The following is a 72,089-nucleotide window of genomic DNA, read 5'->3' on the forward strand; positions in this document are numbered from 1 at the left end:
CACCTTATCCTCAAGTTACACAGTGCCTAGCCCTGATGAAAATCCTGTAAACACTGATTGGAATTGAAAACGCGTCTGCATTTCCTTTTCCTTGCCACAAAGGTTATTCAGAGAGCTCTGGACCTCTGGAGAGGGCGCATGATGTAAAGAGCGCCCCACAGAGTTGTATCTTTCCCGTGTGGTTGCAGTTCCTAGAAATATGCCAAGTCAGAGGGTCCCTTATGAATTGCTTTGTATTACGAGTTTAACCAATGTTCTGCTGGTGTAATTCTATTTGAGTGTCATGTATTGCGTTTACTCACATTTTTGATGACATTTGACAGGACAGTTGAATTGTGATATTAATGTATTTATTTGTTCCTTATCATGTTGTATCCTTTTACGTATTGCAGATGTTTTGTATCTATGATGTATTCAGCTCAGGCATGAGAGAAATGTTTAGAAAGAATGTGTAAAAATGTAAAAAAAACTTTGATTTAAACACTAAGAGCATATGAACTTAACAGTCTTTGTTTTATTGACCGCCTAAATAAATAGCGGCATGTAAATTTAGAGCCAGGTTGTCTTTTTTCTTCCTCACATGGGAATGGTTGGAACCATACAAAGCTGGGGCTCCCCAAGTGGCGCAGATGCAGGTGGTGGCCTCTGGGAGACGTGAGACCAAGAAAAGGCCTAGGCGATGCCCCAGACGGGGGGCCCGAATCGACCAACGTACTTGCAAACTAACAAGAGAGAGTTGAGGCCCTGTAGGTGGTAGCAGCCATCATGCAGGACCAGAGAAGCCCGTCAGAGGATGGAACTTGATCCTCAAGAGAAACTGAAGGGATTGAATCAGCCTCCTCTCATACTGGCAGTGTGGCGCTACCAGTGGTGACCCCAACAAAGCGGACAAGATTATCTGATGAAGAAACCGCTTGGCATCTATTAGTGACTCCTTGTGAGGTGAAGAGGCCCCCGATGCCCGCCGGGGACTAGATTTAGACCATATAGTGTTTGGGTTGGTGCGCCTTGGGCACCTCACATGTGTTGGATAGTACCCTTATCTTTGCCACCACCCAATGAGTACCCTACCTCTTCGGAGCTGGGCCTCAGCTAGTGTTTGATGCTTTACACAATGTTTGGGCGGCTGGCCATTGCCAGACTGCCGTGGGGTCCGGGAGTTGTTCAGCAACAGGGTTGCTATGTTACTTTCCTTTTTATTTTTGGTTGATTACAGAATGGAGCGGTTCAACGTAAGTTCAGGACCTGGGCTGGGGGGGCTTCGCTGGGTGGCGGGTGAGTGAGTCACTGTTACTATGGTGCAAATGCACAATGCCATAAGGTTTTTGACCTGAAATATAAGAGGGATGGGACCATGGCTAAGCAGCATAATGTCTATTCCTACTTGAAACACAGGGATGTACATATCGCCTTTCTTCAGGAGACACATTTAGCCATGGGCGAGGTGGGGAAACTCCATAAAAGATGGGGGGGACAGGTCTTTGTGACAGCCTTCTCAGCCTTCTCGAGAGGGGTGTTGATATGGGTAAAGCCCGGTGTCCAGTTTGATCAGACGCACTCTATTATAGACACTGAGGGTAGATACATCTTCCCGGTAGGTAGACTGGCTTGGCGACTGATAACACTCGGTAACATCTACACGCCCAATCAAGATCAGGTCATGTACCTGGCTTCAATATCGGCCAAAATCGCAGTGCATATGGATGGGCTGATACTGCTAGGGGGGATTTTAACTGTGAAGCGGATATTACGACTGACCGCTCCCACCCACCACTCCCGGGGACGCAGTCCCACCGTACAGCCTCGGGTTTCCGGGAATGCCCATTAAGTCTGGATTCCCACTTGACCCATGTCCTCAGCATATTCTGATCAGCGCCCTTAAGGCTATCTCCACCACCATCTATGAGCTCTACAATCTATCACTTTCTCTATCAGAGGTTCCTCCCAGTTGGAAATTAACCATGGTGATTCAGCAACTCAAAAAGCCTACTACTGTCTGTATGCTTTGGAGCAATTACCATATGAGGTCGCTTCTTCCACTTTCTTCAAAAATTTTGGAGAAGGAGGATAACAATTAACTTTCCTTTCATCCTGAAACTTGCAATCTACTCAATATCATTCAATCCAGTTTCAGCACTAGAATCACTCTGATTGCCATTTAGGATGACATTGGGAAGGCTCAGAAGCACATGTCTTCCTTGACCTTTCTGCAGCATTTGATGAGGTCTCCTATTGCATTCTAATATGTCACATGTTTATCACCAGTAGCCTGGCATCTATCAGTCGACATTCTTTTGGCTAGTTTCTTTTCTCACTGACCAATCCCAGTCCATATAATTACCTCCTTCACAGTCTCCTTCCACCTCAGTCCAGTGTAGGGTCCTGCAAGGCTACTCATGCAGCCCAGCTCCACCTACCTTTCTAATTCAGACCACTGGATTAAATATATCTTTCGAAAATGACACCCAAATCGTCATTTGTTTCTCACATAATTCCACTGATACTAAGGAACAATTCTCAAGCTGTGTCTTCCCGAATGAGTAATTACTGCTTACAATTAAACTGCAATGAAACAGAAATCCTTTTCTTTGGCTGTTATCCCTCTATCTGGCCCGCCCCTTGGTACTTTACTGGCCTATGCCATCCTCACACTCCTGCCAAACCTGGCAAAAATCCAGGAACCAAAGTTACTGACACTTTGTGCCGGATCTACATAACAAAAGTGATCCAAACTAACGTAAAATGTTGAATTGGGATTTACTTTCACAAGTTTTGCATTGGAAAGTAGCCTTAAATGAATGCAAAGTATCTCTAAGCATAACTTGCACTACCTTGAGGTGGTGGATCAATGTTCCGACCCATGTTTTATGACACAAGCCCTATTTACTAAAAAAAATGTAAACAGGACCTTGTACCAAAATTGTACACCTCCTCAAGGCAGTCGTAGTGTTGCAAAAAAGATTTATTTCTCAAACGTTTTCAGACTTTGTATGTATGCTATAATGTCCACCACACATACAAAGTGGTAAACATTTTAAATCAATTTCTAAGTGTAGTATTTTGTACAGGAACACTACCCTTCCAGTGCAAACCCCATGCTTGACATATTGTGAGGCAAGTTAAGGTGCACTAGCACTAGGGGAAAGAGCAACAGCAATCTATTTTAGCAAAATATGGTTCTCTCCTGCTCTCTCCCTTTCACACAATACAGCCCTGCACAGTAACTTTGGTTGCTGAGCTGCATTTTGTGTGAATTCTGATGAAATCTGACTAACTTTCTGCTCTGATTCTGACTTACCTTTCAAGAATGTCATTACATGCATCGCCTCTTCTTGCTTCCTGATTTTGAGAAAATATCACTATTTTTTCCAGTCTCTTCGTGTAAATAAGTTATCCAGGCACTTCGCCGCGGACCACATGTACTAACGCTTTGCACCTGGTTTGCGATGCTTTTGAAATACAACCCAGATGCAAAGGGCTAGGCTGGAATTTACTATCCAAGGCAAATAAGGATTTGCGATGGACACGTTCTCCAGGTTCCACTACGCAGTGCTTTGTGTTATCTTCATTAAGGGGTTGTTCCATCGAAGGAACATGGGCATTCTCATGCAAGTACCCATGGGTTTTGATGTAAATCCTTATCTACAAACATTAGTAGAGAGGGATCTGCACCAATTCACATGCCTTCCCAATGCAGGTGTAACAAGGAGAAATGTTTTAATGTATCCTTGTTTTTTCTACTTTTTCCTGCTTTATACAGCACAACTACAAAGCAGGAAACGTATTAAAGGATAGGGTTTGTACTGGAACACTTCCTTTCTAGTACAAAAACAATTCCTGACGGAAGGCTCACACCCTTGCACTATAGGGCAATGGTGTGTGCATTGCCACATAGCAGCCGAACATGGGCAAGCTCAGGGAGAGCGGAGAACAGCACCATATCTTGGTAGGTATGATGTTCTGCTTTCTCCATTTCACACAACACAGTGCAGCAACTTTAATTGCTGAGTTGCTGTTGGTTGAGGTTTTTGTAAATCTGGGCCCTCAATACTAGACTATGGTAGTTCTCTCTACCAGGACTTTCCACATTGTCTATTGCACTGGCTTTAGCTCATTCATAACACTGCAGCTGACTTAACCTCTACCGCGCTAGCGGGTTTTCCCGCTGTGCGCTGAAATTTGAAAATCGCGCGGTTTGTGACAAAGCCAGCTCGTCATCCGCGTAGCGCAGGTAACGCCCATGACAAGCTGGCTTTGTCATCAGCTCTGAAGGGGTTAATTCTCCACCTTCCATCTTAGCAATTGATGACTCCCTGCATAAAAGACCTGCAATAGCTATCTATCAAACGCTTGTGCCTTTCAAAGCATTGTATACAGCACCGTAGAGCAACCCAATTTTCCTTCAAGAAACAGGGCATGGATATTAAACACCAGAGAAGTATCCCTTACAGATAATGCTTATTATATGCCAAAAAAGGATATGTATACATTAAAGCTTGCAGCTAGGCGTACTTCTTTATACATTAACCATGAATTTTATTAATCATATAATATATCAATCTGTCACATGGGTCAACTAAATCGCTCTTTCCCGCTGTCGAAGATAAATCAACAAACGTTATTTCTCTTAATTCCATTGTTGATCCAAGACAATTCAGGAGACAAATCAACTTTATTGTTCTCCACAGAATTAGTACATATATCTTAAAAACTGATGAAGGCTTACTAGACCATAGAGTAATATATATGATTGTGGTGGCTGATTCGTCAATGTTTCAGTCTCTATTTCTATGATAAGTACACAAAACCATCCTCAAAAACACAAGTTGCGAATTGTGCCAAATTTTGACCCTAAAATCATCAGAGGGAGAGGTGTGGCGCCATGGCCAGGACAACTGTCGCTGGAATCTGGGGATCACAGTTCGATCCCCGGCACTACCTGCAAGATTAGCCCAGCACCATGTGACTCTGAGCAAAAGCTTGCTTAATCCTCCCGACGGCCCCCAGCGCCTGGAGACCCTTATGGATGATTGTTTGCGCTTTACAAATGTGGATTATTATCAAAACACCATAAAAGTTAAAAAAAATATAACAAATATTGAGTGATAGGAAGCACGCCCAGTGAACCTACAATGTGAAACAAGTACAACTGCAAAGCAGGGGAGGCTCCTCTGCTATGGCGGAGGACCGTTGCCCCACTGCTTTCAAGCAGTGCAGAAGCAAAAACATAAGATGATAATAGCTTTTAGTTATCATCATTTTATGTTTGGTTGCTTGGCTGGATGGAAGGGCTGCTCTGTGAGCAGGGCAGTGGAGGAGTGGTTTGCCCACTCCTGAAAGTGCACGGTGACTGTTTGGTCAGTCCTCTCGGGCCTCCCAAACCAGTCATGCTCACTATCCTACTTGTCCATGCAGCCTGAATTACAGCCTGCATTGAGAACAGGGCAATCCCTACATCCCCTGGCTAAGCACTGTGTCACAGAGCTCAGACGAATCACAACACTGCAATTGCAGCATTGTGATTGGCTTAGGGGACAGAGCCTGGCTGCCTGCTTCCTATTCCTGAAATCGGAAGCAGGAGAGTAGGAGCAGCGATGCAGGACCCGGCAGCAGCAATGTAAGTGATGTTTTTATTACATTTTTTCCCCTCCCTACCGCAAAGAAGACCCTTGCGCGACACCCCCTCACCCGCGACCCCCTCCGCCCACCCCACTACCCGGGAGTCATGAAGGCCGCTGCTACAGCAAAGGTAAAACCTCTAAGAGTCAGTGAAACCAATTGCCACCATATGTGTGAAACACTCCTTCAAGAATCCTGGTGTCTTCACAAGTATAGATGGCTTATGAAATACAATAAGGCAGGGTTCTTCAATCTGTGGGGCGCGCCCCCCTGAGGGGGCGCGGCGCCATCCGAGGGGGGGCGCGGGCTCCACTTCGATCTTCCCTTTGTGCCCGTTTCTTTGTCTGGGTGATTCTCCCAGGAGGGGGCCAATTTACGGAGTAGGCAGGGGTCTCCTCTGTTAAAAACGAAAGCAAACAAACAGACACGCTTTCAGTTTTAGCAGAGGAGACTCCTAGCCTCCCCCTGCAGCTGAAGCTGTCAGCTCTGTGAATTAACCCCCTCCTGGGAGAGTTAGCTCTTCCCAGAAGGGAGAGAAGGTTTCGCAGAGGTTTTGAGGCACGGGCAGGGTGGGCTCTGGTCCAGGGCCCCAGCCTTTCAAGGGGGGTGGGAGTGAGGGGGAGTTGGGGGGGCGGGAGTCCTGCAGTTATTTTGGGAAGGGAGGGAGAGGTTGCAATCCGGGTTTGGGCCATGAATCGGGACAGTGGGCTCTGGTCTGCGGTCCTCAACTCATGAGGATCTTTGTGTGGGCACCGAAGTGTCGGTGTTCAGGGATGTTGGTCTGCAGATTCGAATTTGAATCATAAAAGGTGTGAGGGTGGAGTGGTGGATGTATGGGTGGGGGGTGGATGGATGAGTGAGGGGATGGATGGTGAGTGAAGGGGTGAATGGATGGTGGGAGAGAGGATGGATGCATGAGTGGAGGGATGGATGGGAGTGGATGCATGTGTGTATGGTTGGAAGGGTAGATGGATGGGTGGAGGGGTGGATGGATCAGTGAAATGGTGGATGGATCTATAGGGGGGTGGATGGTAGACGAGTCGGTGGGTGGATGGATGAGAGAGGTGATGGATGGATTGATGTATTGATGGGTGAAGGGATGAATGAATGGATGAATGGTGAGTGAAGGGGTGGATGTGGGGATGGATGGGTGATTGAGGAGGGTGGATGGACGGGGGGGATGGATGGAGGAGTGAAGGGGTGGATGAGCGGTCAATTGATGGATTCATGAGTGGATGAGTGGATGATGAGTGGGTGGATGGGTGAAGGGTGGATGGAGGGATGGGTGGCTGGGTGAGGGGGGAATGGAGAGAGAGGGGGAGGATGGATGGATGGATGAGTGATGACATGGATGAATGATTAGCAGAGTGGATGGGCAGGTGTGTGCATGGATGGGTGAGGAGAGGAGCATGGAGATGGATGGGTCAGAGAGTGCATGCATGAGTGGGGGGGAGGGTGGAGAGCGGGATGGATGGGTGGATGGATGAGTGGGGGGTTGAGTGGGTGGACGGATGAGTGACTGGGTGGATGGATGAGTGGGTGGGGGGATGGCTGGATGGGTGAGAGGGTGGATGGTTGGATGGATGAGTGGATGGATGGATGGGTGGAAGAGTGGATGGATGGGTGGAAGAGTGGATGGATGAGTGGAGGAGTGGATGGATGAGTGGAGGAGTGGATGGATGAGTGGGAGGATAGCTTGGGTGAATGGTTGGATGGATGAGTGGGTGGATGGATGGGTGGAAGAGTGGATGGATTGGTGAGGGGATAGATTGGGTGAAGGGATGGATGGATGGATGATGGATGGATGGGTGAGGGCGTGGATGGAGGGATGGTTGGGTGAGATGATGGATGGAGGGATGGAAGGTGGATGGGTTTGCAAGTGGCTGAAGGAGTTTGGATGTGGATGGGGCTCAGATGGAGGGACGGAATGAATGGTGGGGGAGTTGGTGGATGACAAGGTGTACATGATGGATGGGGAGGGTTGTGATGACTTCCTTTGCTTTCTTGGTGCCATGAGAGCTGTGGTTCAGAGTGGGAGGTATTTGAATTGTTTGGCTGCTCCCTTGCCTATGTGTTACTGTTCTGTATTCTATGTGTGCTCATGTGTGGGATCTATGCATCATGCGTGTGACATTTTGTGTGACGTCCAGCTGCTACTTGAATGCGGGGCCCCCATGGGCAAGGTCGGGTTCCATGTTTTGGGTTCCGCTTGGTGAAGCACCCATGGTGTGTTCCCTATAGTGGGTTCATCACGGCGGTCCTCCCTTTGGTTCACTTGTGCATGGTGCTTTACATCCTACAATGTATTTGTTTATTTGTTGGAGAGTTTGTGAGATTGGGTTATCAGCACTTGCGGTGTTGAAGACTAGGTACCGTTTAGAACTGGATGTGGAGCACAGCCTGAGGATGGCAGTGGCAGGGATTCACCCACAGATTGAGAGTCTAGCTGTGGCTGGGCACCGGCACACCCGTCACATTCATGTTGGTGGTGTTGTTGTTGATCTGTGTCCTGTGTAAGGCAGGGCATCCTAGTGGGGAGAATTTGCGCACATTTTGTCTTGGAGGATTGTGTTTTGAGCTGTCTGGTACGCCTCTGTTGTTTCGTCACACCCACTCACAGGCCTGCAGTTTGCTAGGCACTCTTGTTGTGTTGAGCATTGTTTGCCGGATATGGCCCGTGGTGTGCGCGTGGCAGTCGATCATGTGGTGTGCCGGATTCCCGAGGTTTCTGTCGGGTGGTGGGGGGGCCCAACATCTGGGGGAATTCAGCTGGGGGGGCTCAACCTGGAAAAGTTTGAAGACCTCTGCAATAAGGACTGCATGTGTTCCCTCTTTCTGACATGTTTTCCCAGAGAAAATTTCTCCAAGCATCATTCTCACTAAACTTGGAATGAGCCTTTTAAAATATTCCCTTTTTTGGCCCTCATTACCTCCTCATTCCCAGCTCGCGAAATTCCTTAGTGTTTTGAGGTGGTTTCACCTCCCCAAGGCATCATCTGACTAAGCAACAACAATACAAACTTTCTCTAACTCCTGTCTCTCATCACTTCCCAGGCTCCTCCTGGTGTACAGCTGTACCCTGGAAAAGAGAGGAAGGTATTGCTTGATATGTAAAAAAAAAATAATGTTTGCGCTTTTTTACACTATTTGTAAACGTTTGATTATTTTATTTTCCTTACCAGCCATCCCTTAGCAATACGTGCTTGCGGTGTTAATCCTTTTCCCATCAACCTTCAGATGCCCTTAGAGACCGTCTTTATTTTTGGTTTCCTGTCTTTAATTTTACGAGACGCGTCTCTTATCCCTTGCTCAGAGGATTTACATCTAGCCAGGGAATGGAGTTTCACCCTGAATACACTCTGCACCGTTGCCTGAGACCAGAAACATAAACATTCAAATGAGAGAGTCAGAAGAAGAGAAATGCCTGTTTATTGTGCCGAACGGTTCTCTTTAGATTCGATTCAGCCAGTGTCTCCTAATTAGGAGGCTTAAAGCAGCATCCCTGTTCTGTCCGAGTTTGTGGATTTGGCAGACAGGGCCCTTCTTCCCCAGCCTTCTAGGAACAATGAGATTGTCCATTTACAGCGTTCTGCTGCCACACAAATGTTGAAAGAGATATATGTACCCAAAAGCTTGGACAAAGGAGAAATCTTTAAAAGTCTGTGGAAACAAAACTGCACATCTTTGTGAATAAAGAGTATACATTCGGGGAAAAAGGCCTGGATTTAATTCTGCTCTCAATTTCTAAATTGAAAGAGTTTGTCAGTCTTTCTGCAGTCCCTGGTGAGCACTAGGTCGTTCACAACGCTTTTTACCAGAACTGTCATTGCAATTTGTTGTCGGCGTTCAGAGTGCAAGCACTTAATTAGCCAGGACAATAGGGTAACCTCGAGGAGTTCGGCTAGAAAGAGCAAGGACAACGAGAAAAGAAGGCTTTTGTTCAAATACTAAAATGCTAAAGGATGTTTCTAAGTGGAAAAGGCAAACGTTTGACTCATTAGTTCAAAATTGATGGAGGAAAAGGGTTTTCGTTATATTGCAATGTGAAAGACATTAAGTAAAAAGCATATTAGGCACGTGTTTCGAAGTCTACAGTTTGCAGGCACCTTATTTTCAACGAATCCACAAGATATTTAATAGGCTACAAATAAACATGTTCATAGGAGTAGATGTTTTTCAGACATAAGATCGTGACTTACAGTGGAAAATCAAACCAGACTGAACAAATACTATTTTTGTGGGAGAAAACAGACCTGATGGAGCAGAAAAACCAAGGCAACGTCTACTTAAATCGTTCAATTTCATTCTAAGGGGGATAACATATTTGTTGGAAGATGTGGGTTTATATTTGGTAGAGAGGTAACATGTTATTCAATATATATTTTTAAATCTGCTACACTTGTTTTTGATTCATCCACTGCTATAGTTTTATATATATATTGCCAAAGCGATTAAGAAACAACATTGAAGCCCACTGTTTGTCATAATTACTTACGGGTGATAATTTGCTATATATAAAAACACACAGGTGCACAAAAATAGGCTAAATGGTGGTTGAAAATCGAGTGAGCTACTAGTGCCCTCATGGTTTAATATATCCCTTTTAAGATTAATATCACAAGTAATACTTATACACTTTTTTTTAACATTCAACATTTGTAGGAGTACTCTCACTTGGTTAAAAAACGTTTAATGCCTTAAAAAAAAGTTTCATGTAATTAAGAATCCTGCTTATATTTGTATTATTAAAACCAAAGTAACTCACGGACGTTACTACTACAATTGTTTGCTCTAAATACATTTTGGGCAGAGACACAAGGAGCCTCATTTATGAGGCCCCTTGCGCCATCGGACATCACTTTTTGTGATGTTCCGTGGCGCAGAAGCGTGAAATTTATCAGGCAGCACTAAGCCACTTTTTTTGGCTTACTGCTGCCTGATAAATATCAGTCCCTTTAACGCAGTGTTCTGCGTTAAAGGGGCGTGCAATGGGTGTTGCTGGGGGTGTTCCCAGCAACATCCATGGCCTTTTGACACTGCCCTAGATTTACGAGAAATCGTAAATCTGAGGCAGTGCCAAAAGTTTACGCCTCCCCAGGGGAGGTGTAAGGGAGGCGCAACGGGGAGGAATATCTTTATTTCTCTTCATTTTTCCTTTTACTTTCTGTGCTGCATTCTGCAGCACACATAGAAAGAGGAAAAGCCTCTTGTGATAATTTTTGTACAGGAAGGTTTCCCTTCCTGTACAAAAATAATCATCCCCACAGCGCAGGCACCCTTGCACCATTGTGCAATTGTGCTTGCGTTGGCACAGGCAGCCCATTGTGCGCCAGCGCAGAAGAAAAGGACAGAAATGCGCCTATCTTATAGATACGGCGCATTTATGCCCTTTTCTTTTGCCGTAGGGAAGCGTAGCAGGAAGGCCTGCCGCGCTTCCCTACGGCAAATGAGGCCCAAGATATGTTTAATAGTTTCCACACAACACTTGATTATTCACTGAGCTGGCAGACCAAGAACCTTGAACTGGATAATGGACGGTACTGAAGACGAAATCGAAGAAAATCCCTTCTCATCCTTGTCGCCAATGTTACAAAGAGATGACACTGGTACAGTTCAGCAGATTCTCTAATTGCTTCTATACACCACCAAAGGTTCCTGTCACCTGGAGTCAGCTGTAGAACTTTCTGGTCAACAGATTCTTGCCACAGTCCACCTGGGTCAAGACAGGAGGGGAGGAGGAATGTGCCGAATAGGTAAATTATAACAGTTATAAATTGGAATCTAAGTAAGATTGCCTGTGTGTGAAAAGAGGCTCCAGGGTGTTAAGCAATATTGAGTAATCCTTCCTTTCATAACATCATCTAAGAGTTTAGTTTACCCGAGTTTAGTCCTTATTAACATTTTCAGATGATCCTTCTTTGTCAACAATTGGTCTTATAAAGGCTGTTATTAATATTGATCAAACAAGCTTTTTTCCTCATACTGCCAAAACTCTTATTGGGATTACTCCTATCTCTCTATGCCAACATTTACCGCTCATGGGAGAGGCTGTTCACCTTCCTTGGGGCCCCGGTATGTTACTTAGGAGGCCAGCACCAACGGTAAATTGGCTTAATCATCGGGCCCACTTTCCTTCTCCCTCCAGTTCAACAAAGCAGCCCAAATCTTAACTTTACTTCGTTGATCACAAGCCATATCTGATTCACTAGTGTAGATGATATTCTTCAAACATTCAGCGAATGTCGGGGGAGTTTCTGATTTTCACATCCTACAAATTTCTCTCCTTGCTAGAATTACCACATAAAACACGAAGTTAGATCCAGGTGCATTCACATGGTGGTCATTCAATAGACCGAAGAAAACTCTCCAGCACAGTTTCCAGAAATTCACATACCTCCATCCAATAAGATTTACTTCTTGGACATTCCATGAACATATATATATTATCTGCTGCTGGATATTTGCACCTGGGGCAACTATATGTGTTTCCTGTCACCTTGGATAGCTTTTTTGGAGACTCTGTAGGCAGTGTACGAATGATTTCTTCTAAGTGCAGCTGGTTTTACTATAGCCTGCAACATAACAAAAGAGTCAGAACATATTTTATATACATCAGTTTCACTTTCTCCATACTCTTCACCCCACAATCTTATAACTTCAGTTTCCCCATCATCCTCGGCGTCCAGTAAGGCCCAATACCAGAACGAGACTTCCTTTTTCCATGTGCCCGTCCTAGTAACTAAATCCGATTTCCAGTTTACCTCCTCCTTATGCCAATTCTGTGTCGCCCACCAATAGGATATCTGATAAAACTTAAACCTGGTTAATGTTCCTCCGGTTAACCTGCTGAGCACCTCCCAACTTATAAGATTAGATTCCTCTTTCAGGTCTCCCCAGCACCTTATACCTCCCGTTTTTAGAGGCTGACTAAGTTGGTCTTGTAGGCATTCCGGGATGCCGGGAGATTCCCAAATAGGGGCCTGCGCTGCATAGTATGGAATTTTCATTCTCTTTCTTATATGCATCCAAATCTTTAAGGCAGATCCCAAAATTTTTAGCCTGGCTTTTTTGTAAAACTTCGGGTCTTCATACTTATATAAGAAATGTTCCTGCCCTTGCGCCACATCTTTTAACATGGCCTCAAACAGTAAACCTAATGATGAGGAATCCGTTTTTTTAGCCAACATCCTAACATTTTTAAAGTGAAAAGCATAACAATATGTGAGTAGGTCTGGTAATGCTAACCCACCCACTGTGAGACCTCTTCTTAACTTTTTCCAGGCTATTCTCTGACTTTTCGTTGCCCAGATGAAGGTACGTATTTTGCCTGGTAACTTAGCTATATCTTCTGTCCCAAAAAGCAGTGGGACTGAACTATATAAAAAGGTGATTTTAGGTAAGACTTTCATTTTTACAAGATTAACCCTCCCGTAGATGTTCAAAGGGAGGTTAGCCCATCGTGTAAGTAAACTGACAACCTCTTTAGAAACCCTCTTCCAGTTAACTTTAGGAATATCCTATAGTTTCTGTACTAGCTGAACCCCTAAGTACCTCAATTGGTTCTTTACCCCCTGACTTCCCCTTACTTGATTGCATTCCATTATTTCAGTTTTTTCTTTAATAATTTGATACCCCGAGACTTAACCAAACCTCTGTGCCTTCGAAATTAGTCTAGGGATTGCCTCCGCAGGGTTTGCCGTGTATAAGAGCAGATCATCTGTATAAAGAGCAAGTTTAAGTTCTAGCTCTCCCATTTTAAAGGGGTGAATAGTAGGATCAATCCTGAGCCAACTGACAAATGACTCAATATACAAATTGAATAAAAGCGGTAACAAAGGGCACCCCTGCCTAGTGCCTCTTGAAATATTGAACCAATCTGTCAGGGCCCTGTTTACCAACACCTTCGCTTTAGCGCTAACAAATAAACTCTTCATCGCCTCAACAAAATTGTTAGGAAAACCAAAACTTTTTAGTGTCTCCCAGTTAACCTGGTCAAAGGCTTTTGCAGTATCTAATGCTACTATCGTCAATGGAGCCTTCTTTACTTCGGCCATATTTATGGCCCCCATTACCTGAAAAGTGAGCTCATTCAGCTGCCTCTCTGGTATAAATCCTCTCTGATCCGAGTGAACTAACGCCTTTATAACCTTTGCCACCCTTGCTGCCAGTATACCTGTAAAGACCTTATAATCAGAATTTAATAAAGATATTGGTCTATAGGACTCTATCATCTGAGGGTCTTTATTTGGTTTTAATATCAGGGTCACTGTGGCTTGTGCCCATGAACCTGGTGTATTTTCTCCTCCAATATAGATTTTATTAAACAGATTTTTTTAAATTGGCACTACCTTATCCAAAATACCTACATATAACTCGATCGGAAGCCCATCTGGGCCTGCAGCTTTTCCCCTGACCATTTTTTTGCATTGTGCTCTAACTTCTTCTTCAGTAATGTTTCCTTGCAAGAATACCTTATACTATTTTGTCAATTGAGGGAGCGTTATTAACTTTAACCACTCCTGAACAACCTCTTGTCCTGGTATAATGTCCCCCTTATACAGATCACTCATAAAACTTCGGACCTCCTCACGAATTTCATCATCCGCATATATAATTCCTCCTGACCCTCTTTTGATTAAATTCTTTATCAGGGTCCTTGCTCTGTCTGTTTTCGCCTTCCACACTAATAAAGAACTGCATTTCTCTCCGTATGCTAAATGCTGTCGCTTACTAGCTTTCTACCTATCCAAAAGCTTCTTATCTAAATTAGCCTGAAATTCAGCCTGTAAGATCTCCAACTCTTTCTCTAAGCATGGCACTGTGCTTAAAGTCCCCATTGATGCTTTCTGTAATTCTACTTTTTTCCCCTTAATCTTGCTTATCCTATCTACTTCTTCATTTTTTAGAACTTTCCTTCTTCCTATCATTATAGAGTTCAGTATCCCCCTTATATATGCTTTAAAATCCTCCCACACTATCTGATCCTTAGCTGTGCCAATATTAAGCTTAAAGTACTCATCCGTTTTATCTCCTATCTCCATAATCACTTCTTCATTTCATAACATAGTCCTATCTAAATTCCACCTTTTTTGTATCTCTTTTTGCTTAAGCCCCAGGGTCATAGCTACTGCTGAATGGTCTGATAATATAGTAGGAATATGATTTATTGTCTCCACTTCTGAAAACAACGCCTGATATATGAGAAAATAATCGATTCTCGAATGATGCTTATACTTTTTACTATAGAACGTAAAATCTCTAGTTTCCCCATTCTTGCTTCTGCAAATATCAAGCAGATTGAAGTCTTTGATTATATTTTTTAACCTAGCAAACATTTTTGGTGAACTATTGTATTTTACTTTCGAGGTGCAATATATTTCTTTATTTAAAACCAGATTGAAATCCCCCCCAATTATGATCGGCGCGATTGTATTCAACAAGCTAACCTCAAGTTTTGAAGGTGCCCCTGGGTTATCTTCATTCGGCCCATAATATACTACACAAACTAAAGGTGTACCCCAAAGTGTCATTATGCCCGACAACCATCTCCCTGACTGATCCGTTTCTTGTTTTACCACATTTATTCCTGCATTACTTCTTATAATCAACGCTACTCCCCTAGTGCTTCCTCTTTGGTTTGAACAAAGCACCTCCTGGATCCATCTGACCTTACTAAAACCCTGTTTGCACTCAAGGGCCTCTAAGTGAGTCTCTTCTAAAAGACAGATATGTGCCTCACTATTTTTCAAAAATTCAATGACCCGGGACATCTTTCTCCTACTCCTCAATCCATTCACATTCCATGTTAATAATTTAACTTTATTTAGTCTATCCATCCTAACACCTCCCTAAACTCTTCCCTCGCAACTCTGAAACTTTAAGACTTGTATGAGGACTACATTTTTTATTTTTTTCCTCTTGCTCCCAACACCCTGTGCTCCGCCCACCCACCCTCCCATAAGGAACCCTCCTACTAGTCCCTCGGCAATTAACAACCGCCTTTCGGGACCCTCCCTTTGCAGCAAGAGGCATCCACTCCTAGAATAAACCCTCACATACATATTAAACTATATCAAATTCCACTGATTTTTTTATTATTTATCTACTTTTATATACATTTTTTTCCTTACTATTATCCACACCAAACCCCTACCACCCCCTATCACCCCACTGATCTAGTCTAATCAGTTTTACATCTCTAAATCTAATCTAATCTAAGTCTGATCTACTTATTTATTTGTGCCAAGAAAGGATCAACTTCCTCTTGCGAGATAAAATTATACATCTTGTTTTGCGACATTATTTTTAGCATGGCCGGAGATTTCTTTTGAACCTGTGCCCCCCGACTCCTCAACTCAGGAATTCTAGTTCCAAGGTCCCACTGCCTTTGCGCCATTCTATTTCCAAGATCCGACGTAATTTGCTAGTTAACCGAAAAAATGGTAGTGCTGTTTCTTTTAAAGCTCTCCCCAACACCACTTCCTTAACTGCATAAGTGAGGAAATTTATCAATACTTTCCTTGGAGCTTTTCTGGCGGGGTGCAACTTGAAAGGGTCTCTGTGGACTCTCTGAATCTCCTTGTCCAGATCCATATCCGGTCTGTCCTTGAGAATACCTTCTCCGAAGATTTTACAAATAAATGCCTTAATATCTCCCCTTTCTGCACCCTCCGGAATTTTGAGAACTCTTAGGTTATTCTGCCTTGCCTGCATCTCCCACCTCTCTAGGTCTTTTTGTAAAGTTTTGTTCTGGACTTTTAACTTCTCGAGATCTTTGGTGTTCTCCAATACAGCTTCTAAGAGAACCTTAACTTCAGATTCCAGGGCACCAGTTTGCAATGCTATATCGTCCAGTTTTCCTTCTAAGACCTCGCACTTATCGTGTATCCCTCTCCGATTAGTCTCAGAAATCTGGAATTTTGAAATTAAATCTTCTCTTAAACTTAATAACATTGATTCCAAATGGGTCTTGCCTCCCTCTGCCCCTAATGGATATTCAGTATTTCTCCCATCCAAGGCACTGCCACTACCTTGCACTGGTATGGATTCTGTAGTGGGGGTGACCCTATAACAGAAGGGGGGTTTCCTTTATTAGGTGTTTCTTCTGCCTTGACCTGCTCGTTTAATTGAAAAGCCTCTTTCTCACCCCCATCAACCAGCATTAGTGGTGCGTATCGATTTTCCAACTGAAGTGGGGGGGGGTCTGCTGTACTCCCTGCTGCCCCCTTTAGCGGTCACCACCTGCTCCATTATTTTAAATAAGATTTTAATGAATGTTTTTTTAACTGGTAAGCGCACAGCCTTAGCTTCATTTCGCTTTTTGCCCCCCCAGACTTTATCGCCTTTTTTTAGGGGTAACTAGGAGTACTTCTCCAGCTATTTTCCCCTCCACAACTGTTTTTCGCCTCAAACTGAGAGCACAACTGTTATCTATTTCTTGGGGGGGGACCAACACTCCTTTGACAAGTACAGTACTGATAGCTTTTCGTAGCTCAGCTGGAGTTCCCGACCTCAGCTGCTCCTCTACGAATACACTCTCTATCCTCCTGTCTCCCTGTGCTGTGGAGCCTTCTCAGGGCTTTGCAACTCGCCATCGCGCTGTTCTGTCTCTCCCCCCCCAACCCGGAAGACAATCAGAGTTACTGCGGCCCGTATCCTCCTCCACAATTCTGTCCAGCATCCCCAGAATCCAGTGTAATCAGCTGCTTCCTGCCCCATGCGGTGTTGAGAAGGGTGTATACTGCGTCAAACGTGAAAGATGAAAAGAGAGGAAAAAAAGGTATTAAAATCCAGAAATATTTTACGAAAGACTTATAGCATCTTATGTACCTCACATTCTCTTCAGTGGGCGCTTCTGTGGGTTATGTCATGCCGATATTGATTTTCTGCCTCGCACTGCACCGGGAGCTCCCGCGACTGGCATCAGCCTGCAGCCATGTTCCTCTCTAGACTAACCAACCTCCCTATCAATTCAATTCAATTCAATTCAATTCATGAAGCTTTATTTGGTACATGTAAATGACCATAAAAGCACAGCAAAAGAAATTCAACATTTCATAAAAGATTTATACAGTTAAGATTAAATGGTCAGAAATCATTAAAACACATATTAATTCATGAAATGGTTTACAGTTAATAATCTAAAATCCATTAAAAGCACATACTTTTCCTGGTGTTGATGCATCGATTTAAAAACGTTGCAGTATAAAAACAAACATCTGCAGATTGCAGTTTAAAAATTAACGCCAAAGCTTTTTTAACTGTACGTTCACCATATTTAACCGCATCGCTGCAGCGGCGATTTTTGCTCTGTGCGGCATTTTTCGAATTACCGCGATACATGACGAGCTCAGCTCGTCATCAGCACACGCCACCCGTGGCTGATGACGAGCTGAGCTCGTCATCAGCATTGAAGGGGTTAACAAACATGGGTTTCAAGAAGGTAGTGCAAAAATTTGTGTACAGTTTACAGAACAGCAAAAGGTGCAAGGTACTCTGGGTAGACACACCATCACACATGCATGGCCCTGTCGGGTGTTTATTTATATTTGGGTGGGCCACTAGATAATGTGCCATACCAAATCTAACTCTGGTTAGCACAAATTTGTGTGACTGCCTAGTTACCATAGTCAAATAGGTAGGGAAACCTTCCCCAGAGTTATATCAATTATAGAACAGGACAGTGGACAATGTTCCAGTTGCAAATGCCCGCTTCCTTTCAGCATATAGCAAAAATATAATTTTCATTTCAGTTTTAGGTATACTCAATGCTGCACCAGGGTCAAGTAAAATGTTCAAATTATATATGTCTGAGAAACATACAACGACATATTTAACCCAGGGTATCTCAAGGTATTTATAGAGCAATAAACAATCCTCAATAATTGATCTGTTAAAAGACTTCTCGTCCTTAAGCCAAATAGACCGCCAGATCATCAATGGCCTAAGGCAGTGTTTCCCAAACTGGGGTCCGTGGACCCCCAGGGGTCCGTGACACATGCCCATGGGGTCCCTAGGCAGCAGTTTCAAAAGAACTGCCAAGTTCCTTGTAGAATTAGCAGTTTTCAAGCAACAATAAAAGTGTCAAGATAACACCAGTGATTGATGTACCTGCTGCAGAGAGATGTGAGTTTTGTCCTGAGGCAGGTTTCACTTACCTACTGTAGCACAGAGGGTTAATATGCCTGCTACAAAGAACACATAACATGTATTTTTAAAAAAACAGTATTTTATGTGCATAGGTCAGTTAGTTACTGTTTTTGTCACAGAGATTCTTTTATTACTCTGCAGCTCATAAGAGACAATCATAATCTAGCACGGTGACCTGTCATCAAAGAGCTGCCTACACACTGCATGGTACAAGTTGGTAACTTATGTTATTTCCAGTCTTTCCTTATCCTGATTCTGCTTAGGGGTTTATTTGGGTGGAAATACATTTTTATTGTTAAAGTCAATGCTAACCACTGTGTTATGTTCTGAATCCTGAATTTGTGCTTTTCCAGACAAGCACTCTTTAAAAATGTCTACCAGTATGCATGCCATGTGAATCCTACACCTTGTAGTCCCCTTTGCCTTATGTACCATTTTCTCTACACTGATTTACACATATGATTCATTGTCTTTATATGTGTGTGATGTAAAGTGCTCTGACATCCTACAATGGAATGAGAGATGCTATAAAACAAATGAAATAAATGTGACAGATGTGCTATGGAGAAATGAGAGGCACTGTTGAAGGGTGACAATAAGGGAATCATTGAAGAACCCCAACAAAGATAGTTGTATCCTGGTGCATATTAAGGTCATCATTTACTATTCTTTAAAAGATAATACAATTCAATAGATAATGATAAATGTGTTGTAGAATGCACCATTGATTCCTAACTTTTCTTGGGGGTGAGAGGCCACTCACTGCACTTAGTGTGCACTGTATGGGGACTGGTCTCAAAACACTTGCCTTGGCTGCTTTGGGGTTCCACTCTGGCTCTGGCAGGAGCCTTGTACTGTGAAATAAAACAAACTATTTAAAAGTTAATCACAGAGATGCAGCACCAACCTTCCTTTTACATTTTCCCATTTTTTGCAAACTCTTTCAATATAAAATACTAAAATCCTTAGTAATTTGAGTATTTGATTTTGTGTAAACGTGTGTTTATTTTTTTCGAATTACTCTTTTAATGTTTGAAATTTAAATCATACAAATTGCTGGGGTCCCCAACTTCCAGTGGTGAGTCAGTGGGGGTCCTCAGGAGTCAAAAGTTTGGGAACCACTGGCCTAAGGGATAACAGGTCAATTAGATAATTGGTATCTAATTCTCGGTGGATCAATTCAGTTGGAGCGGAGTTTGGCAGAAACAGAAGCTTTTTTAGAAATAAATTTTCCTCCAACTGCAAATTGTGGGCGCACCTATGGCCCCATACTCCCGCCCCATACAATGCTACGGTGACACATCTTGCCTGGTAAATCTTGAGCATGTCCCTGGTACGGCGATCCCCTACCTTTACAGCGAATCTATAGATACCATGGGCATTCTTTGCCATTTTATTCCGGGTATTATTAAATTCATTAGTCCATTTCCTGTCTTTAGAAAAAGTGATACCCAGGTAACAAAATTTGTCAACCTGTTGCACCTTTTCCCTGTCAATAAAAAAGGTATTTAAAAGTTTACTTTTGGTCCCACAGGTCATTGTATATGTTTTCCCTTTATTAATTACTAATTTTCTATCTTTAATAAAGGAAGAAAAACTGTCCATTAGTCGCTGTAGACCCACAGGTGTTCTGGAGAGTAAAACGGCATCATCGGCGTATAATAACACCGGCACCGGAACACCTTTGACCTGGGGGGCATCTGCATTAACTCTTTTCAAAATGGCATCAATTCCGTTGATAAATAATATAAAAAGGAGGGTGGCCAAAACGCAGCCCTGCCTGATTCCTCTTTTAACACTAAATTTTGGGGTGCATTCTCCCCTAGTTCCAAAGCGCACGCTGGTTTGCAATTTCTCGTACAACCTTGCGAGAAAGAAGATTATGCCTTCGGGTGCTCCTAGCTTCAACAAGGTTGGCCATAAAATAGAATGGTCCACCATATCGAATGCGCTACTAAGGTCTGCGAAGCAGAGGTACAAAGAGCCAGATTTCGCCTCAGTATATTTCCTGATCAATAGATCCAGATTAATACACTGGTCGAGTGTTCCCCAGCCCTTCCTAAATCCATACTAGCTGTCAGCCAGAATACCATCCTGCTCTGCCCATTCCTCTAATCTAACAAGCATCACTCTACTCATAATCTTGACAGAGGAGTCAAGAAGGGAAATGGGGCGGTAATTTTTAGCATCAGACCTACTTCCCTTTTTATAAATTGGCACTATAATCGATTCTCCCCAAGTTGTAGGGGCCTCAGTACACACGGCTGCATTAAAAACAGCGACCAAAAGAGGTCCCCAAACCTCTGGTGCGGCTTTATATACATCAATCGGCACCCCATGAGGGCCCTGGGCTTTCCCTCCCTTACTTGCCCGTATGCCTTGTTCGACCTCACTAACTGATATACCCAGCGGCAAGACAGCCCACCTATTGAGTTCATTGTCTACAATTCTATTTGAGTCAAAAATATCAGAAAAGTGGGACATCCATCCCTCGCTCGAGACATTAGAGGTTAGCTCAGGTGTATTTTCATCCTTAAAAAAGGAAGAGTTAACCGTGGCCCAAAACAAGGTACTGTTTGATTGCTCTGCTGCTTGATTAAGGGAATCCCATGCTTGTTCCTGCAGCTCACTCTTCCTCTGTTTGAGCACATCTTTATACGCCAGTCTCAGTTTAATAGTTAAGTTGTTATCCCTAGGCTTTTTTTACTAGTGCCAGCTTAAGATCAGTTAATGTAGTGGTACATTGATGATTGAACCAGCCCGGTCCATTCCTGTGCTGCCCGCTACTTCGACCAGTGAACTTGGCATTAATTACTTTATTAATTTCATTAAAAGAAGATAAGACCTTCTCTTGTTCAGATATGTTTTCCAAAATAAAAACAATGTCCGACAAGCTCTCCTTAACAATAGTACTAATTAGTTCATGGGCCCTCTCTCCTACGAATCTTAACCTTACACCGTTGGTCCTGTGTGGTTCTACATTAATGATTGTAGTACCTACTTTAACTGAGCTACCCATCCAGAAGGTAGTATCCAGGATGATACAATTATGATCACTTAATGATGTTACCTCGATTCTAGGGGAGCACAGCAAGTGATAATATTAGAAGAAACAATCACATGATCAATTACAGAACTAGTATGCCAATTTTTAAATGTAGGGATGGGTACACCATTTACATCCTTGCTAAACTCCAAAATTTCCATGTCATAACTGCCCATGAGCTTATGCAGTGCTTCCCTATCAATTCTTCAAAGAATCCAATTTGAGTTTAAGAGAAGATATTCAGTAAAGCAAGAAACACATAACCACTAAAGCTAATGGATTTTGCATTGATTTGTGATAGGAATGCAACCTCAACCGTGGTTGGATAAAGTAATAACCAATCCTATTCTACAATTTAATTAATTTTCAAGAGAAAGCAGCTGATTCTTAGGTTAATTGCTTCAGCCTTACATACATGCAGATATAGGTTCACCTTTAGCCCTTCCCCCACACAAGCAATTGAATCATTTTAAACCTGTAGTCAATCATGCTGCACAGTAGTGGTATGTCTTAACTAATCATTTTTCAAGTTCACAATGATGCTGAGGTTTGGATATTTGTCTAAACTCTAGAGCCTAATAACTAATACACATAAAGTTGAAATAAATGAAACATATACATATAAAATATAATATATATACTTACTTAATAATGTTTGTAAATAATTATTTTATTAACTTACAAATTGTTAAAAACATTTTTATAAATTATAAATACATATATACACATACAGAAATAATATAAGTAAAAATATCCAAAATATATATAACAAATTAAACAACTACAATATTTTTAATCTTTTTAAAATAATTATACACAACATTAACTAAAAGAATACAGAAAAATATTGGATAGCGGAGGCTATAAATGTACTATTCCAACTCCAGAGAGTGCAACAGTAGGGAAAGTGTTGGATAGCGTAGGGGTAAAAATAGCTATTCCAGGGGGCGTGGCTTGCAGCCGAGCAAGATGGCTGCTGCTTAGGAGAGCTCGGAGGACTCAGTAGGCTCCCACGCCAATCCGTCTCATAATCCGTAACACAATTGTACCCCGAAGACTGTTGCTGACGCGTGAGTGCAGGCGGAATCTATAGAACTAACTCTGGTCCAAATCTGATACCTGGAGGGACGGACGCGAAGCGGAGATTGCGGTGGCCAGGAGGCCCTTCTGAAGCTGGGACATAAAGTTGGTGGTGAGCCCGCCGGAGGTGCTGTGGCGTGCCTCACGTGGCAGTGAGGCGCCCCGAAACTGCATCGCTGGTAAGGGCTGCATCTGGCCTTGGCCCATGGGGGTGCCGGAGTGAGGAGAGCAGCCCGTCTTTCCCCTCTCCCCCGGGGGCTTGGGTGTGGCGCCCTCCGGTACAGAGACGCGCTGGGCGCGATCAGCAAACAGCCGGGGCAGAAGCGATCCTGTGCCACCGGTGGTGACCGGTGAGTGCGGCAGAGCGGGTGCAGCGCGCAGTGAAGATCGGAAGCGGGAAGGGCCTCTTTTGACGCCGGGTCTTCAATGTTTATGTTGTTTATGTTTATGCAATTTTTATAGCGCGCAACTACCCGGGGGTGTCTCGGCGCTCAGAATACAGAACCGTCACTGAGGCAGAAATTATACTGAAAAAAAACAAGTTTTTAGTTTTTTTCTGAAGCTGATGAGAGTGGGGGCGGTTTTGATGTGAAGGGGTAATGAGTTCCAAAGTTTAGCTGTGGAGACAGTGAATCATCTATCACCCCAAGTGGCCTTTTTTGTACGCGGGACTTTCAGCAGATGAGCTGAGGATGAGCGTAGTGTTCTTGAATGTTCCAGCGGGCAGAGTGCATTTTTGAGAAACTGTGGGCCTAGGTTGTTAATGGCTTTGTATGCAATGCAGAGTGCCTTGAATTTTGTCCGGCTCTTGATTGGGAGCCAATGCCAATGCAAATTGCAGAGAGGGCCCGGTAGTCGATCTGGACGTAGGGGCGGAGGGCCCCCCATAAAGTAATACCATGGGAGAATGGCTCATCAACCGATGGAGGGTCGGATACATCCCCCCCAATTTAGAGGCCAGCGGAACCTGAAATGCTTTTGAAGGAATTGTGGGTCCCAGCAAGGATGGGCTATAAATAAGCAGTTGGCAGGCCACACGCTCACCAGGAGAACTGAAGGTGTTGATACAGTGGCTGCTGAAGACGTAAAGTTGTGCAGTGCGTAGTGCAGGGGTACTGCATGAGAGAACACCCCCACACTTTTATTGATTTGGCCTTCCAGTGCTATTGTACCAATACCCGGTGGCTCACTGGGAACACCAACAGGCGGTGGGAGGCAGGTGATCTTGTGGCAGGCGGCTGCCAGTACCTTAGAGCGCCCCAGTCATCTGAGAGGAGATGGGGTGCAGGGGCCAACGAACGGCGACCACCCAGTCCAAACTGGACAAATTTGCCTACGAAAAAGACTTCCCGCCGCTGCCTGAGCGGCAGGACCCGACGAGCAGGGCCCCGGGGGGGGGGGGGGGGGGGGGGGGAGGTGCCCCAAAAGTGATTTTGGAGGACATAGTAACCGCCCTTACCAGTATACAATCAACAGTGGGAACGATATCGGCGGATGTCTCGTTCCTGCGGGCAGACTTTTGAAAAATGACGGCCAGGGTCGCGGAAGTCGAGCAAGTCACAAAATCCCTGACGAGAGACACTACGGCCCTGATAAAAATGGTGCAGCATCTGGAGACAGAGAACAAACTCATGGCTGCAAAACTGGATGACCAAGAAGGACGCTCTCGCAGCAACAATGTCACAATTACGGGAATTTCTGAAAATGAAGGGAGCCCAGCAATGGACTTACATGTGGAGGACCTCATAAAATCACGGCTACAACCCAAGAGGTTGTCAACCTTCTTCTCCGTCAAAAGGGCCCACAGAGTGCCTGGGGGGGGTGCCCAAAACCGGGGGCCCCCTGGACCTGTGCTGGCTCGCATCTTCAATTTCAGTGATAGAGACGCCATATTACAAACCGCAAGGGTGGCTCCGCCGCTGCGTATTCAGAACTCAACAGTATCATTCTTCCCGTACTATACTGTGGCAGTCTCCAGGCGCCGCAGGAGCTTCATGGAGGTCAAGAAAGAGCTGAGAGCCAGGGAACTGCTGTACTCGATGTTATTCCCGGCGAAACTGTGTGTAGTAGCGGATGGAAAAACGTGGTTCTTCGACACGCCATAGGAGGCACACAACTGGATCGAGGGATGGCGCCGGGTAGGAGGTCCCAAGTGGTCAGAGAAGAACCAACGACGACGCAAGATCACCGTTGACCCCGGGGACCATGGGCAGCAACGGGGTGAAGACCATCTGCAACAAAGTGAGACCAAAGAGTGAAGCTGAGCGGGAACTTTGGACACTGAGATTGGGTGAGGTGCGACGGCACGCACACGGACTTACCTACTGCGAGAACTGGACTAAACTCTAAGACAAAGCAGTCTTTGGGGTGGGGAAGGACTACGACCGTCCTTGGACCTCTCACCTCCTACACGCAAGTACTCTTTCGGGGTTGGGACTGAGCACTCTGCTAAGTTGGAGAGGCAGGCAGTCATGGGTCCCTCTGGCAGGGAGGGGGTGGCTGGGGGGGAAAGTTCTCATTTTTTGGTTATTTGTGGTTTTCTGTACATTTTATGGGCTACCCAAAATGTAATATTTAAACAGACGTAAGTACAACAGAGTAGGTCCTGTCCCCACATTGTACTAGGTGGGATGTCACGGCTGCACTTATCTTATGTGGTCGATGCATTCCCTAAGAGACACCGGAAACAAAACCTTAAGGGGCTCCTCTTTGTAGCCCGTTCTTTAACTCAGAAAGGTTTGGGTTTAGGGAGGTAGTTGGCCAAGAATGGAAGGTGGGGACGGTCTCTTCCAACTGTTGGGGGGCGGGTTTTGGAAGGTGAGGCTGGGTTTATTTTGTGGTTAGGTTTGTTTTTTATGCTGGCTTCTAGTGGCACTTTCAGGCATAACGCACTCTCCCACATTGTCCAGCATCCATTGCGCATATGGGGGTCCCCAGCGCTAATAGCACTTACTATCAAGTATGACAACACAACTTCAAACAGCCCCTGGACAGTATCCCACAGGCCAGATGACGCCCCTGACACTGCTTACTTGGAATGTGCATGGTTTGGGTGACAAAATTAAGAGAGGTTTAGTTCTACAGAGTTTGAAGCGATGCTCCCCAACAGTGGCCCTCTTGCAAGAAACGTACCTCAGTGGTACTGAATGCAGGGAGTTGGACAGATGGGGGTTTAAAATGATAGTACACTCGGAATTCTCCTCTGGCTCTAGGGGCGTGGGTATCTTAGTTAAGAAACAATCCCCACTGAGAGTGCTTAATACAAAAATCCCGACGAACATGGTCCCTTTGCAGTCATAATGGGTCAATGGGAGGGGCATTCTATAAACATTGTCTCCGTCTACATTCCTCCCGCACTGCATGGAATAATGCATCCAGCTCTTAGTGAGTTTCTGCTTGATCTTCCGGAGGGGGAACTGATGATTGGGGGGGACTTTAATGACACTGTGGATGGTAATCTGGACCGGCACCCAGTGAAGGCTCCTGCGCCCTGCATATCCCGCCTTGGTGGTTTCATGGAAGCGCTTGGGCTAGCTCACATGTGGAGATGGTACCGCCCCACGACACGACAATTCACCTTTTACTCTGGGGTACACAATAGTTTATCTAGTATAGACTACTTCCTTGCCTCGGCGGATTGTTTAAAGAATATTGACAATATAGAGATAAGGCCCAGAGGTATCTCTGACCACTCCCCAGTGCTAATGCAGTATACTTACCACCACACGACTAGGCGATGTACCTACCCCATCTTCCTGTGCTACTTGCATATCCCACAAATCAAAAAAGCCATCATTTCCGCAACAAAACACTACTTCCTGGAGAATGCTATGTCAGTCGATTCCCCAACCACTTTGTGGGAAGCGTATTAAACAGTCCTCAGGGGACAGGCCATTGTCTCTGTTGTGGGGCACAAACGGGAGAAACAGCAGGAACAGCATGGTTTAGAACTGGTACTACATGAAGCTGAAGCCCAACATTCCAGAGACCCCTACCGGCTACGTCCCAGATATTGTGTCTGGCACAGCAACGGCACAGGGTATTCCTCAAGGACATGATCAGGTCGCGTTTGACAGTCACCCAGCATAAGATATATGAAATCGGGGACAAAGCAGGGAAGCTTCTGGCGTGGCTAGATAAAAGGGAACAGAGTGGTAGGTGGATAGCAGGGATTCGGATAGAAGATGGACAAATTTCAACAGACCCCCACACAATAGTATACACACTGGCACAACATTTCCAACAGGTATATACGTTGTCCTCCGTGATGACAGTAGGAGAGGCACTGTCCTATATAAAAGATATTAACATGCCCAGGCTCACCCCAGATGCAGCCCTCACACTTGAGGCGGACCTCATGATAGAGGAGTTTCGGGTGGCAATCGGGACATTACAATCGGGTAAGCAGACGGGACCTAACGGCATCCCTGTTGAACTCTATAAGATGACGGCAGGGACTAAATCCCCCACATCTGCTGCACATGTATACCGACTGTTTGCAGCACAGCGAGTTGCCGCTGAATCAGCGACTGGCCACAATAGTGGTGATACCAAAGCCGGGAAAGTCTGTTGAGGAACGCACCACTTATTGCCCAATATCACTGATTAATGCGGAGGCAAATATTCTTGAAAAACTGCTGGCGATCAGACTCAGACCATACCTCCCAACCCTGATCCATCTGGATCAGTCCGGCTTTATGCGAGGCAGAAATACTGCACTAAACTTGAAGCGCCTGCATGGAGTGATGTCATGTATCCCATATTTACAAGAGCCGGCTGTCTTACTCTCCTTAGAAGCTAAAATGGCATTCGATATGGTCGAGTGGCCATTCTTGTTCTCGGTGCTTCATCACTTGGGCTTTGGCCCTAAATTTTGCGCTTGGGTCTGTCTCTTGTACGCCAATCTGGTAGCTCATGTGACGGCTAATGGGCACATCTCCAACAACTTTTCCTCTGGCACGAGCCACCCGCCAAGACTGTCCCCTCTGTCCGCTGCTCTTTGCGTTGGTGCTTGAGCCATTGGCGGCGTGGATTCGGTGGGAGCCAATGATAAAAGGTATTCGTTGGACGGTAGAGTGGAAAGCTCACATCTTGCTATATGCGAACGATTTCCTCTTATATCTGATGCTTCCCAGGTGTTCCATACTGGTCCTCCTTAACATATGTGAACTCTTTGGACTCGCATCGGGCTACACTATTAACTGGTCCAAATCCATACTATATGTCCTACACGGCCCACCACCGCTGCTACCTAAAGACTGCCCACTTTTGATCACAAGCGAATCATTTAAATATGTGGGGATCTACATTACTCCTAACCCAGACGACTACTTTAAAAAAAACTGTCGCCACCGCTGGAGCGCCTTAAACGGGATACAACACATTGGGGAACATTGCCGCTAATGCTGCTGGGTAAGGCAGCGCTGTTTAAAATGATGGCGCTGCCTTGTTTTGTGTATGCACTGGAAAATTCCCCGTTCCCAGTGCCTCCAAGCTATTTTAAAGCCATAGCTGCCCAGGTTTCCAGTCTGTTATGGGGACAAAAACCGGCGCATATAGCGCAAGCCAAGTTGGTTCGCGGCTGGTACGACGGAGGAATAGCGCTCTCAAATATACAGTTATACTAATGGGTGGCACAACTAAAAGTAGTCAACCAGTGAATACACACTCCCCAGGCGGACCCTGCATTTAAGGCAGACAGATTAATATTGGGGCCAGGAAATATGTTGTCTGCCCTCTATGACAAGAAGCAAGCCAAGTCACTAGTAGGACCCGCAAAACATACAGTTGCTATAGGGCATGCGGCACTGGTTATACTGGGCAGTCATGGTATACTAACCCAACTCAACCCCCTTTGGGACACGAAACAACTGGGACGACTTAGGAATAGTAAGGGCTTTACTCAGTGGAATGCTATTGGCATTTCCACGGTAGGGGACATGTAGCACAAGGAAGAAGTGGTAACATTTGAACGCCTGTAACAACAGTATGAGTTAGCGCCTGCAGAAATTTTTAGGGACACGCAAATAAAGCATGCTCTAACAGCAGCCTTACCACCTGGTACCGAGGTCACGGAGGCTTCACCTCTTGAAGATAGATTACTGACAGAATGTATGTATAAGAAGGCCACATCATTCACTTACTGTAAATTAATTAACAACCTTCCAGATCCACCGGCAACTCTTAGGGAAAAATGGTTGCATGAGCTAGGCGACATTGACGACACAGCATGGCTGGAGGCGCTGGATTCACCGAGAGAGGTAGGCATTCCCTCACGCCTAAAGTTGGTGCAGCTTAAGATTCTGCATCGGGCATATTACACCAGAGTCACCCTGTACACAATAGGTAGACTGTCACACCCATACTGCCTGAGGGGCTTTGGGGAGGAGGGTACCTTTTACCATACCATATGGCAATGCCCGAACATTCAAGAGTACTGGGCAAAAGTGATGAGGACGATTTCACAATCAACGGAGGTGTTGTTAATACCGGAGCCCAGGAGATGCTTGTTAAATATGTGGTAACCCAATGACCTTCACACCCTGGGCAAGATTGGGCCACGCTGGGGATAATGTTTGCTAAACGGAATATTGCACAGAAGTGGGGGCAGGGGATGTGCCAACCCTCACCGCATGGTGTACAAACATGGACGCGGCAATGGTGGCAGAAAGAACAGTATTTATCAATCGAGGTTGCCCTCGAAAATGGAGTAAGATCTGGGGGGCCTGGAATGCATTCAGGAGGAATATCTGTGAACCACCGGAGGAACAGACTGATGAAGGTTTGGGAGAGGATTACTAGGGAGGGTGACGTTTCTGACATGTGTGGGGCTGTTCACAAATGTGGTGCCTCAATAATTAATGAGATTATGTATCGGGACTGTAATTTGCTGGTTTTAAATGAATATGTATGCCAATTGGAAGAATTCTGTCTACTGGACGTTGCGTATAATAAAAATAAAAAAATGTAAAAACGATTCCAACTCCAGTGAGTACAACAGTAGGGAAAGTATAAGTTAGCGTAGGGCTAAAAATTAGTATTCCCACTCGAGAGAGTTTAACAGTAGAGAAAGTGTTGGATAGCTGAGGGGTTTAAAATTACTAGTCCCACTCCAGTGAGTGCCGCAGTAGGGGAAATGTTGGATAGCGAAGAGGTTCAAATTACTATTACCACTCCAATTATTGCAACAGTAGGGAAAGTGTTGGATAGCGTAGGGGTTAAAATTACTATTCCCACTGCAAAGAGTGCAACAGTAGGGAAAGTGTTGGATAACGTAGGGGTAAAAATTTCTATTCCCACTCCAGTAAGTGCAACAGTAGGGAAAGTGTTGGATAGCGTGGGGGAAAAATTACTATTTCCACTCCAGTGAGTACAACAATAGGGAAAGTGTTGGATAGCGTAGGGGTTATAATTGTTATTCCAACTCCAGAAAGTGCAACAGTAGGGAAAGTACTGGATAGCATAGGGGTAAATTACTATTCCATCAGCTCATGAAAAGCTCTTATAACTAACCCTATCCAAGATGGCTGTCTTTCCACTGGAGGATGCTTAAGTTTCCAAATTCAAGATGTTGCGGCTGTTCTCAGCCCATGATGTAAGTATCCTGCTTGAAACTAATATAAAGGGGTTTCTAATAGAGAAAGATGCATCACAGTGCATTTTGTTCCGTGATTTGTCATTGCAATATTCACACATTGCTACTATTATTACCCCTGAATGATGAAAGATAAAAAAGCACATGAGAGTCAGGAGATCTCTTCAGTAATTGTCCTTAATGCTGGCAAACATACAAGAGTAAAAGTGCCAGTGTGTGGGAAGTGCAAATGGAGGATAGAGGAGTATTTAGGATTAAGTTCTTCAGGTAAATTGTGCACCAATTTTAAAAAGGTTCTCCACAATGATGATACATTTTACCATGCAAGCTATTACTTGGGTACTCTGAGCTTGCAAGCACAAAAGCAGGGCTTGAGGGCATGTTATTACTCTATCAGTGTTAAAAAAAAGGTTACGTAGAAGCTTTCTGCATGCAGATTGCAAAGTGGGACATATGCACAGTAAATACATAAAAGATTCTTCCAGCCCCTGACTCAGCATGGATGACAGTGAGCTAGATTCTGGGGCCCTCGGCGGCAGCACATCCTTGGTTGGTGAGAGGTTGAATCGGGATTTGTAGGAACCTTTGATTGATCCAAAAAGATAGCTCTATGGATTGCAATATGTGTTGATGCATAGCTATGAGTGCTTTTGAAAGCATTTCTAGTTTTGCGCCTATGATTATACCTTTGTTTGTTTGTTCATTGTGAGTTTAAAATCATTATGGGGTACGTGAGCTCCCTAAGATGTTCCGAATTCAGCGTTTCTAAGGCCTCACTTCTCACATGGGCCCGCCAGTATGTTTGACTGTTAACCAGAATCTATTTCCAAGTTAGTGCTTTTAATGTATTTGGGGGACCATTCTTAAAGATACAGGTGCTTGAGAAGTATGATTTGCTGCTGTACAAGCCCTTGTTCGTGTAGCCCGAATTCTAAGCGAATTTGTGCAGGTGACGTATTCTGTGGGAGGTGCAATATGAGGTGAACGACTTTGCTCTGGGTGTTGTTTATTAATAGGCATAGGTTTCCGCGTAGGCTACTGATCCGAAGCATAGCATTCGGATCAGTTTTGCTTTAATTGCTGTCAAGATTGGTTTCCAAGTTGGCGTGGGGGAGTCACTGTGCAGTTTTTGAAAGGCTGCGAAGAGTGAAGCAAAGGGCCTCACTGAGGTCTCCACTTATACCTTCATCTTCAATCAACATTACCAGATCACCAAAAGAGGTTTTTTTTCCTTTCTGGGTTTTTCCTTGTAACCATCCGCCTGATTCATCAAGCTTTTTTGCGCTCGCAAAGGGCCAGATTTTGAGAATCTGGCCCTTTGCGAGAGCGATTTTTGCATTTGGGATTCAGCATCCCAAATGTAAAAATCGCTAATTGCGATGTCGCAAATGTGCGAGGAATTGCATTTAAGGAATCTCTATTAGAGATTCCTTAAATGCAATTCAACATCCAATTTAAATTAGCGAATTCGCAATTTCTTGCCGCAATTTACCGCGAGTTCAGACCTCGCGGTAAATTGCGAAAACTCAGAAAAATGCATTTAAATGCATTTTTCTGAGTTGCATGTTACACACACACATGTCCTTTGGACATGTGTGTGTGCAACACCTGTGTAAAATTTCATTTGAGGGGTGCTACAGGGTGTCCTGTGGACACCCCTGGCACCCTTCAAATCGCAATCTTATTTGCGATTAGCTAATTGCTAATCGCAAATAAGGAATACTCCCCATTCATTCCTATGGGCCTTTTGGCCCATAGGAATGAATGGCGAGTTATTCCTTATTTGCGATTAGCAATTTGCTAATCGCAAATAAGGAATCAGTAGGAATCGCATTTTATTATGCGATTCCTACATGATTACCGTTTTGCGAGTCCTTAATAGCGATTCGCTATGATTCGCTATTAGGGGCTCGCAAAACAGCCCGTTGAAGAATCAGGCTGCATGACCCTATAAAGGAGACACCTGATCTTTTCGCTTTATCATTATTTTACGTTGTGAGGCACAACGGATGCTGGGAAGACCTGCCCTTTCCTCAGACAATCTGAAGGGTCCCAGGCATACTTTCTCAGCATCCAGTCCTTGACAATGGCTAAAAGAATGTGATCAGATGACAACAAAAGATTGTTTGTGCAAGAAGTAGCAAAACAGATTAAAAGCTGTAGACCAACTTGGCAATATATCACTACTTGATCAATAGTGTCAGGATCAATGACCAAAATGGGTAACCAGGCCTAGATTTTTAGATTTCAGTCCTTCCCTTATAATCCATGAGTCCTTCATCAGGACAAATAGTTTTCTGCTTTATGGAAGCTTAAACTTACAAGACAGTGTACTTAGATTGCTCTGTATTTATGAGGCTTTATTCCAGGACCTAAATATAATATGTGCAATCTGGGTCCTCAATTCCTTCCATTTACTGTTTATTTTATACAGAGTTTTATATAGCGCAAACTTGACCCGACGGTATCAGCCCCAGTTGCATTACATGAGGACACATTATTATTTTTTATTTTTTTATTTGTTAGGCACAGGGAGATTACGTGATGTGCCCAGAATCACAGGATTTTGCGCGTCCTTGACTAGACTCGAACCCGGTTCCCAAGATTTGAGGTCGACAGCTCTAGCCATGTAGGCCACCTCCTCATCCACAGCTTAGTGTTTATGTTATGGAATTGTATGTTTACATACTTTCTTCGTGAAAGGGGTCTCTTTCTCAAACATACTGAGGTAAATGTATATGTGTTTTATGATAGCATGGTGCATTTGGGATAATGATAATAGTGTGGCACTGAAAACGTCCTTTCTATGACTGCAGACAACAATGAAATCGTATCTTACTTTGTCGTGCTGTGACTTCGCAGGGATGACATAGTCCCAACATCGTATGCCCTCCCTGTTTACTTGTGACTACATTTGCACAAGGAAGACTGGTTGGGTCTAGGGAAGCAGGTCTGGTTGATATTGCTAGTGGTAGTTAACAGTGTGTGGCAGGGATATGTGGAACACAGGATGGACTTTGAGGGTTGGTGGTATTTCCAGTTTCATTGCCACTGGGATAAGAATTGCACTGGTTGTGTAAGAGCCAAGGAAACAAGGCAGTAGTTTATTGGTGCCACGTAATGTCAAATTCTTAGTAGAGAGCCAAACCTTATCTCCCGAGGTATTTGTGGATTCAGGACAATGATGCTGGGCTTCTTTGGCAGAGTCAATATAAAACCAAGCCTTCTCAAGAAGAGTCTGTAAATGGGCGTGCAGGTACCTTACACTCTAGTAACTCCTCCCATGAGGATGAAGATAATAGAACAAGCTAATTTTTGATGAAGCATGCTCCAACCAATCCCCCTCAATATCCCGCAATAAACAGCATAAATAGTGCTCCTTAGATTGATTGTTTTTTTCAGCTTTTCCACCCCTTTGCGGGAGGTAAGTGGAAGAAAAGCACAAATCCACGTCTTAAGATTTTCACATCGCCATCCAGAAACATGAGAAAAATTGGGAGCCACGATCTGTGATTAGCACAGATGGTAGTCCATGAAGTCATACTATGCTCAACATGAAAATAAATGCTAATTCCAGACCTGTGGGTAATTTCTCAAGGGGAATTTGATGTGCGATCTTGGACAGATGATCTACCACTGTTGGAATGGTGGTATGATCTGTAGCTGTTTTGGGAAGTTCCTCCTCAAAGTCCCTTGAAATCATAATCCAAGGCTTTGGAGGTATCTGAATTGGATCCAATAATCCATCAGGTGGAGAGTGAGTAGATTTTCCTTGGGCACATATTGTGCACGTTGTTACACAATCACACATGTCTTTTCTCATGGACGGCCTCCAGGAAGGATTTTGTACAGAATCTATGATTTTTTTAAAACAGGGTGGCCCACCAATAGTGTATTATGACACAATGTCATTTCTATGAGTTGTAACAATGTGTTTGATATATATAGTTGTTGTCCATAGAGAAAGAGGCCATTCTTATAGCTCAAATCTTGTTTTTTTTGTTGCTATTTCTCTTTAGTTTTTTTTATCATTAAAATGTTGTAAATCATCTAGAAATGATAACATTTGTTTGAAAGCATTCTATTTGAATGATTGGTTTCAGTTCTTCATGTGTATCAGTAGACTCAAAATCCCCAATGCGTGAAAGAGCACAATCTTTAGCATTTTCTTTACATGGTCTGTTTGTGATAACAAATTTGTAGTCGTTAAAAAACTTTTTACATCTGAGTCGGTGTGTAGAGCTTGTGCTGCTCATATGAACTGCAAACTCCTGTGGTCCGTGCAGATAGTAACCAGATGTTTTACCCCTAAATGATAGTGACACCAACTCTCAAACACTGATTTGATTATTATCAAAGAGACAGACTTACAACATCGATTTTTCGGGAAAAGTGTTTACAATGCCATTGGTAATTTTAATACTTTGAGATCCATCCCCACCTAAGGAATAGACACACGAAGGTGATGAGGAATTGGGGAGAAATTAATTATGAACAAACATTAAGCCTTGCAGGTAACCCAGTCCTATGCGGAAATGAATTCCCCAAGAGGTAAGATTTTGATGCTGAGAAAAAACAGTATCTATTTCTTTTAACTATTGACTGTATGTCCTAGCCTGGGTGGTGCAATTGCAATATTCAGGTATTAATGATCATAGTTTCAATTGTACTAGCTATTGCTAAGGTGCTTGGTCCAAGGAGTACTTGCAGAAGCTCACAAATAACCATTTTGGATCTAGCTTCTCTTGTCAACCTTTGTAATATTTTTCCATACTCAATACAGTTGATGTTAACAAAGACAGGAAATCACTAATGTTCCATTAGGAGGGTTGATTGGTAAGCAGCTGCATCAGTTACCAGACGTAGGACTTTGATGGGAATTGGAAGGGTTCTGATAGCTGTGGATTTGGGTTACTCATACTGAAGTACAGCACCAGCTCCAGAATGTGGTCAAGGTGCTGACTGGCTTGGAGAATGCCATTCTGTTTTGGAATAAGCTCTTTTATCCGTCATGGATAGGGCAGTCATTGCAATATTGTTTTTCCTTCCACTATGCTTGTATCTCATGCAGAATTCTCTGTTTCCATTGTTGGATCATTTTTTTCCGCCGGTTGGATAGCTTGCCTGGTGACTCTCTTGTGGGCGGGTAGTGCAGCAAGGTGGCACTTGCAACATTAAAAAAGAGGGAATTGGAAGATGGTGGGGTGGTGGTGCCGGATGTACAATTCTTTTACTATGTGGCTCACATGCAACACACCGCCTGCTGGCTCACAGACTCAGATAACTGAGAAAAGCAACTCCTGGGTGTTGATCAAAAGGTGGTGACACAGTTACTGATGCAGTGGAAGGTCAGAGCACCCACTTCTGTTTCTGGTTATCCATTCAATCAATCAATCAATGAATCAGGGGATTTGCAAGCGCACAACTCACCTGTGAGGGTCTTAAGGCGCTGGGGGGTGGGGGTGAGCAGCTCCGTTCAGTCGAAGAGCCAGGTCTTGAGCGTCTTCCTGAAGAAGTTCAGGGAGGGGGGCGCATCTGATGATGAGCAGGAGCTTGTTCCAGGTCTTGGCTGCGATGCAGAAGGTTCTTCCGCCTGTTCTTGCCCTGCAGATGTGCAGGATTTCGGCAAGGGTGGCAGATCGGAGGTTGCTCTTGGGTACGTGGAGGGAGATTCTCTTGTTAAGGTATAGGGCTCCGGTGATGTGCTGTAGATGTATTTATAGGCGTGGGTGAGGTTCTTGAAAGTGACTCTCTTCTCAATGGGGAGCCAGTGGAGGTTCCGTCGGTGTTTGTTGGTGTGCTTGTATCGAGGAATGTCGAGGATGAGTCTGGCTGCTGTGTTCTGTATGGTCTGGAGCTTGCGGATCAGAGACTTGTTGATCCCGGCGTAGAGGGCGTTTCCGTAGCCCAGTCTGCTGATGATGAGGGTGTGGGTGACGGCCTTCCTTGATTCGTGGGGGATCCACTTGAAGGTCTTTCAGAGGATTCAGAGGGTGTTGAAGCAGCTAGAGGTGAAGGCGTTGACCTGTCGGGTCATGGAGAGGGAGGAGTAGAGTACGATGCAGAGGTTTCTGGCATGGTTCATGGGTGTGGGGTGGCTGCTGAGGGCAGTAGGCCACCAGGTGTTGTCCCATGCCGAGGGGCAGGGTCCGAGGACGAGGACTTATGTCTTCTCTGAGTTGATCTTCAGGAAGTTTCTCCTCATCCAGGATGCGACGTCCTTTATTCCTTCCTGGAAGTTGAGTCTGGTGGTGATAGGGTCCTTGGTGAGGGAGAGGATGAGCTGGGTGTCGTCGGCGTAGGATATTATGCTGAGTCCGTGCTGTCTGACAATGGCAACGAGGGGGGCCATGTAGATGTTAAAGAGCATGGGGCTGTTATTTTAGAAAAACATTTGAGCAAAATAGCTTCCTTATTAATAGCAGCTGATGCAGGGCAAGTTGAGGCCCATCACACCTGTGGGACCCCTGTGCCACTGCACCATTGATAGTTACACCGTTGTAATGACTGAAGTCACATAATATGAATTAGGCCTCCTATCCCAGATTAATGAGGGCATCTGAAAGAGAAGTGACAAGTGATTTTGCTAGAATTGCCTTATCAATCATGTGCTATCTAGTTGAGGGTAGCAGTCGAAGTGCATTGAAAAAAAAAGTATGGGAATTGTGATGCACGCATCGGTGCAGGGTTCAAAGGCTTTTTTTGGCCTTTCACCTTCAGGTAACTGCATATAAAATACCACTTAAATGAAAAAGAAATGCAAGTTAAGTTAATCAGTGAGAAATGTACTATCATACATTAGGAAACCTCTATAAGGTAATGTAGTGCAGAGGTCTGGGCCTGTAACCAGACAGCCACAGAACTGAACCCTGGTAGGTGCAGAGGAGAATAGTGAGTTGTGCATGTGTAGTGATATGAGGTCCCAGTCTATGACATAAAGTACTATGAATATGTAAGTCATTATTTTTAACTTGCTCAGTATTAGATATCCTGCTACAAAATGGGCAAACATATTAGAGATAAAAAAGTGCTTTCAAACTGATTTTAGTAACACCAGACTGGTTGGTGTGCAAGTTGTTTTATAACTGTCCTTTAAAAGCAGACACATCACAGCTCAGCTGGTAACTCCCTTGCAATACCACTCAAAATAAATAAGGGCCTTAATATGAGCGTGGCAGTACCGTGGATCGCCAGCAGACCGCAGACCACTGGGTTCATGTTCAGCGGAAAGGCAGCCACCTAAGGTAGGTGCATGGGAGCTGCACCACCATGAATATTATGAGTTGCCTGTTCCACGAGCGGACCGCGGTGGTCAGACCATCTCTTACAAGGGGGTGGTGATGAAGGATTTTGAGTGCTTAGTCGCCCCTTTCATCTTCTCCCAGGCAGATTCCAACCTGGATTCCTTTCTCCAGGTCCCCCCTCACAGCAGGATCTTCCCCCTGAGGATTACGACCCTGTGTGCAGTGATCTACAGGTGACTCCTTTTGTACCATATACCCATTGCCAGGACAGCCGACATATGGACTGAGCCCTTGTAATGGGTATATAGTATTGTCCCACATATATCACACATATGTGTGCATTCGACACATATGCAGTAGAAATGTGCACACAGGCATCAATATATTTGGTAATAGTACTCACCACCGATGCAAGATGCCTAGCTCTACACCACTGGCACGTAATTCTGCAGTCTTTGGAACACCAGAGCCGTGGACTGCTGGTGAAGGCAAATGCGGTCCTACAGCAGTCGGACCGCCAAACTCATAATAAGGCCCTAAGTCTATGTCATCATGAAGCTTTAGGTGAATCAGTCAATGAAAGACAAAACCGGCTTCCAAGCACCCTTTGCATTTTCAGATTAACCAATTCTGCACATTTACATTTCTTTCAGTCAAGCAGGCACCCTGGCAAGAAGGCTTGTCTGCCCTTTCATTGGATTCACAGAAAAGGAGACTCAATGCTTTATATTTCAGCTAAGACAGTGCAACTCTTGGGATTAACAGTCACAAAAAGTAGAGGAGCTGTTTTTCTTAAATTAAAAAAGTATGAGCAAATCGTGCCCCTCCGATCCGGCCCACTGCAACCATTGGTTGAGGCACCATCTCTCCTGGACAGTCCATTGTTTTCCAGTCTCAAAATAACACAAGCAACTAGGAGGCCTTTCCGTGACATGCAAAATGGAATGACATTTGAACGCTGCCTGAATACCAGGACGATACATGATATGTTGTGGCAACTTAGTAAGCACACATCTTCCCTGTGGTGTCTTGGCGCTGACTTCTACTAAACACGAAATGGAGCCTAATTGTTAAAGAATCACGTTTTTACTTCCTTCCTAAAGAAGATCAGCATGGGCAAAGCTCTGATGTGAGAGGGCAGGTGTTGGGATTGAGAGCAGCGCAAGAATACGCAAGCGCCACTAACCTGACTCCGATGGCCAGCAGAGACAATAGACGATAGTCCTCCCAACTCCATACTGCACAAAGCCCAACAATGGAATTATACCCACTATTTGAGCATGTACAGAAAGGGGCCGGGAGGTGGTTTGGCAACCGGGGATCTGGTGCTTCCGGTATCGTCTGGTCGATATACCCATGAGGTCACCGGTACTTTGACACTGTAGAAGGAGGAGAAGACAGAGAGCAAGAAATTAGTCCCACAAGCTGCTACTGTCTGAACTCTTTTCCCCCCTGTTACTAAACTCACCAGCTTCTCAACCCCGTGTAACCGAGAATGAATCCAGAACATATACTCTGCACGTTTATGGAGATGTTGCCAAAAGTACTGAGAAGTTAACTTCACTTCTCGACCTAAACACACCTCAGTTTGCCTAGGAGAGGTTTATAAGGGCTTTTCGTACTTGGCGTTAAGTGACACACCCTGTAAGGACCACAATACTCCTTGTGGACGGACTAGCCCTGAATAATGTATGTGGCAGTAAACACTGATAGTGAGGATTGTAACCCCACGGTACATAAACTATAATGGAAGGTGCATCTGCACCAGTACTAAACAAGTATCGGAAAACAACAAGAGAATAACGTAGGAGGCGAGCCCGCACTCCTCAGGTATACTTGCGCGGCAGGATACGGCTTGTAACAATGACTCCACAGGACTTCTGACCACGCAGGCTTTTCGTCGATGCATACAACTAGCAACACTCTGACCACGCTGGCTCTTCGTCGGCGCTGTTTGCACAAACGATATCTGACCACGCAGGCTTTTCGTCGGCGTCGTTGCTTAGCAGAAATCTGACCACGCAGGCTCTTCGTCGGCGTAGACAAGAGTAACACAAACTCCAGCGAGGACAAACCAAACTGGTAGCGAGAGAACCGGAACAAGATTGACAAGCTCCGTTACGTTCCGTAGGTGGAGTTTAAATAAGGTCCTCCCATTGTCTCAACCCCCAGCGCCGTATGGCCTTCTGAGACTTGTAGTATTTCCGTAGGGGGCGTTCAGTACGGAATCTTTTGCATCTGGCTATGTCAATGGTGGCGATCGCTACAGAACCCCCTCTCGAGGACCGCCGTCCCGGCGGTCGTCCTGGTTTACCGGGATACTGCTCATGGAATCGTTCAACCAAATCAGGACAATGTAGATGGTCCACAGGCTCCCAGGTACTGTCCTCGGGGCCAAACCCTTTTCAATCGACCAGGTACTGAATCCTGCCACGTACCATGCGAGAGTATGTATGTATGTATTGGCATTTATATAGCGCACTACTTACCCGTAGGGTCCCAAGGCGCTTCGACTGCTGCGAAACCCTTCCTGGCTTCCCTGAGAGATGGTCCCTTAATGGGTATCTCCAGGGTGAGACCAGGCATCCCCGGCGGTCTGGTGGGGCCGTTAGTGAAGATGAGGCAAGCTAATGCCCAGAGTTGCCGAGTGTGATCGCTGATCAGAGTGGGCACCGAGGCGAGAGAATTATCGAGTCCGCTGACCCTGGTCCAGAAACCTGCCGCGCCGGGAATCAAACCCTGGTCCCGGGCCGTCCTCTGCTCTCGGGTCTGCCGCCTCTAACCAGTGAGCCACACTACTTCACTAGAGTCCAGGATAGACAGTACCTCATATTCCTCTTGCCCCTCAACCTCAACAGGACGAGGACGTTCAGGCAACCACACGCTTGGAAGACAAGGATGCAGGAGTTACACATGAAACACAGGATGAATGGTCCATGACACTGGCAACAAGAGTTTCATGGCTACAGCATTTATTACTTCGCAAACACCATAGGGACCAACATACTTAGGCTTCAACTTCGTAAGTCCCTTCAGATGCAGGTTGCGTGTGGAAAGCCAGACTTTGTCTCCAACCTCATAATCAGGCTCTGGGGATCGTCTTTTATCAGCAAAAAGCTTCTGGGCTGCTTGGGCTTTTTCCAGATTGTTCCGAGCCTTGATCAAGATTGCCCTAAGATGAGCATGGTGTTCATTAGCGGTGGTCTTGTGAATGCCCATGTGTCCCCCTAAAGCAGAATCGTGTGCCCATTCTAACACCTTGCGTTGTAACACGGTTCGGGGTATGTATAAGGCATGGTAATGATATGCTAACTGATCTTTCTCACAGCGGTGAGCGGGCTCTTCTTGCACCCAGGATGGCATGTCCAGGTCAGTTAGGGCAACTCTGACGTCTTCGAGGAAATCATCGGAAGTGATTAAGGCAATGGACATTTCTGATTGTTCGGTCCCCTTAAGAATGGAAGGGGGTTCAGTGGGGGCTATTGCTTCTTCATCTTCCAGTCTGGAGAGCGCATCCGCTTTTCCGTTACGGGTCCCGGGTCTATACTTGATCACAAAGTCGAAGTCAGAAAAGAAGAGGGTCCACCTCAGTTGACGAGGAGTCAAAGCCTTTGCCGTTTTCAAAAACAACAGATTGCGATGATCTGTGAGGATTTCCACAGTATGTAATGCCCCTAGGAGGTAGTGTCTCCATTCTTCGCATGCTCTCTTGATGGCTAGGAGCTCTTTGTCAGTGATGGTATAATTGACTTCACAGGGTGTGAGCTTCTTAGAGTAATATGCCACGGGATGAAGCTGACCTGTGGTAGGGTGACGTTGGGACAGAACTCCACCGAGGGCATACTGTGATGCGTCAGTTTCCAGCACAAATGGCATCTTAGGGTCTGGATGTCGAAGAATGGGTGCTTGGGTAAACTTCTCTTTAAGAAGTTGGAATGAGCTCTCCTCTCCCCATTTGAAAGGGACGTTTTCCTCAAGAGGGCAGTGATAGGATGAATGACCTTAGAGAAATCCTGAATGAATCGCCGATAGTAATTGGCAAAGCCAAGAAAGCTCTGCACTGACTTGACGTTTCATGGCGTTTTCCAGGTCAGTATGGCATTGACCTTACTCATGTCCATTCGAAACCCCTGAGCATTGATCACGTATCCCAAAAAGGCAACTTGTTGAACATGAAAAAGGCATTTCTCCAACTTGGCATACAGCGCGTTTTGTTGTAGCCGTTCCAACACAGTTTTTACATGTGCGATGTGGTCTAACAGAGATGCAGAATATATCAAAATATCGTCAATGTAAACCACACAAAATGACTCCAAACACCCCCTTAACACCTCATCCATGAAAAACTGGAAGGCGGCTGGGGCGTTGCATAGGCCAAAAGGCATCACCCGGTATTCGTAGAGGCCAAATTTTGTTCTAAACGCAGTCTTCCACTCATCCCCCTTCTTCACGCGTACAAGATGGTAAGCCCCGCGGAGATCAAGTTTGGTGAAATATCGAGCTCCCTTCAACTGATCCATCAAAACAGGGATTAGGGGCAAAGGATATCGGTTCTTGATCGTTACCCTGTTTATGGCTCGATAATCCATACAGGGTCGCAACGCATCGCAGTCCTTCTTGGGTATAAAGAACATGGGCGAAGAAGCAGGAGAGGTAGAGTGTCGTATAAACCCAGATGCCAGATTGTCATCTATGTAGGTCTTTAGGTATTGCATCTCCTTTTCCGTTAGGGCATACACCCTGCTGCAAGGGATATCCGCACCCGGAATGAGGTCTACCCGGCAATCATAGGTACGATGAGGAGGCAATTGGGTGGCCTTTTGTTTGCCAAACAAGGCGTGAAATTCATGGTACTCATCTGGTAATACTGTTGCACAGCAAAACGAGTCAACGGAACATGCACTAGCTAAGTAAGTAGCGGGTGACGGATCAGGTGGGACGTCATGGTTTATTTTGTCCCGACAATGTTCTTTACAATACTCAGAAGTCATACTGACTGTCCGAGATGACCAGCTTACCTTAGGGTCATGCAGCGTGAGCCAGGGCATACCCAGAATGAGACGGAACTGCGGGGCGTCTATGAGGTCGAACTGGATGTACTCACAATGATCCCCTCCGAATCTCATTAATAAAGCAAGAGTATGGTACGTTACAGGGCCCGATGAAAGTACGGTACCATCCACTGTTTTAACGGTCTCAGACATACGTTTCTTTTCACAGGGGATACCCATTCGGAATGCATAGTCTTGGTCGATGTAGTTCCCTGTGGCTCCTGAGTCCAACAGGGCATCGACTCTTAACGAGTCCTGGTTAGCTACCCATAGAGAAGCACTCACGTTCATATGGGCGACTGCAGGGTGAAGGGTATTTGCCACATAAGGGGGGACCATGGTAGGTGGCCATCTCAAATCAGAGGTCTCAATCTGATCCGAGACCTTCAGTTTTTCGACGGCTCACTTGATGTTAGAGCTGCCTGTACTCGGGGAAGGGGATTCTTTCCCGGAACGTAGTTCCTGGCTCTACATTCACTGATAAAATGCCCACCTTTGCCACATTATAGACAAAGTTTGAGTCTCCGTCACCTGTCCCTTTCTTCCCTGGTGAGAGGACCACAGATTCCTCCGATTTGCATGCGTTCCGGTCCTTCTGGTGTCTTGGTTTTTTCTTCACCCCCCTGCCGGGGTTTAACCATCGGGTATGAGTATCTATTGTCTCCACTGTTTCTATCTCCTTTTCGTTCCAGCAACCGGTGATCCAGTTGGACGGTTAGATCTATAAGTTGTTTACAAGTAAGGTAATTGCACCACTTGTGCTAATACGTCCTTTAATTCGCCCCGTAGGCCTTGCTAAAACAAAGAAATCTGCTTCTGAGCCGGCCAGTCCGTTTCTACAATAAGGCGGTTAAACGTGGTTATGTATGACAACAGAGCCTGAGATCCTTGTCGTAAGGACATCAGTTCGCGGTCTAGGGACAACATATGGGACTTCCTGTCAAATAATTTACGTAATTCAAGGCAAAAATCGGAGAAATCATGCAAAACAGGGTCATTCCTTTCCAGTAAGGGGATGGTCCAACTGGACGCATTCCCTCCCATGTAGGACATCATGAAGGCTGTTTTGGAAGCCTCATCCTGAAAAACCATAGGCTTACATAGGAAATGAAGACGACATTGATTCAAGAATGTTTCAAATTTTCGAGGGTTTCCATAAAACCTTTCGGGAGGAGCTAGAGATATTCCATGATTTTGGATTATATGAACCGTGGGATTAGTCTCGGTAGAAGTGGAAGGGGCTGCAAACGAACCCCCTGGTTGGAAGGAAGAAGGCGGGTGCAAGGTAGCCGGCCTAATCAACGGTTTCACAACCGGCTCCTTATGCGCAAGATCGGGCATCTCTCTACGCAAGTCGGAGACCTCTTTGTATAAGGCCTGGTTCTCTGCTTTAGAGGTTTGGACTTCTTGTTGTAGTTCTGTAAAACTCTCCAACAAGGAAGTAAGAATGGTATTCGTGTCCATCGTCTAGGCTGGGCTGTATTCTTGGGCTTGTCAATCTGTCGGGATTGAGAGCAGCGCAAGAACACGCAAGCGCCACTAACCTGACTCCGATGGCCAGCAGAGACGATAGACGATAGTCCTCCCAACTCCGTACTGCACAAAACCCAACAATGGAATTATACCCACTATTTGAGCATGTACAGAAAGGGGCCGGGAGGTGGTTTGGCAACCGGGGATCTGGTGCTTCCGGTATCGTCTGGTCGATATACCCACGAGGTCACCGGTACTGTGACACTGTAGAAGGAGGAGAAGACAGCGAGCAAGAAATTAGTACCACAAGCTGCTACTGTCTGAACTCTTTTCCCCCCTGTTACTAAACTCACCAGCTTCTCAACCCCGTGTAACCGAGAATGAATCCAGAACATATACTCTGCACGTTTATGGAGATGTTGCCAGAAGTACTGAGAAGTTAACTTCACTTCTCAACCTAAACACACCTCAGTTTGCCTAGGAGAGGTTTATGAGGGCTTTTCGTACTTGGCGTTAAGTGACACGCCCTGTAAGGACCACAATACTCCTTGTGGACGGACTAGCCCTGAATAATGTTTGTGGCAGTAAACACTGATAGTGAGGATTGTAACCCCACGGTACATAAACTATAATGGAAGGTGCATCTGCACCAGTACTAAACACGTATCGGAAAACAACAAGAGAATAACGTAGGAGGCGAGCCCGCACTCCTCAGGTATACTTGCGCGGCAAGATACGGCTTGTAACAATGACTCCACAGGACTTCTGACCACGCTGGCTCTTCGTCGGCGCTGTTTGCACAAACGATATCTGACCACGCAGGCTTTTCGTCGGCGTCGTTACTTACCAGAAATCTGACCACGCAGGCTCTTCGTCGGCATAGATAAGATTAACACAAACTCCAGCGAGGACAAACCAAACTGCTAGCGAGAGAACCCGGAACAAGATTGACAAGCTCCGTTACGTTCCGTAGGTGGAGTTTAAATAAGGTCCTCCCATTGTCTCAACCCCCAGCGCCGTATGGCCTTCTGGGACTTGTAGTATTTCCGTGGGGGGCGTTCAGTACGGAATCTTTTGCATCTGGCTATGTCGACGGTGGCGATCGCTACAGCAGGCTATTCCAAAGCTCAGTGTTTCCTGTGATAAACGTTCTGCCTTCCCAGATCACATTATGAAATCTGGGAACCATAGTTAGATTGGCCCTGAGGAACGCAGCTGTCTGCTGGAGACATACCATTCAAAAGAATACTTCAAGAACTCTGGGCCTATTGTGTGTAAAGCCTTGTAGGTGGTGCATAGGGAGTTAATTTTTTGTTTTTTTTTGTTTTAATAATTCTTTTTAGTAGTTAACATATATCAGCAAAATAGCATATGGCAAATGGACTGTATATACATGAGAGGAAAGAACAATCGGTCACAATATTGATTATGGGATGGGTTGAGCTGAGTTGCAATAATATGTGGAAAGTTTCAATTAAGGCGATGGCAGGTCAGCAATAGGATACTCTCGCTGTGGAGTACAAATCTACCCTCGGTACGTATTCCAAGCCCCCTACATCAATGACCATTTCTTTGGGCAGCCTCTAACGAGGTATACTGTCTTTTCAATGAACATGCACCAGTCCATGTGCTTTTCCAGTCTGTTACTGTTGGTGTGGTTGTGGCTCGCCACTGTTGAGCTATGTTCCTAGGGCCTTAAATTTGACACAGTTTCTCACTGTAAGCCAATGAAATTGCTAAATTTCCTTAGAAACCGATTTGAATTTAGCAATACCAGAAAGGAGCCTGGCGGCAGCAATCTGCACCATCGGTGACCTGTTAAGGAGTGTTTCCTGCATATTAACATAGAGGCTGTTACAGTGGTCCAATTTTGATAAAAACGAATGCAGTGTTTGCTGTTTTTTAGAATGAGCATAAATGAAAGGAAAGATTTTCTTAATCATTCAAAGCAGGTAGAAGCAGGAGGAGACCATAGTACTGACTTGAGGTCCGAAGTTTAACTTTTCATCTATTATGATTCCTACATTTTGAGCATTGGACACTGGGATAGGGGGAGGGCCAATTTCTTCTGGCCACCAAATAGGAGACCAGGCAGAAGAGAGATTACTGAACAGAATAACCTCGATTATCTTTGAATTAAGACAGTACATTTTCATCCAGGAACTGATTGCCAACATACAGTCATGGAAATGGGCAGATGCCTCAATACTGTCTTTGAGGGCTGACAGAACAATTTGTATATCGTCTGCATACGAGGTCAAGGAGAGGGAGAGGGCAAAAGTTTTAACTAATAAAGCCTATTCTGAAACATAGATGTTAAACAGTATTGGGTTGATAAACTATCCCTGCGGAACCCTGCGGAACCCCACACGGGAGAGAAAAGGAAGAGGTTTTGAATAGGCCCAATGCTAAAGATTGTAGTCTATTAGAAAGAAAAATATGTAAGTATAGACTTGGCCTTATCCTTGATACCCAAGATGGTTGATGAACATCCTGTGGTGAATCGTGTCAAATGCTGCTGAAAATCAAGGAGAATAAGTGCCACCGCTCCTTCTCTGTCCAACATGACCCTAATCTCCTTCGTCGCTTTAATCTAAGCCAACTATGTGCTATGCCCAGTCCTGAAACCAAATTGAGTATCATCCAGCAATTGGTTCTTTTGTATGCATTGGGTAAGCTGAGAGTTCATCATTTATTCTACTGTTTTAGCAGGAAGCAGGAGGTACGAAATGGGCCGGTAGTTGTTGGGATTAACTGGGTTCAGGGTGGGTTTCCTTAGAAGCAGGAGAATAGAAGCGATTTTCCACTGAGTGGGAAAGACCCCAAAGACAAACATGTAGTTAAAGATGGCTGCAGGGTTTTTGCCTATCATATCTGGAACAAGTTTCAGAACCGAGGGAGGGCAAGGGTCGAGAGGAGAGCCGAAATTTGCCTGGCTGATTATGATGGCTATCTGCTTCGCAGTGACAGGGGAAAATTCCAAGAAAGAGCTTATGGTAGATGTGTCCTTAAAGGTGTCAGTTAGTACATCAGAAGAATTAGCAGCCTCAAACTTGGTATAAATTTGATTAACTTTGTCCTTAAAGAATTTCACAAGGTGTCGCAAAAAGCTTGTGTGCTGTTACTGGAATTACCACCAGGATGTGCTGTGAATTTAGATACCACTTGGAAAAGCTGTTTGGTAGAGTCTTTAGCTGTCTCAATTTGCTGAATGAAATAAGAGCAATTTTCCTTAATTATGAGATTTTTATAGTTCAACAAAGCTTGCTTTTTTACAGATCGTACAGATCGTATTGTGACCGCCAACATCTTTCCTGTCTCCTGCAGTTTTGCTTTTTCAGCCTAGGGTGCCTCAGTGAACCAAGATGGGAGGGAAAACTCCTGATGGCCTGAAGCCAATCTGTGTAGTGTCGAGAGGCCTGATCTACATAAGAAGGGAGATCAGATTGAATTTTAGGCAACTGTTGGGTGAGGAGAGAAATGTTTATTTTCTTCCAGTGCCAAAATTGAATTGAGTGGCTTGACCTGACCTTACCTGTTGCTTGTTGCTGAGGTCCGTTGGCGGTGCATGCACAGGTGGTGGGATCGGGCCATCTCGGCGGGCGGAGGCATCCCACCGGAGCTTACACCACCTGAGCGCCGAAGTCCACGGGCACTGCTGGAGCCGCAGCCTTTTGTTTTGGATACAGCGAGACACGGTGAGCCAACGCTTGTCCAAACGCAGCAATCTTTAACTTAACGCGGGGGCACGCCCTCTCCTACCAAGGCCCACCTAATGCGGCTGGAGCCGCAAAAACACCTGCAAAACCTTCTGTTCAGTGTGGAGGGAGCAGCTTGTCATTTCTTCAGCATGGTGGTGGTTGTTAAAGCCACTGCGACGCCACCACAGCGCGGCTGGAGCCACGGATTAGGCTGCTGGCTTGGTTGAGGCAACAAACACCGACAAACACTGATTGTGAGGCCGCAATTACGAGGCATTTCTCTGGGTTTTTTTTTTTCGGTTCAGGTGAAAACTGCAAAACGCCAGGGAGGGACTGAATCTGCCCATTATTGTTTGCTCACCGGCACATTTCCCTGGAGTACTGCAGCCTGTCTCTCGTTCCCGGACCTGTGTGTGCTTACCGCTCTCCCCCCGCCGCCGCAGACCAACAGCAGCCGCCGAGTGGGGGAAAGTGAGAAGGCGCCCAACTACATCACCCAGCTGCCCTTGCACCGGGACCGGAAGGGAGGAGGTCAACCAGCGCACCAGGCGGCGCTTAAAAATAAGGCTCTACATCCGCGTCGCGGGAGCGCGCGGGAGCGCCCGGGGCGAAGCACGGGCAAAGGGCGGGCCCTCAAAGGCCCTCAAAGGCCAGATAAGGCAGGGCTGGGCCACCCCACTAACATCAGGCCTGTGATTACGTGACTAGGAACTCACAAAGGTACTGTCTTCCAACCCTTATATCCAGCTCTCTTTCTGAAAACATACATTGAGGCTTTGTCTGCTAGTACTATTGCCTAGGGGGATACCTGTTATACAATCAGAGAAGTATAGACCGCACAAGTATGAGGAAAGGGGTTAAGACGAGTAGGATGCCAACATTAAGGTCCAACTCGAAACAAAAAACTGATACGCCACAGCCATTACCATCTTTAACTGCAATTGACAAGATGTTGCAGCAAACTATAGGGGCTGTAGCATCCGCTATTGTTAACACCGAAAGACGACTTTCATTAGTACCTACAATAGAGATCCAGGACTCAGAGGATGGCTCTGTTGTGGTAGTGCCAGACGAGCTAGAAACCAGCTTTTCTCTAACTTCTTCGTTTGTGGACCTGCCTTGCGCACAGGCAGTTACGGATACACCAGGAGCCCCACAGCTACATCGCTCGGATGTGTCCCCCTCCCCTAATCTAGAAAAGGCGCACCTAGGCAGATCCAACATGACAGGGAGGAAAGATACTCACGGAAACAAGCACAAAAAAAAGGGGGGGCCCGGAACAAAACCAACCATAACCTGGTGACACCATTAACAAGCACTGCGCCCGGTATACCTTGTTGGATAGCTAACATGGTAGCAGATCTTAAGGCTGGTTTGGAAGAGTCTATCATTACCCACATTAAACCTTTGGTATCAAAAATTGATAAACTGACCTCACTAACAAATAGTAGAGGGACTGGATCAGCTAAGCCAGTGACTATCCCAGCCCCACAGGACCAGACAACGGGAAAACCAAATACACTTACTACCACATATGCTGACAAGCTAGCACAAAATACTAACCCAACTAAACAAAAGAAAAGTGCAGCGCCTCAAACAACTACTACCTCCAAGCCAATAGTCCCCCCACAACCTGTTCTCACTGTTAATACCCCTCAAACACAAGCAAGCCAAGGGCAAGGAAAGTCTGTCTGTGCGCAATGACACTACAGGCATTACCCGGGAGAAGTGTACCAACCCAGCAAAGAATAGCCCCCAAAAAACCTAGAAGCAACAAAACGCCCAATACGCTTCCACACAATTAATTTACCACCACAAGCATTACCCTATGTGGTTGTCCTAACAGGGGTTCCCCCGCTTAAGGAAGGGAAAAAAGAAAATGAGATAGAGCTAAAAAACAAATGCATACAATGACTAAGAATAAATAGACCATTACCACCCCACTTCTCTGGGGAAATTCTCTCTGTGAGAAGAGGGGAATGGATAGGGAAGGGAATAAAAACCATAGCTGGAGACATTATAGCTATAAATTTTAGGGACACTTCAGCAGTGAACCATATCTGTAATGCCCCAACGCACGGCTCAACAACTAACATCTACCCATTACACCTATCCTACTTTTATCCCTCAGTACCTCAGACACCAATACGTATAAATAGGGCCCAGATGAGTAGAGCCCCATACTTTGGGCCGCAAAATAGGTGGGAACAATGGCAAGCTCCATGGCAGGCTCTCTCCTTATACGATCCAGCCATCCCAATGCATGCACCCAGGAATAAGTTCTGTGCACTGGATGAGGTAGACTGACTCAGTCAGGATCAAATGTGTTCACCTCAATCGGTTGGCGGACCCCCAGAAAAAGGACAACCACATTCAGGGAGTTCCACATTTTCTGTAGCAGCAGAGATTAATAGCAATATGGGCCCTTCTGTAAATTTGGTAGTAAATGAATGGGCAGATATAAAGGGGAAAGAAAAATGGGTTGAGCCAAACGAGAGTAATACTCAGTCCATTACTGATGACCAAATAACACAGGGGAAAAATAGGGGACCCAGCAGACTAGGGGAGGGCGAGAAAGGGTCTGGCATCCAGGACGGAGTGAAAGTCATATCCTGGAACATAGCCGGGGTGGCGGCTAAATTCAAATGTAAGGAATGGAGAGATTACATAAACAGATTCCAAATCATATGTCTTCAAGAGACCTGGGCAGTTGAGCCTGACCAATACATATTGGATGGGTTTAAATGCTTTGCAGTCCCAGCTGTAAGGGCGGCATCAGGGAGAGTAATTGGGGGTTTGCTTACCTATGTGGATCTCCGCATACAAGGGACATGGTCTGATCTAAAATGGGATTCAGTGAATATGCAGGCGATAGGCTTCCGCAACAAGGGGCTAAACATCACGGTGATTAACTGGTATAATGCCATGGGAATAAACGTCACTGCCAATACCATTAAAGAACTGGATGGTCTTCTACAGGTAGAACAGGCTTCTAACAAGCCTGTCAGGAAGCCATATGTTATCCTTGCAGGAGACTTCAACTGTCACCTGTGCGAGTGATTAAGACCCATCAATAAAGAATGGTCAAGATGTCCAGCAGCAAGTGGGCCACATTTTGTCCTCTCTGCGGAAGGGTTGGAAGTAGATAGCCTTATCAATAAGCACAACCTGACATACATAATGGACTTAATAAAAGTAGATAGTGCTGAGGAACCTAACCTCAAAGGCAGAGGGTGTCACTCCTATATAGACTTTATCATGGTCTCCCCTACACTCAGGAAATGGATTGGCCACTTTAATATTGAACTTAGTCCCTTCAGTGATCACCACACTTTGGTTGTGGTCCTAAAATGCCTTAACCCTGAAAAATCAGAAGGTAGACCTGGCATTATAGAAAAGGCTACAGACCAGGGAAGGAGATTAAGGTGGGCCAAGATAAACGGAGACGAATTCTACCACAACCTTGTAACAAAAGGCCAAACACATATAAATGTCTGCCTTGATGAAAATGTGGTAGGAGAAAGAGTAGTCAGGGCATTTGAAGAAATAGCCCGCTTGGTGGACGGTCTATTAAAATCTGTAAAAAGCCCAAAAACAACTCAGAGTCCGCAATGGTTCGACCACGACTGTACTAAGGCACTTAAAGATCTAAAAAAATGCCTTAGCCAGAGACCAAGGGATAATCTCAAAATAGCCTGTTGTAGATCCAATTACAAAAAAACCTTGAAATCCCACAAATTAACCCTGCAAACTCAGGTATGGGAGGACCTAAGGGAGGCAGCAGAGAGGAGGGACATGGCTGCATTTTGGAAAGTCATCAATGACCCTTTGTTTTAGCGACCCGAGCAGGCCAGAAGTGGTGAACACAATTCTACCCGAACAATGGCATACCCATTACCAAAGCCTTTACAGCCACACGGGAGCGCCACAGGGGGTGTAGGGAGCAAGTCCACCAGTATGCACTTGTTTAGATTTCTCCCTGACAGAAGTGAAACTCGCAATCTCAGGGCTATCAAAAAACAAAGCGCCAGGCCCTGACGGGATACCGCCGGACCTTTATTTGAGCAACATCGACTTGTGGGCCCCCATTCTCACGAGGGTCTTGAACGAGGCAGTAGTGGCAGGATTGCCCCGTTCCTGGTCCACGGCTACCATTGTGCCCATTTACAAAAAGGGGAATCGGGATGACCCACAATGTTACCGTCCCATGTCGTTAATCGACGTGACGGCCAAGGTCCTGGGGCGTGTCATCCTAAGCCGCCTACAATCTTGGGCAGAGGACAATGACATATTATCGGACACGCAATACGGTTTCAGAGAAGGGAGATCAACAACAGATCAATGTTTAAATCTATACCTTCTGACGGCGAAGTACACCATTGCCAGTAAAGGGGCTATTCACATGGGATTCATGGACCTCTTGGCGGCCTTTGATCGCGTCAACAGACAAAAACTATGGGCCTTAATGACAAACCTAGGAGTGGATGAGGGGCTTAGTTAACACACTAAAAGCCCTACATTGGGAGACCACTGCCACAGTGAGATACACGAAAGAAGGAATGAAGACTGAACTATTCTCTTGCACCAGCGGGGTGCGACAGGGCTGTATATTAGCCCCATTCCTATTCTCATTATACATTAACAAACTGGACAAAGAGCTAGTGAAGTTGGGTGTGGACTCCCCCCAAATAGGTCAGCGCCCGGTGCCAGTCCTCCTATATGCGGACGACGCCGTGTTGTTGGCCCGTACCTCACTGGGACTCCAAAAACTGATAGACGGCTTTGTCAACTTTATGAACTCATTTGACCTGGCAGCAAATTTGGAAAAATCATATGCAATGTCAACAGGCACAAGCACCAAGAGGGTCTTTGTACACAGGATAGGATCCCACAGGCTGGGCAGGGTGAAGTCCTTTTCCTATTTAGGAGTCTTATTCGATGAGAAATTGGAATTCAAAAGTCTCATTGAAAGACATGCAGCCAAACTGGTGGCATCAACGAGTGCCATAATGGCATACGGGAAGAGGCTTGGCAGATGGTCACCTGAGCAGATATTTAATCTGTACAGATCAATTGTTTGTTCCAAAGTTTCATACGGTGCCGAAGTATGGGGTTTCAAGAGCAACCGGGTGTGCCAGATCCAAAAAGAGGAAAACAAATTCTTCAAAAGGCTATTAAAGGTTCCCCAGAGCACCCCCTCTTATACTACACACAGCGAATTGGGGGAATCATACATTGAAGACAGAATAATGATTAGACCACTCTTGGCCTGGATCAAAATTTGGATCAACCCAGAGGCCATCTTTAGCCGACAAATCATCAAATACTGTATGAGCCGGGACAGAGGGGTACAGATCCCGTGGCTAAAGTATGTAAAAGTCTCTTTGGAATCAATTGGCTGCAAGAATTCCTTTTTGGACCCTGAGTCCATGACTAATCTGAATAGGACTCAGGTTTAAAAACTTTTTTTCGATTGGACATCCTCGAAAAGGGCCGACAGGGAAAGGGGGAAATCGTCTGTCATGGCTCATTGCCTGCTGAAAAAATCATGTACAATGGAACCTTTTTTGGCAGTGATACACAATGCGCAGGAAAGATTTTATATGACTCGTTTCAGACTAAACCTCCTACACCACCTACTTGCCGTCCCCTCTGGTTTTACAAGTACAGTGGAGTTGAAGGGTACCTGCGGCTGAGACGCTAGGTCTCCGCAGGATACCCTTCATTTCATTCTACTATGCCCTTTTTACTCAGTCCCTAGGCGTAAGTTTTTAGTAAGGATCCTGAAGAAAAAGAAGCTGAGACAGGCGAAAGTAGCCTTACTTTTTTTACAAGAAGCTCCTGATCCCCACACCCTGTTATGTACAATAAGCTTCATCAAAATGGCAATGAGACTGAGAAACACACGAGAGGCGGTGGATTTTAATCTTAATAACCTGTAAATTTCGTCCAATATCAGTAAAATTCCTTAATGAATGTGTCGCCCCACTTTAGGACATTTTATCCCTTTTTTTAAAGCAAAAAAATTGTCTTTTTAAAAAAAAAAATTTTTTGAATCTATGTTTACTTTGTATGCTCTTTTATGGTATCTTTTGAAGTGCCGAATAAAGGTATTTGACTTGACCTGACACTCTTAGAACAGCTTAACAACATGTCTATCTCAAAGATGATATCATGATGATCAGACCACAGTGGAGGTAAAACCTCCTTGTTAGCGATCCGGGTATTATTAGTAAAAAGGCTGTCTAAGATATGTCCGGCAGAGTGAGTATATGTATAACTTTTTTGAGTAAACCCTAGTAAGCGCCTAAACTATCTAGAAGGGCAGCAGTGTCTTTGTTTAATGAAGCATCCAGGTGAAAATTAAATCAACTTTTACGCTGATATCCTTTTCACAAACAATGTCCTCAAGGAGGGAACCAACATTATCCACAAAGTTCCCTCTAGGTACAGGAGTGTGATACAGAAGCATGCCTTTATGTGAGTGCTTATTATACAGTGTTATATTAAAAATGAAGGCTTCACAGTCTAAGGATGGGATTGTCTTGCGTGCCACTATAAGGCTACAGCAGTAAATCAGAGGAAGTCCGCCACCTCTTTTCATGTGTCAAGGAAATCAGAGTGGCAATGGAACCAACCAATGGGAGTAGTCTAAGCCCCCTGTAAGTAAATTAATTCATTGTGGTTAACAATTTATATTTTAATATATTAGTAACTTACAAAATGTATATGAAAATATTAAATATTTATTTAAATGTTAATATTTCGGTAAACACATGTTAAAATTAATGTTTTATCAATGTTATTTCATTTTGTGTTTGATAAGAATTTTTTTATTAGTTTATTATTTCTTAATTTATATTTTATTTATATTTTTATTTTTAGTGTATATAGATTTATAAGTATCTTTTGATACAATATGTGCAATTTCTTCTTTAAATATTATATGTATTATTTTATAATTACTTGCATGTTATTCGTTATGGAATGATATAGTAAATATGATGACTTTAATTGGTTTATAGTAGTAATTACATTGTTTTAGTTTGTAATACCTTCCCCAAATGGCTTAGAATGGGTTTGAAAGAGTAATTGTAATCCCTTTAGTGTCCTATACATTTTCCAAATTACTTTAGATTGGAGTGGGGATAGTAAATCATACCCCTTCAGTCTCCAACACCTTTCCCAAAATGGTTTAGATTAGAGTGGGGATAGTAAATCTGGCCCCTTCAGGGTCCAACACTTTCTCCAAAGTGTTTGGGAGTGAGAGTAGTAAGTCTGATTCCTTCAGTATCCAACTCATTTCTCAAATTAGTTTAGATTGATCAATTTGACCCCTTCAGTTCCCAACACTTTCAGGTCATATGACCTATCAGTGTCCAAAACATTTAGTAAAATGGTTTAGATTGCAGTGGGAATTTTAAATCTCTCCCCTTCACATTCTTCAAAGACTGGAGTGGGGATAGTGCTTATATATTATATTGAATATATATTCTTATGGTTTGTTTTTGTTTTTGTAAATGTTAATAGATATTGTAATGTACTTTTTAAAATTAGTTTAATAATGTAAGAAAATGAAATAATTGTGTTTAATAATTTATATTTTAACATATGTGACTTAAAAACATGTATGAACATATTAAATATTTATTTGAATTTTCATATTTTATAACAGAATTATTATATTTACATTTTTATACACATTATTTGGTTTTGTATTGTATAAAACGCTTTGTTAATCTATTTTTTTAATCTATTTTTCTAATTTTAGTGTTTATTGATTTTGAAGTATATTTTCAGCAATTCTGTGTAATTTTTACTGTTGATAGATACTGTAATATTTTATTTGTTCTATAATAATATATATTTCATTTATTTTGAGGTGATATAGTTAATATGATAACTTAAATGGGTTTCAAGTGTGAATGAATTCCATAGTTTTAATGTGTAATTCCTTCCCCTAATTGGCTTCGATTTAGTTTAGGAATAGTACATGGTATTCCTTTAATTGTGATTCCAATTGTATTCATGTACTTACAATCCCTGACGAGGCGCCAAAGTGCTTTTTGACAAGTAGCATGCTACTCTGCAACCCAGAAAGGATTGGGTCCTTATTAAGAGTACTGCATTTCTCAGGATTGTCGTTCTCAAGGTGGCGGTCTAACCACTGCCATACTCCGGGTACGCCCACGTTATTCTTAGTGTGGCAGTTGGCCTGCCACATGATAGGCTCCACCGGGATCACTGATCCTGCATTTCTTGTGGGCCTGAAATGGCCTATATATGCTGGCGGTGCCACTGCCGGCAGCCGAGCATATTACAAGTTGCCCTTTCAAGGAGATGAGCACACCATGAAAAGGGTGGCAGAGAGGCAACTCAGCGGGCCCTTACAGGACACCTTGCTGGATCTGGGCCTGGGGGTGAATGCGGCGGGGGGGGTACATGCACTCCCCTGTAACTGCATCCCTTTCTTGCATGGTGTGCCATGCTTGCCACACCATGCAGGGATGTGCTGCATTTGCAGTCACAGTGGCGGACTGCATGTTAGGCTCTCCTCCTGCTGCTGTGAGGCTGCTGCAGCACCGTCCACCCACCATGGATTACACTTGTAATCCGGTGGGCGGGCGCAATACGGGCTTGGCAGCCCTTCTATAGGTGCAACGTTGGCGGGCCAACAGGAACACCTTCAAACTCATAATAAGACCCATAGTGTTGGAATAGTATAGGGAAATATGGTCTCATTTCAGTGGTGCACATGTAAATCTGTTAGCTGAATTGAAAAGGATAATGGAAGTGTAGAAGAGGGAAGAGTCTTGAAAGTGTTTATTGAGTGATCATAGTGGTAAGATGAGTTTTGGGATAAGTGAAAGGAGAGATGGAGGATTGAAGAATTTAGAAAGGGTTGTTTGGGAGATCATAGTAGTAATTCCCTACATATTTTCAAAGTGGTTTAGATCAGATTGGCAAACGTTGATCTGCACCCTTTAGTATCCAACTCCTTCCCCAAAATGGTTTAGGTTTAAGTGGGAATCGTCAATTTGACCTTTTCAGTTTCCAACACAATGCCCAAATTGGTTTAGATTTGAGTGCAAATAGTAAATCTGACCTCTTCAATACCCAACACTTTTCACAATTTTTTTAATTTGGAGTGGTAATAGTGAATCCAATCCCTTCATTGTCGAAAACCTTTCCCCAAATTGTTTAAATTGGAGATGGAATCATACATCTCACTACTTCAGTGTCCACCACATTTTCCAAAGATTTAGGATAGATTGAGAAAAGTAAATCTGACTCCTTCAGTGCACCATGCATCTGACTCCACTTTCCAACACATTTCAATATAGTTTAGATTAGATTAGTTGCAATACTAAACATTGGTTGTTTATATTTTTCATTTCTTTAGTGTAGTTATGTTTGATGTGAGAATAGTATGTATTGTGGTTTTATTGTACACACATTCCTAAAAAGATTTTGGTGTGCTATATTTTAATATATTATTTAATGTACTGTATGGAAGGATAGGATAAACACATAGGTTTGATTGAGTTATTGTATGTTTTGTAGCGTTGGTTGGTTTGTAAAGTTCATGATTTTTTAAATTTCAATAATACACTTGCATGGTTTATAATACATTTTATGTTGAAATTTGTATTTTTGACATACATAAATGTTTTTATATATTTTACATATAATGTTATTTAGAAACAACAGGTAAAATCATTGTTTCACAGAGCTTTGTTGAACAATACATATCACATATTTATTTTTTAATGTTAATAAATGTTGTAATGTAACGTGTCATGTTACACATGCTTTTATAGTTCACATTGTTACATCTTGTTTCGTACAATTAATAATTTATTTTGAACATTGACATTTTTCATGGAAAAAGTTGAGAAATATTTTCTGTAATAACATATTTTTTAATATATATTAATTAGTGCTATTAGTTTAGTACACTAATTATTAAATTCATTGTAGTACAATTTTATATATATTAACATACGTTTTAACATGTTTATTATATTTTAACACATTTCTAATCATTTTTAGCATATACAATTTGGGTGTTTTAATTAAAACAATGTAAGTTCTTATGAATTTCTATTATGACATATTCTTTTCATTTTCATTTAGCTATCTTTTTTTTATTACAACATATATTTTTTTCATTGTTACTTGATTTTGGATCCAGTTGTATGCAGTTCCCTACAGCTGGTCTACAGATAAAGTACATATTTTTTGTAAAGATTGTTGGGGGGTTTGGAAGTAAGGGGATGTGGATGTGGTAGATAGTGTAAAACAGTGTATTTGTTTATTATGGTGGTGTAGGTTTGTGTTAGATTGTGATTTTTTGTTATGTAGTCAAGTGAGTTAGGCCTTAGTATAGTATGTGCTGAAAGATTTATCTTTGATGTGCTTATAAGGGAAAGAGAGAGAGAGAGAGAGAGAGAGAGAGAGAGAGAGAGAGAGAGAGAGAGAGAGAGGGGTAAATATAGAGATGTGTGTACTATTAAAAACATAACGGCAAACTAATTACTTTTACAATGTAGTGACTTCAGAATTTATGACCTCTATGTAGTGACTCACGATTTTCTCACCCAGATGTAGGGACATACAACCGTACACTAGGGATGGCAAATCTGAATTGCTTTCAATGAGCTGTTCTTCAGTGTCAGTGGGACAAATGCCCTACAGGGTAATCTGCTACTTATCTCTCCCAGTGGGAATTTATAAAGTGGACATTTGAAAACGAAACATGAAGTGTATCAGCTCTACATTTCTCTAAGGTCCCGATTACGACTTTTGGAGGTGCGAGAGCTGGCATCTTGCCACAGCCACGCCCGCCACTACCAAGAGACACTGCCACCCACCCACCAGATTACAAGTTTTTTGCAGTCTGGCAGGAGGGCGGCGTGGCGATCTCACAGTGGTGCTGTTTAAAAGGCTCATTGTGACCCTGAAATAGAACTGCTGTGGGACCCCCAGTGCATGTTCCAGCACAGGAAGAAATGCACCATATTGTGTATTTCTTCCTGTGCAGGAACTGTGGGTGAAGAAATGCAGGGGGCACACCATGTGCCCCCCTGCATGCCCACCAGAATGCAGGGTTTTCTTTCCTCAGCGCCAGCCTTTTCATGCAAGAAGAAGTTCCATGACAGTGCTGGTGGTGAGGAAAGTCGTAATATGCTTGGTGGTGCTCCAGGGTACCACCAAGCATATTGTGGCCCTCAGACCTTCATGAGATAACCAGGGAACGGCGTTCCCTGGTGGCAGCGGCGGTGCATTGGCCGTCCGACAGCAAAAATCCTAAGAGGGCGGTTGGAACGCCAGGGCAGCCGTGACCAGACTGCCACAGCCAGTCCCCCACAAGTCTGGCGTTCCTCAGGATAGCATTTAGTACTTAAGTGTCCACTTTATAGTTTTCACTGCTAATCAACCAAACACAAACCAGAAAAAATGAACACCATCTCTCTTCTCTACTCCGCAAAAGCTGCAGAAATATGGGAACAGACTAAAAGAATTCAATTCTGCAATGTTCTGAAACATGCAAACACAATATAATGTAACACAATATAACAACAAAGAATATGACATTATTCTTTGGATTATGTTGCAATAACACAACTAAATCTGTGCACACATTCAACTCTGTATACAATTTGTAGCTTGATATAGCCCAAATAGGGGACGCAGAGAAACGAAACACTTTTGATAGCCTAACATACATTTTTTTATGTAAATGTTTGGAATTTCGAAATTAGTAGCATCTGTTATGCATTTGATTAAGTCAATATCAAGGAAAGACACAGATTTAGAAGATTTTTGCGGGCACTATAATCAAATTTTAATGCTAATGTGTTTATAAAGAAAATATGATCTGTTTGAAATATTCTTTTAAAGTGTATAATATTTAAGCAATCAAATATGTTCTGCTCCATCATCTTCCTAGATCACATTTTAATCCCAATAGTGAGTCTTCACATCAAATGCCCTGTAGCTACGCAAGTTCCTGTGTTCTTGCAGCGACTACACTTACCGTTAGCTATATTCTCTGCATGTTCTCAAACACTATGTACGTACTGTAATCTCTTCCAACAGGGGTAAAGGGAGACAGTTGTACCCTTAGGCTTTAGAATCTCAGAGTTTGCACTATATTATTAATCTTAATGTTCTTCATTTTGGACGAGTGCTAAAAAGTTGCAATAAAAATAAGTTAGAAAATAATTTTCACAGTTACAATTCATTTAAGAAAGAGCGAACTGCAGAAGTGATTTTTTTTTGTTGGCGTGTTGTCGCCTCTTCCACCCGCCTTAAACAATTTGCTTATAACCTGTATTAATTGCATATCCTATTTCTAGAGAACATAAAAGTCATTAGACTGTCTATTAAATTATGTCTATTTTAATTATATTTAGGCATAAAGATATAACAGTAGCTTCAGGGTTGAAACCCTCTACTAGTTACTTGAGGATATTTGTTCGTGATTTCTGACATTAAATATTTATCAAGTTATGCACATAATCAAAATGATATGCCAAAGGAAGTCAACAAAGTATTGTAAAACCTGCCTTCAGCAAAGAGTCAGGGACTGCCGTGGAGCAGCAGAACCGCTTCCCTGCACCCTGTAGGCACCCCAAAGAAGACTGTGAAACTACGGAACCGCAAAACCCTGCTGCTGCAAATCACCACTGGGCTTGCACTGCCTAGCCTTACCTGTAGTGAGCCAATGATGCCAATGTGGTCCACCAGCCTCCAAAGACAAAGCCCAACTTGGACTTGGCCACTGTGGACTTCCCGACACAGTTTGCAGTCTCTGTTTGCAGGCCCTTTCTACAGCAAGTGCTCCCAGTGAGGAAAATCCTAAACCTAAAAACACCTCTGCACCTGTCACCCGTCGAAGAGGAGTAAAGGTGTGCCCACATCCCAGAGCCTCACAAGAGTGGAGCCCGCCTGTTGGTTTAGCCCAACTGCTCCCCAGGTCCGTGTTTGCAGCCTCTTTTCCGCTAGACCAATCTCCATAGACTTGAATGTGGTAACAGAAACTGACAGGCACCAATGCACCCCTCAGTCCTGCCCAAAGTGAACTGTTGGTGCTGCCTTGGGCCTTGCCCCATACCAGCGGCGGCTCCCCTAAATAAGTGTTGGGCTCCGCCCCCTGCATTTTCCCATTAAAAAATCTATGCGTATTTAAAAAATATATAATTAAGAAATAAATATATAATTTTGCACATGTTGTCTGAGGGCTGCCCTCAGCCATGTTTGCTTTCATGTAAACACTGGGCTCTGTTATGCAGAAAAGTGCATATGTATGATTCCCAGCTGCAATACATTTGCTGGGGTGAGGCTTCACACTGCCCTTAGGCCTTTGATGTCATTAAAGTTTGCCCCCGGCACATTAGCCAGAAGCCCTGCAGTGCCAGAGACTTTGGGGTCAATTCTGATCTGGTAAAATCCCCCACGATTCGCCGTACAGGGCGTTATTCCCGTACGATTCGTACACCTACAATGTCCCCGTACGTATGATCAAGTACGATCCTAACCCAAAGCAGATCTACGTACGATTCGTACCTAACACCATACAACCCAAAAATACAAACGATTCATATCCGTTTCACGCTGTAAACGCCGTCCGTATGTAAACAGGCAGCAGTTTCTGGCCCAGCAAGTACGATTTGTGTCGGCGACACTCCGTACGACCCTATTGCTACGGGAACTGAAAACGTCCGTAAAGGCACATCCGGCCCGACCCGCACCCCAGTATGCGACAGACACGCCATGAACCCCATCGACCGTGCCATCCCAGTCCTGTACGCCTACGACCTGGTGCACAGAAACCGACGGCGCATACGGTGAGAACAACGTACCGCAACAACGGAAGTGTACCTGTACGGTGCGTCACAGGCTCGCGTATATCACAAGTGCAATAGTGATATGAGCCGCACACACGCCATCAATGTTGGAGTACGGTGCGTCACACACTTGCGTATATCACCATTGCAATAGTGATACAAGCCACACACACACCATCAATGTTGGGGTACGGAGCGTCACACGCTCGCGTGTATCACCATTGCAATAGTGATACGAGCCGCACAAACGCCATCAATGTTGGGGTACGGTACGTGACATCTGAGGGGTGGGTGAATATGACTCCCAGCAGTGCCCAGATCTAAGAGGGGTGGCTGGATATGACTCCCAGCAGTGCCCAGACATGAGAGGGGTGGGTGCACAGGACTCCTAGCAGTGCCCTGACATGAGAGGGGTCGGTGCACAGGACTTCCAGCAGTACCCAGACATGAGAGGGGTGGGTGGATATGAATCCCAGCAGTGCCCAGGCACATGAGGGGTGGGTGGATATGACTCTCAGCAGTGCCCAGACATGAGAATGGTAGCTGGATATGACTCCCTGCAGTGCCCAGACACATGAGGGGTGGGTGCACAGGACTCCCAGCAAAGCCCAGACACATGAGGGGTGGGTGCACAGGACTCCCAGCAGTGCTCAGACATGAGAGGGTGGCTGGATATGACTCCCAGCAGTACCCAGACCTAAGAGGGGTGGGTGCACAGGACTCCCAGCAGAGGCCAGACATAGGAGGGGTGGGTGCACAGGACTCACAGCAGTGCCCAGACATGAGAGGGGTGGCTGGATATGACTCCCAGCAGTGCCCTGACATATGAGGGGTGGGTGGATATGACTCCCATCAGTGCCCAGACCTAAGAGGGGTGGGAGCACAGGACTCCCAACAGTGCCCAGACATGAGATGGGTGGGTGGGTATGACTCCCAGCAGTGCCCAGACCTAAGAGGGGTGGCTGGATATGACTCCCAGCAGTGCCCAGACCTAAGAGGGGTGGGTGCACAGGACTCCCAGCAGAGGCCAGACATAGGAGGGGTGGGTGCACAGGACTCACAGCAGTGCCCAGACATGAGAGGGGTGGCTGGATATGACTCCCAGCAGTGCCCTGACACAAGAGGGGTGGGTGGATATGACTCCCATCAGTGCCCAGACCTAAGAGGGGTGGGAGCACAGGACTCCCAGCAGTACCCAGACCTAAGAGGGGTGGCTGGATATGACTTCCAGCAGTGCCCAACAGTATGGGGGAGGATGCAGAGGACTGCCAGCAGTGCTCAGTTATAGGGGGTGGCATTATCATCATCACACCACAACTACATTGGTGTATGTTTACATACCTAACCTGTGACAGTCCTGATAGTGCCATAGCAACACATCACTTACAGCAGTGTCCCACTCCACGGATGATGGATTTCTGTTACACACTGCGTGACACACCACATGTGGGTATGATGTAAGATCCCACATGCATATCCACCCATGGAGGTTGCAGGCAACCTACACACCCTACCATCATGACTCAATAGTGTATAGTCATGTAACAGCCCACCAAAGAAATAGAGAAAAAAGGAAAAACACACTGTCATGTATATCCCGGGCCTGATATGAATGTCTAGGTGGTGAAACATGTTCTCTCTCATGGAAGGAACAGGGTTGAAACCCCTTAGATACAAAGCACTAAATAGTGGGTTGTGTGCACAAATACCCTGCATAACAAATCCAAACATAAGGGTAAGGCTGTGATCATTCATCTGCATAGTGTGAAAAAGGCTGATGGTGTCCATGAAGGCATTTCTACATACTACAAACACAAGTACAGTGAGTAGCATGGATGGCACAGACTAATGAGCAGAACTCATTTGTGAGCAGGCATGGCATTGCAGAAGGGAATGATCAATAAAATAGGAAATCTGCACACAAGTCAGCACAACAATTGTGCAACTGTCTGTAGTGAAGATCTCATGTGTCACTAAGGAAGGGACACTCTTTGGGACAATGTCTGTAGGCAAACTGAACACACACAAACAAAGATAAATTGCAGCTACATTGTGATGGCACATAGATACCATGGTCCACCTAATTACCATCATAAAATAGACATCTTTCACAATACCAAAACATTACCATGACACCAACGCCTAGGCACACAGCACCTAAAGCAAGTACCTGAAATGAAATAGTTTAGAATGAAAAATAAAATGCTTTATTCAGCTCCAAAAGGAAAATGAGTTCAGAAATGAGTCCCGGCTCAAAGAAGGCCTATGGCCAGTCCACAATAATGTCTTTTTTGGTGGTACGTTGGGGAGGTTTTCACCCCCAAACTTGCCTGCACATGATGGAGTTAAAGTTTTGTGGACCCATGGGGGGCATCATCTGGGTCAGTGACCAGCACCGCAGAGACAGTAGAGGGAAGGGTAGGTGTTGTGGGTGCAGGGGGGGTGGAATCCTCCTCAGTGGCTTGTGCAGCGCCAAAGCTGGAAAGATATTCAGCGCTGCACACTGCTGCCAGTTCAGCCAGATCTCCACCTGCACCCGGGGACACAATGGGAGTGTAGGTAGAGGGCTCTGAGACTTGTGGACTTTGTCTGTGTCTGCGTGCCTGCCGTCTGACCCCAGTCCCTGTAGGTGTGCCTGCATCCCCCTGAGATTGCGTGCCACGAGATCTGCACCTACTCTTCCGTGGTGGTGTGCTGGGTGGCTCTGTTGGTGTGCGTGATCTTGTGTGTCTGCGTGTTTTTTGGACAAGTATGGGAGAGGGGGGTGTGGATGGGTCTGAAGGAGTGGGGGGGACGGACTGCTGCAGGAGGGCAACTGCTGCTGTCAGTGAGGAGTCCATGGACGATAGAATCCGACATTGGTCAGACATGTTAGCTGACATGCCCTCCATGAATGACAACAACTGTGTCAGTATCTGAGTATGGCCATGGAGGGCAGTCAGCATTGATGTCTGACCAACATGAATCTGCCGGAGTAGGTCCACAGACTCGGCAGTGAGGGCAGCAGGGGAGACAGGGGCAGGGGCTTTGGTGCCGGGGACGAAGGAGACATGGGGGGCAGCACGGACAGAAGGGACACTAGCAACTGGGAGGGTGGAGATGGGTCTGGAGGAGGTGGGGACAGACACAGTGATGGAATATGTGGTCGCCGCCTATTCCCCCACCTCCTGGGAGTCAGAAGCCGAGCCGTCCGCATGGTAAGAAGTGTCGGCTTCCAATGGTCCGGCTGCCTGACTCCCCTCACCCTCCATGCCACTGGCTCCCTCCAACTCATCAGCGCTGGAGGCACTGCGGCTGGGTCCCTCCTCTTGGTCCGTGCTCATGTCTCCTCCTGTGTCAGTTGATGATGTTGTTGGCAAGGAGAAGAAACAAAAATGCATCAGTCACCTGTACACATCTGACACATGAGCACAAAATCAGTTGGGCACATTGCAAATCATGGCATGCATCATGAGTGACAGCCACATAACTCAGCACATATTTAAGACTAGTACTGCACAGTTGGTAGAGACACAATGCTATTTGGACACAAGGATCCAAATAACAGACCAGGCCACAACTTGAATGAGAGTCAAACTGAGGAGCTTAGGTTTGTTTACAGGAGAGCTGATCTATACAATGAAGTTATGCCACCTCAAGTTCACAAAAAAATAAACTGTTGTGTTGCCCGTCAGGGCAAACTAACACACCTCACTCCCCATGTGCCTGCATGAAAGATCACTCACAAGGACAAGGAAATACACACAAACTACATACACACATTCATTGAAACAGCTTGCACACTTTAAGATGAAACACTGTTAGAAACAAATGACGTGGACCAAATACCATATACATGGTCTAAAGGATGTCTTGATGGATTGACACACATTAGTCTGTACAGTCGACACCAAAGGAGTTTCAAGCACTCCAGACCACAGTGGGGACATGTCTATGGAGATCAAGGCACAACATTAATCACTAACACTGGCCTCCTTCCAAAGCTGCCTGCTTATTCCAAAACATTGCAAATGTAGTTTGGTGTGCAGTATCTTGTGAGACAACTATAATGCAGACAAATAAGTGTAACCTACACAATTTGTCATATGAACACATTCCAAACATGAACAACTCTCACCAAGTGTTGGGAGTGGCAAGGTACATTCATCAATGTGGGATCACTTAAATTGTGTCACTCGTCACAGGGTCAACTATCACCAGATCATATAGTTGCTAGCACATAACAGACCCTGGCTGTCGTGTGAAGTGGCCCACATGTCCTAAATCAGGACAATGCTTAAGCTAATGCGCCTGCAATTGTGAATAGCAAAATCATTGCTGCATCGTGGACACACCCTTAACCACATGGAAAATCTGAACACAGTAGTGTGCACACTTAGACAAAACAGCATTGCACCACAAATACACACATGTTGCAAAAATGTTTGAGGCACAATCATCTCTGTAAGCAAACAGCATAGCCTGTAAAGCCCTCAATGACAACACTGTCCAGCATCACAGGGGAAGTGCAGGGTGATAACTCTACCTCAAAAATCCCATCCACAGCTCACAACTGACAAGGCCAAACAGGCAGGCCCATCACACCTCTCCTGCACAACACCCCATCACTCAGTTAATGTGATTGATACAGCTCAAGAAGTGAAAACTCTGAATCAGGGTAACAAAAACTGTGCAGCAACTTTTTTTTAAAGTAAACCAAGGTCACTTCGTGTGGCTGGCAATCCATATTAGTCACAAACAACCAGCAATAGATTCTTGTGAATATGCACACAGGCCCTGCCCAGTGTGAGTGTGCACAAGCAAAATCTTGTATCCATGGCCAGTGTGCACATGTAGCTGACACATGATAAATAAAAGCTATGCCATGGACCAATGCCACTGAGGCAGACCCATGCTGAACACACATAGAATGGGCACAGTGTTGGATGACACACATGATTAGGAGGCCAGGGTGTTGCAGGGGACTGTAGTGGGCACACAGATCCGTGGCCCTAGAAATTGCTGACTGCCTCATGATTAACCGTCTTGTCACTATGCATATCTTGAAAATGATGTACATCATGTCTGAGTACGCAACATGGGTCATGCATGCTGCTAGGGTGTGCATTTTAAACATCACACTCCTATGTTGAGACTCACCATCATTGCAAACAAATATGAAGGCCAAACACAGTGCCCTGGTCGTGGCACAGAGAAGGTACCAACACATGTCACAGACCTCTCTCCCACATGATGCGCTAATCAATGTGCAGTCTAATTACCTTTCACCCTAGAAGAACATTTGCAAAATGAAATAAACACTAACCAGGGAACACATGTGGAGGAGGGGAAGGGATGGAAAAGAGCATCAGCTGAATATGGGGAATTGAAACTACAATACACAAATTGCCTTTCTGACCAGAGCCCCCAAATGCTGGAGTGTTTCCAGGCTTCAGAACACCTCAAGCAGCATGTGACACACAACACTACAAACAGACATGTACCTACCCCCCTCCTTGCTGCTGTCTCTCCTGCAACTGTCTATGGAGGTCTGGAAAGATCACTTCCAGGACACGGAGCATGTGGGGGGTGAGGTGACAGCTTCCACCATGCCGGCGTGGAGGTGACAGCTACAGCTGGACCCGGGGGATACGCTGGGTCCAGCACCAGATGTCCTGTCACCTCTTCCAGATGTTGCTCAGCCGCCGGAGAGGGCCCCCACAGACCTGACAGCCCTGACAACGTCCAACCAGATCTCCCCCTTCTCGTAGGCAGTTACCTGTCAGGAAGACAAAGTAAAACAACATCACTACACCTGCTCCATGTCCCAGAGAGACACACTTGCACTACATTGATGATGTGAACAGGGCATAGGATGCTGACAGGACTTGCATCATTGTCGATGTGAATTTGGCCTGTGGGCAAACCCAAATGCACTACATGCCTTTGACAAGGCAACAGATGGCATAAGGGGTGCAACGCACTCACTGATCATGGCACACACTGTACAACACATGCAAGTGGGATAGCACTTGACATGCTGTCACATATCCCACTACACCTAAGAACCCTCAGCAGACCACACATACACACCCTGGCACAGATCATTCGCCTGTGAGTGTCAACAGTGTATACAACCCTCACTTTTCACATGTCACACTTGACAAAGAGGTGCCACAGGTGTTGGGCTAACTGTGCAAGTCAGGCACACAACACTGTATACTTGTCACATCAGATGGCTACAGCTGCTGCATACGCCATGCAGCTGTGGTGCAAAACATCACATACACAGTCGCCCAGGTGACAAGGAACATTCACACTCTTCAATGTCCATGAGTTTAAACACATCATTTGTACAAGATCACCACAGGTCCCCAAAAGCCATAAACATCAGTGAGTACATTCAGCTGTCACTCTGGGGGGAGCAATGTTACACCTCACTAAATAATGGCAAAAAACCCGCAAGGTGTGGCACAGCAGGATGTGTCATTGAGTATGCATTGAATGTCACAGTTAGCATAATGCAAGTGAGGAGTGAACACACGTTAACTGCATCCTGCTCTGCATTGGAAACACCACAATGTACACACCCAGCACTCACTCCAAACCACATTGCATGTCTGTTCCACAAATACACAATGGCTATAATGACACTCACACAACAGGTGCACAGTCAAAGCTAGTGCAGTCATCACTCACCTGCTCCCCTGGGCTCCCATACAGCTTGCTGTAGTGTGGTAGAAGGGCATCCAGCAGGGCCTAGTTTTCCTCCTCACTGAATGCTGGTGCCCTCTCCATTGTAAGCAAAATCAGAGTTCAGGGAATGCAGAGACAGCAGCAGTGTGGTCCACTCTGATGTTGTGCAGGCAAGTGCCCACTCACAGCCACATGCAGCCTTAAATCACGGCTGCTGAGGGGATTTCAGTCTCAGGAGTAAGTTCAAGTTCAAGTTCGGGCATTTGTAAAGCGCACTGCTCACCCAGAGGGTCTCAAGGCGCTAGGGGAAGGGGTTCATTATTTGTCGAATAGCCAGGTTTTAAGTTCTTTTCTGAAGGAGATGTGGTTTTGAGTATGATAGGCCAGATTACTTTGCATCCTACGTTTCATTCAATCACTTTCAACATAAGGCCCTGACACACATTTGCATGGTTCAAAATGTGAGCTTCAGCTCCACAACAAATTTTGCAACATTGTATAGTTTTGCCTAACTGACTTTTGCAGGACACCAGCCTGCATTCTGGCCTTACTACTCGTCCCCTAGGTGTCCCCTATGTATTTTTTGGGATCCACACACATGTACCGGGCATTTCACGTCACGTATGCCACCTTTTTCATTGTGAAACGATGCACACACACGCACGCAATGTCGGGGTACGGTTCGTTCGCGTATGGTACCATGTTAATTGTGAAACGATGCGCACACACGCACGCAATGTCGGGGTATGGTTCGCTCGCGTATGGCACGAATACTATAGTGAGATTATGCGCACACAAGCATGCAATGTCGGGGTACGGTTCGTTCGCGTATGGCACGATCACTATAGTGAGACAATGCGCACACACGCAGGCAATGTCGGGGTATGGTTCGCTCGCGTATGGCACCATGTTAATCGTGAAATGATGCGCACACGCAAGTTATGTCGGGGTACGATGCGGTTTACATGGTGCGTTTCACACGCTGATGTGAATGCAGGGGTACGGTGCGTCTTACATGGTGTGTTTCACACGCTGGAGTCAAAGCAGGGGGACGGAACGTTGCACACGCTCACGTATGGCACCATCACAATAGTGATACGAGGCACACACATGGCAGGGATGTAGGTGTACGGTTAACACAAGGATGTCTATCAAGTTCTTGTCATTGCATACTTACATGAGCAGGCCCTAGGTGTGCCAGGCACTGATATAGCACAGGGCATCTGATCTGGTTGCACAATCGATGTGTGATGACCTGTTGACACATGTCATGTGTGATGGGGTACTATGTGGTACACATCACCTTGCACTTGTCCCATGTGTATCATCATGCACATGTTGTCATGCACATCAACACTGGGATGGCACAGTCATCACTACGGGCACTGTCTCATGATGCCAGGGACCGTGGCACTTTCTCATTTGACAATTTGATGCTCATCATGACCCTATGTGACAATGTAATGTGTGTGTCATGTCAAAGTTTGAGTTTGCTGTTTGTGTACCGTAAAATGCATCTGCTGTTGGTGCATCTATAATGGGTCTGTGTTGTGATTGAAATGGTTTAACATGTACGCACACCATGCCACATCTGCAATTCCAATGGCTTTTGGGTCTGATGGCATCATACATCATTGATCCCCATGCATACATGTCTGCATTGTGACAATGGCTGTGGTGTTGCGTTGTCACATGCACACCTTAATAGCAAGTTTTCAGATATGTCCAATAGATATACCATGTGACCTGGGTGTGTTCCTTGAAGTCAGCTGTCTGTATGAGATGACAACCTTCTAATGCAGGTCTGGGGACTTGTGTCGCTGCAGTGATATCCTGCTCTGCTCACTCAGACCAGCCCAGCAGCTCTTTTGTGTGCATGTAATATTCAGTGCACAAACAACAGCTGTATCTGGGTTATCATTGGAGTGCCAGGTAGCTGGCATATGTGTCCTGGATGTATTGCTTACGCAACACCACATAGTGACTTGATGTGTTGTTTGTAGCAGTGTTGCATGTGCTATGTACATTGGTGTCGTTGTTGTCTGACAGTTGTTCTACATTCTTCCCAAATATGTCCTGCAGGGCACCGCCTTTTCCAGACTTGGAGATCATGAGGGAACGTGATTGCATCCGACGTTACAGATTCACTCGAGAATTGATTCAGAACTTGACGGACAGGCTGGAACCATATCTACAACCGTGACACAGAAATTCGACTGCGCTGACACCAAATCAAAAAGTGATGGCATCCCTACATTTTTTTACTACAGGTACGTTTCAATTTACCATAGCTGATGTGGGGGGTATGTCCCAAACCATGTTCAGCCGTGTCCTACGTGATGTGTTAACTGCCATGTTAGAGCACATTGATGGATTCATCACATTTCCAACTCCTGAAGAGTTAACAGATGTAAAGGGTGAATTCTATGCCCTGGGAGGGATGCCACATGTCATTGGGTCCATTGATGGAACACATATGGCTTTGATGCCACCACAGGCTCAGGAGCAGGCCTACCGCAACAGGAAACATTGCCACTCAATAAAAGCCCTGGTAGTGTGCCTTGCTAACAATCACGTTTTCCAGGATCGTGCCATGATGCATTCATCATGAGGTGCAGAAGGGTACCACAGATGATGCTGCAGCTGCGCAATGATCGAGCATATCTTGTTGGTGGGTAAACTCTGTTTGTCCTGTATGTCTCATTTTTTGTTTGCTCTGACAGCATCTCATTACCCAAATATTTACATGATGTTTATTTGTAGGAGATGCAGGATATCCCAACATGCTGTGGCTCATGACACCGCTCCGCAACCCAAGAACAGGTGCAGACCAGCGGTACAATAATGCACACAGGCAGCGAGTGATTGAGCGAACTTTTGGACTCCTGAAGAGCCGATTCCAGTGCCTTGATAAGACTGGCGGATCCCTCCCATACGCCCCGGTCAAGGTGTGTAACATCTTCATCGTGGGCTGCATGCTGCACAACATGGCAGTTGAGAAGGCTGTGCAACTCATCCTGGATGCTGAGGAGCTGGAACATCCACCCGTTGAGGAAGAAGGGCTTGGCCATGATGAAAGTGATGAGGAGGAGGAGGAGGATATCTGGAGTCAGCTCATACACAACTTCTTCTCTTAATGGTGAGTCACTGTGCATTAGAGGGCAAGCTTGTGGCATAGAGTGGCATGTGTGTATCCAGCTGACTGTATGCGAAGTCACTTTGATGTTTGTTGTGATGTGTCACACAAGTGATGATGTAATGACACACAGATATGCACAATGATTGATTTTGGAATGTACATGTGTACTACATTGTGATGTTTTTTCACATGACCATGTCTGTATGGAAATATTTTGAATGTGTCCCCTTGTGTGCCTGTCATTCCCAGGTTGCTCTGCTTGTTGTCTGTTCGTGTCATCTTAGTACCCCTGCTAGTCATCCCGATGATTGCAATGTGTGCCGAATCAGCGTTCCATGCACAGGCATGCTGAAATGTCCAATTGGGGAAGATATCAAAACAGGCTGTTTTGGGTTGGTATGGTTTGGGAATGTGTGGGAACTGTTTCTGTGCATGTTGTAGAACCATCCATACATGTCTCATTAA

Source organism: Lissotriton vulgaris, chromosome 9 (assembly GCF_964263255.1).
Source record: "Lissotriton vulgaris chromosome 9, aLisVul1.2, whole genome shotgun sequence".
In the NCBI taxonomy this organism is placed as follows: Eukaryota; Metazoa; Chordata; class Amphibia; order Caudata; family Salamandridae; genus Lissotriton; species Lissotriton vulgaris.